Source organism: Lissotriton helveticus, chromosome 12 (genome assembly GCF_964261635.1).
Source record: "Lissotriton helveticus chromosome 12, aLisHel1.1, whole genome shotgun sequence".
NCBI lineage: Eukaryota > Metazoa > Chordata > Amphibia > Caudata > Salamandridae > Lissotriton > Lissotriton helveticus.
Genome location: NC_136073.1, coordinates 734,014,599 through 734,086,687, shown reverse-complemented (window position 1 = coordinate 734,086,687; position 72,089 = coordinate 734,014,599). Strand labels below are relative to the sequence as shown.

Below are 72,089 nucleotides of genomic sequence, written 5' to 3'. Positions count from 1 at the left end.
TTCCTGTCCCTGTGTGGGTAGATGGAAGAGAGGGAGTGTGGAGGAGAAATTGCTTGCTCAGGAGGGTGGTTATTCCCTGAGTGTAGTGTGTGTGTCTGGATTCCCCAGTATGGTAGGATCCAGTGGTGGCAGCTTAAATGGGTCCAGTGCGTGAATTCCCATTCCCAGTTCCCAGAGTATGGTGCCTGGTGCTCTGTAAGAGGGTGACAGGTTGAGAGTCAGAGGCAGTGAGGAACTGTCTCACCAGTCTGGAGGAGGAGTGTGTGGATGAGTGGTGTCTTGAACTGGAGAAGTTCGTGTGAGTTTTTTAAGGAGCTTGCACGTGAGGTGTACCTCTGGTGGTGTGCAGGAGGTCCTGCAGAGGCACTGGACAAGAAGGTGGATATCTGGCGGTGTGCTAGATGTCTTGCAGAGACATTGGGGAGTGATTCTAAAAGTAGTGGCTTGTGTATCTGATGATCCTGTGTAGGTGAAGAGGTTCATGTGTAGCCCAGCTAGGTCCCATTAGGATGGTAGGGGTGTAGGGGCTCACGTCCTGTCTCAGCGGAGGCGGATTGAGGGTGGGACGGTGTGTCCCACGTTGGCCCGAAACCCTGTCTTTGGGCCTGGAGGGTTCCTTAAGGGAGCGCCAGGTCAGGGGCCTAGGCTGTACTTACAAGTCATTTGAAGAGGATCTTCCTGTGTCTAGAGGACGGGGAGTGTCTGTAATCAGAACTCCGGCGGTCCTGGTGTTGGGCAGTACCGCTCCTAAGTGGAGGGTGCAGAAGTCCTGGTTCGCTGGGCATTTGACCGTCTAGAGGGCTTGACCATTTTTCGGGGCCTCTGGAGGTTGTTCCCCGAGGGTTCAGCCTGACCTGGAGGGAAGGGCATCTGTAATCAGTGCCCTGACCTGGTGTTGGCTTCCAGGGGTACCGCTCCAAGGTGGGAGAGTGCAGAACTCTGGAGGAGGGTGCAGAGGGACGGTGTCCTTACTTCTGACCCCGGGGGGAGGAAAGTGTGTTGCTGATACGCTGCTGGCGTGTGCTCTGTCTAGCCTGAGACATACTGAGAATCCCACTGTGATAGGGAGTACTGGAGGAAAGTGTGTTGATGATACGCCGCTGGCGTGTGCTCTGTCTAGCCTGAGACATACTGGGCCTGTAATAACGGAACTGGAAGGGGGTGCAGAAGGACGGTGTACTTCTGACCCCGGTGCAACCTGAGGGTTTAGATCCTAGGTTGGGAGATTAGGAAACTTCTAGGTCAAGAGGAATCTCTACCAAATTGGATCAGCTGAAGAGACTGAGGGGGCTGCCCTTGCTGCGTGTTCTGGGGCCCACCTGCAGTTTGTTGTTTCCACTAAGGTAGAGGAAAGGGGGCTTTGCTGTGTGCTGTGCCCTCACCTGCTTGAAGAGGGACTGTGCTGTGTGCTTTGTACCTCAGAAGTGGAATAGTTTCCAGGTGGTAGACCAGTGACGGAGTGAGGTCCTGATCTGGTAGGAGAATTGTGTTCTGGTGAGTGCTTCCCTGTGAGGGTGCGGGAACACAGAAGTAGAGGTAGGGTGGGGCATTCTTGCCCGTGACCTCTGGTCAGCCTGAGGGTGTGGTCCCAAGGTTGTTGGGTCAGTGGTAGTTGTAGCTACCCTGAGAGAGAGAGTGGAGATTGGCTATTGTGTGCCAGGGGTTACTGCCCCCCACTCTGTGGATTGGTTAGGACCTGTGACATTTGGATGGCCTAGGGCCTGGTCCTGGCTGTGGATGACTAGTGTGTACCAGTGGGGTATCCTAGTTGTGCCAGAGAGCTTTTGTTGAGGAAAATCTATGTGGGTTCAGTGTGGCGAAAACCTGGAAGGTGTCCCTGCCGTGCGGGCCCGTGTCCGTGTTTTGTCGCCCAAAGCAAGGAAGCCCATCAGTGGAGTGATTGGTCTACCCTGCGTTTTGGCTGGAAGGGGGTTGTGTTGGACACGGTCCTTTGGGCAGGTTCACCCCGAGACTTTTTGCTTTTTCCTAGCCTGTTCCTGGAACCTGGGTTGGTGATTTTAGGCCTCTGCGCACTTTTTCACTGTGGCACAGTGTAAAGTGCGTGTGCTCTCTGTGTATGTGTGGTGAGTGACCTGCCCTCCCATAGGAATGAATGGGGAATATGTATGCCCATGGTAGTTCCTGATGTGTGGGGAGTACAGGGTCGAGTTTGATATGTATGAACTCGTGAGAATGAATGCTGCGTAATGCTGTATGCAGCATGGTTGTGTCTAGTCTAGAAGCGCCACTTTTAGAAGTTGGCATCTTTGTGTAGTGAGTCTGCTGGCACGTGATTGGCTGGTGAGCCTGGCCCAGGAGTGCCTGGGCCTGCTTGTGGATTGACTGTCTGGTCTCAGGGTGACAGGCGCTGCAGAGCCCCCGGAGGGAGGGGGTCGGAGTCAGCCCGTAGATGAAAGGGCACATCTGCTGCCAGGGAAGCGGGAGGAGATAGCGTCTGATGGTGCCGGGCTGTGTCTGCCTGACCACCCTGCTGGCTCCCCCTCCTGCTGGCCCACTGTCACCTCTGGCTGACAGGAGAGGGAAACCAGAAACACCCAGGGCTCAGGGCCCGCTTACACAAAGACTTCAAAGGACTTCAAAGACTTTTCTGTGTATAAGAAGGGGCTGTGTCCCCTTCCAAAATGTTCTTGTTTCTGACTTGAATCTGCCAGGGGCGTGCTGCTGCTTGGGCTCAGGGGAATCCCTGAGTCCTGCCCAGCCCCTGGACTCCTGATGGACTTTCCTGGACTCCTGGGGGACCCCTCTGCCCGGCCTGGGCTGATGGGGGGACTTGGCTTTGCCCCCTGGGAAGCTCTGGGACCGTTGCAGCATGGAGAAGCTGCATTTTCCTGTGGAGAGCGCTGGAGCTGTATTTCTAGCGCCGGGAGGCGCTGTGCTTCCCCCTGAGCGCCTGGGAGCGCTCTGCCTGCTGTTCTAGCGCTAGGAGCGCTGTGGATTGTGCTCTAGCGCTAAAGAGCGCTTTATTTCCCCCAAGCGCTTGAGAGCGCTTTATCTGGACTTTTCTAGCGCTTAGGAGCGCTTTACGTTCGCTTATAGCGCTGGACGCGCTGAGGTTTCCTGCCCGTATTTAGTTAAGTATTTACGAGTGCCCACCTCGAATTGCCGCGGAGAAAACAACCACGAAGGGGCCGCGACCGGATTGGCCGAGACCCGAGGAGAGCCGTGCTCTGATTGGTCCTTTGAAGGGGGCCTGATCCAGGAGGCGCGCTGTGGTTGGCTGGCTCCTGGAAGCTGGATGACATCGTGTGAAGGCACCTGGGAGATGGCGGCCAGTCGCGGGGCTCCTCTCTGCTGAGGGAGCCCCGGAAGGAAGAAGAAGGCGCGAGAGATGGCGGCCGGTGCCGCCGGTGCGGGGCTCCCATTGCTGTGGGAGAGTCCCGCAGGCACCAGCCAGCCGTGCAGAGAGAGCAGAGGGGGCGCGGGGCACATTGTCGGTGCCCGCCCCCGCCGCCAGTGAAGCCGAGGGGAGATGACGCCGGCGGAAGAAGGAGGAGGCAGCCTGGAGCTGCTGCCCCCCCCAGCCGAGAATACCCGTGACGCCTGCTGCCCCTGCGGAGGAGCCCCGCCGAAGACAGCCCGGTGAGTGAGAGGGCTGGGGGCTCCGTGAGGTTGCTGACGGTGCCGGTGGCGGGCACAAGGTCCAGAGCGGTCCCGTGTGGCAGTGGACCGCTCCCACATAGAGATAGTGGTGCGGGAAGGGCGGCCCGGTTGGCAGCGGGTCGCCCCAACGTGGGTTGGAGCCCCAGAAAGGCTATGGGGCATTGCGTGATTTGAGCCCAGCGAGGCTCCAACGACGGGCGCATTTTGTGTTCTTTGAGCCCAAGAGGCTCACAGCGCCCCATTTCTGCTGAGGAGCCCATGAGAGGCTCAGAAGCGCCACATTCGTTTGGAGAGCCCAGCGAGGCTCGAGGGGCCATGTTTGCAGAGCCTGAGGGCTCCATGGGGCCTAGGTGTTTAAGAGCCTGTGTGGCTCCAACGTTTGGTCATTTCTAGTTAAAGGGGGCGACGGGGCATATTGCCGGTGCCCGCCCCCTCCGGCCTGCGAGGAATTTGCTTTTAGAGCCTGTGTGGCTCCAACGGTTGTCTTCAGAGCCTGTGGGGCTCCAGCGTGGGTGCAGTTTGCGCCTGAGGGTCAGTGAGGACCCTGTCGCAGTATGAAGTTCCCAGCTGCCCAGCAATTAGTGGGCAGCTGCACCGTTTAGGTTTTGTGTGATTCCCAGGTGCCCAGCAAGTAGTGGGCACCTGCTACGTTTAGGCTTATGCTGAGACTGGCGCTGCAGGGCAGCGCGCCCTGACATTGAGACTTAGGGCATCTTTGCCCCTACAAGGCTAGTTGGCCTAGGGACTGCCACAGGTGGTGGCTTATGTAAGGCTGGGCGCAATTCTATGGTTTTTATTCCTGCACCTCTGAATGTTTTTAGACATCATGTGACTTTTGCGCTACTCTATTGTTATGACTCCTCTGAATGTATATTTATGCATCATGGGTAATGTGTTCTTTCTTAGACCCCTAAATGCTGTGTGGTACTTAGGTGGTTTTCCTTTACTACTCCTCTGAATGTATATTTATGCATCATGGGTAATGTGTTCTTTCTTAGACCCCTAAATGCTGTGTGATACTTAGGTGGTTGTTCTTTTCAGTACAGGTGGTCCTAGTGAGGTCCTGGTCCCCGGCGTGACATTCTCCTAAGGTGTTTAGGGTTGCGTAGGAGGTACTTACCTGTTCCCAGTAGTTACTGTTTGTGATCTATAACTGTTACTTTGTGTTACAGTGATTTTATATACTTTTATTCTCATTTCTGACCAGTATTTCTATTGCTAAAACGTGTTGATTCTGACAGTGGCCCATGTGGCCCTGTCTTGTAAATAATCCCTTGTGAATATTGCCATGCCAGTTGGCACCATGTACATGTGTGATTTCTATCTGATGTGATTTTTACAATACAAAAGTTATTTTAATATAACCTTGTGTGGAGTTCCTTTTGTGGTGTGCCTAGTATGTTGTTGCTGTAGTGCGCTGGCGCAAATGCTTAACACATTGACTCCGAGTTTAGCCTAGACTGCTCGTGCCAAGCTACCTAGAGGGTGAGCAGGGGTTATCTTGGCGTGTGACTTCCTTGCCCTGACTAGAATGGTGGTTTCTGCCTAGCTTTGGCGTCAGCCTTAGCCTACCAGAAATAGCCAGTTCTAACAGCTACCTTTACACCTATGCTATATTGACTTTAGTGCTGCTGTCGATAATGTGGAGAGAAGCAGATTGTGGGGGAAACTGGCACAATGGGGCATACCACAGTCCACCCTAAACATGCTGAAGCTCCTACACACCGATACCTGGGTGCAGGTGAAACTAGGAGGTGGCACCCATGTCTCTACGAAAATTCTTACAACAAAAGGGTTGTGTGCTTGCACCAACCCTGTTTAACCTGTACATGGCCGATCTGCCAAAATCACTTGATGCCTGCAACTCACACTCACCGAGGATAGGCGGGAATACACTGACCAATCTTATGTACGCCGATGACGTAGTTCTGCTTAGTCATACCTATGTCGGCCTACAGCATCTACTGACGGCAATGCAGAACTATGCCACAGAAAACAATTTAAGAATAAACTTGCAAAAGACCCGGACAATGTCAATACTTAACAACAAAAAGAAGCGCCGGAGAAATTGGTTCCTTGGGGATACAAAAATTGAGTCCGCTGACGAATACAAGTACCTATGAGTCACATTTGACAACGGAGGGTCGTTTAAGTCCCAGATGGAGAAATCAAGAAGAAAGGGTCTGCTAATGGCCCTAACAATGAAAAACCTCGCTAACAAACTGACGGGGCCGATTTTGACCCCACTATTAAAGGTAGCTCAGGCCAAATGACTTCCATCAATTGCGTACGGCAGCAAAGCTATGCGGGGCAGAGACGCTAAGGAACTGGACAACATACAGGTCAAAGCCTACAGACAAATGTTTTGCCTTCCGAACTACACTTCTCCAGCACAAATAAGGCTGGAGTTTGGGCTCCTACAACAAGACCTTGCAAGGCATGGGGTATACATCATTTGCTGGTTTAAGATTAGAACCGCCCCCATTCACACGCTTAACCATCTGCTGTGGCATGATTTACAGCACAGGGAGAACTCCCAAGCCAGAGTTTATCTCCAGTCAGCCTTGGAATACACCAAACTCAAGGGGCTATGGGATGCCCAAATTGGCTATCATGACTTCAAAAAACTGGTCTGGAAGGCTATTACACAAATCTCACTGGTGGAAGACAAGGCAACCTTCTCAAATAGAGCTCATGCATGGATGACCCTTAACACATACAAAACCCTTGCTCCCCAAACATACTTTAACCAGGGGTATCCTAAAGCAATAAAAATGTGATTTATGAGGCATAGATTGGGAATTCTACCTTGTGTTAAGCACCTTCCACCATGGCAAAGGCCATCAGTCCAAGTCACTTGCAGACTGTGCAACGCAAAGCAAGGCGATATACTACATCTAATCTGCCTATGCAAAGAAATGCTTCAAGCACGGTGGCAATTCCTAAAAAAAACGTTCAATCTGAAGGGCATTCACACTAGGAGGCAAGCTGTGTTAGGCTGTCTAAACCCTGAAAACATCCAGTTAAACTGCCAACTAGTAGAATTCCTAATGATAGTCGAACAAAAACTGTTCGAAAAACAAGGATTTGCTAATGCATGCCACCCACTTGATGGGAACACGATTCAACAATGACCACTTTTACTGATTTAACTCCTAATCACACTGGAACAATGCTTGCAGTACGTAATAAGATCTTGAACGATACCCCGATTAAGAACTGGTTTGTGGCCGATCTGCTATAAGACTAAGCCACTGAGGGCTACCTTAAAGAACATACAATAATCTTTAGTTCTACTGTACAGAATCTTTGGTATAAGGGCTGTTTTTACTGTAAGATATTTTGCACAAATTTAGAATGCACTGCTTAATGTTAAAAATGTTAATGGTTTTAGAGTTGTTCTGAGACGTTTTATATTTTATATTTTGAAGTATTTTATCTGGTTTTATCGTATGCAATGGTTTTAATTAACTATGCAAATAAACGTAAACATAAGTATTGACACAAAGCACTATCTAGCTAGAAAAAAGTAATAGAGGTTTTAGACCAAAATTCTACTCTGCCTCTGCACCCTCAGTGTAAAAAGCCACTAACTAAATAGAGACTCCATGAATGTGGTGGGTCAGCTGCCATGTGGCCAGGAGAGAGGGTGCAGCGTTTCCTGTCCTTGCTCACATACCAAGTTTCAACAAAACTGCCTGCTGCAATCAACAGTCATGAATTCACATGCCACTTGACCTATTGTAGGCTTTTGGGATCACTGCCCATTGTACTTCCCACAATTGCCTCACTTTGAATCTCTAATGACACAAAAGTGGTTCTCCTCCTAGCTATCTGAACTCTTTTGCTTTCCCATGTGTTCATGTTTCCATCTAATCCCTAGTATGTAGTCCCCTGGGTACTCTTTTTTTCTTCTTCTTAGAACATCAATGCTTTCAGTGACAATCTTTACATTTAGTTTCTTATGCCAGTTCATGTCGATGATACAAAAATCATATGTTAAGAAATTAGAGGAGAGCTGGGACCTAGCTCAAAGTAGCAATGAAACGCTTTCTGACTTATTTTAAATAAGTGAAAAATCTTATGGTTTTTTTTTTAATATCTTTTTATTAAAAACAAAAAAAAACAATATAAAAGCATCAGGTGATCAAATATGACATCATTGCAAGGTGGATCTGTCAATCGTACAGAATCATTAATACAATATACGAAGTTCTCGGGATCACAGGGATTCCAGCGTCTCAACTTCTACATGCCTCGTCGGGGGTGTACACAAGTCACCGCGATGACTATTCCAGGCCCCCCAAATCTTCCCCCTTTTCTCCGGACAACCCCTAGCCACATACACTGCCCTCTCCCTAAACATACACCAGTCCAGGTCTTGGGTCCACTTGGTAGGTTGAGGTGACTGGCTGGCCCCCCATAATTGAGCAATGTTACGTTTCGCCACCATACACGCCAACGTCACCCACTGCTTCTGATATCCATTCAAATCCGTGGGTTCCTATACGTTCAATATACATCTGTGGGCCTCCGGTTGTATCTCCTCCCCAGCACGTCTTTGATCACACCATGTATTTTCATCCAATAATTCTGTATCTCATCACAGTGCCATAGAATATGCATGAAAGTGCCCAATTCACCACAACCTCTCCTACAGTCTCCACTCATCGCTCTCCCCATGTTCACTAGTCTAGGCCCTGTGACATATGATCTATGTAGAATTTTAAGTTGTACCAATCTGAGCCTCATCTGGACCGCAACCACTTTGGGGGAGGAAACCGCCTCTACCCAATCCTCATCATCCAGCTCCAATCCATCCGCTCCCCACGCTGCTCTAATGCTCCCCAGTGGATCTTCCATATTGTTAATCAGCTTCTTATAGATCAGTGAAATGTTTTTTTCGGGGAGGTGACCGTCAAGCACTCGGTCCTCAAGGGGGGAGGCCTCCGGAAGTTCTGTGCCCAAAGGTACATGGGTAAGAAGGGCGTGTCTAATCTGCCTATACCGAAAGTGCTCATTGTCATGTAGGCTGTATTGTTTTTGGAGAGATTCAAAAGTATGCACACAGCCCTTCAACCATACGTCCTTGATCTGGCTAATTCCGATAAGGTCCCACTTGTCGAATCCTTAGTCCTCCACATGCTCCCAAGCATCTCCGAGTTAAACAGAGGGGTGGCCATCGTTAACCTCCCCTCCCATCTTAAACCCTTAGTAGCCACATGCCAGACGTGCACCGCATGTGCCGTCGGGCCCGACAACGTGAATCTTCCCGGCCTGGCATACAAAGCTCTAACAATATTTCCACCTGGAGCCTGCCCACTGTCCATGGCGAAGCCAGGGTCCCACTGGGGACCATAAATTACATGATTTACTGCCGCAAGATGAGCGGCCAGGTAGTATTTCTTCAGATCTGGTAAACCAATGCCCCCACCATACCAAGGAAGAGTCAGCTTGACAAAGGCAATGCGGGGCCTGCCGTCCCAAAGAAGCTGCCGCTGGAGTGTCTCAATCTCCTTGAAATAGCCGGCACTGGATCCATGGTGTTTGGGAGTATGTAGAGGAACCGAGGCAAGGCCATCATCTTAAATAGCACCGCCCTTCCAAGCATCCCTTTTGAGCCGGCTCCAAATTGCTTACATATCTAGCCTTCGGATCCAGTGTTATATAAATGCCAAGGTATTTAAATCCCACTAGTTCGATCGTTATAGGACACAACTGCGGGACCACAGGTGGATCTCCCGATATAATGAATAAAACTAACTTCGCCCAATTCATTGCGAACCCGGAGTATCTACCAAATATCGTCAGGACATCCAAGAAATTACTCAGAGATACTCTGGGGTTAGTAAGATACAACAGGATATCGTCCACGTAAAGCGAGATTTTATCCTCCCACCATATGTTTACCGCAATCCACGTATCGACCGGTGCCATGCCGCCAATGGCTCCAACGCCAGTGCGAAAAGAAGTGGGGACAGTGGACATCCCTGCCTCGTGCCTCTCCCAAGGGCAAAATCAGCTAATTTACAGTTGTTAACAATCAGTCTGGCCAAAGGAGCGGCATACAACAATCAAACCCACTCAATAAATTCTGAGCCAAAGCCCACTTTAGTCAGGACCGCAAATAGATAAGCCCATTCAACCCAATCAAATGCCATGGTGGCATCCAGGGAGACCAAGGCCGCCGGTTCCAAAATTTTCAGGGAGCCACCCAAAATCCCATGAAGTGTCCGCAGATTCAGGGCTGTATTAGGACGCGGCATGAAGTAATGACTGACCAATCTAGTGGCGCGTAGCTTTGCCAATATCTTGGGCTCCGCATTGAGAAGTGAGATGGGCCGATACGAGGAAGGGGACATCCTAGGCTTTCCTGCTTTATGAATAACCACTATATTTGCCACCTGTTGATCATACGGGAGTTGTCCCGACTCTCTGCTTTCCTGAAACATGGCACGGATATGCGGGGCGATTTTATGGGCATTCAGTTTATATAGCTCTATAGGCAATCCATTGGGACCAGTCGCTTTCCCAGACTTAAGGCTTCTAATTGCTTGCGCAATTTCATCAACTGTAATAGATTAATCTAGTATTCCCTATTTTCTTCCGAGAGCCTCGGCATGTCTATATCTCTAATCATTTCACCATTCTCGATCTCTGTAAAACCATTCGCTGAGGTATATACTTCTCTATACTTCTCTATAATACTCGGAGAATGTGTCTGCTACTGCCTGTGGGTCAGTGATGTTATCAGGTCCCGACCCCTCTAACTCAGGCTCCAGGCGAGAGGCACGCTCTCCACGTTCCAACCAAGCAATTAACTTACCGGCCTTATCTCCATGTTCGTACACCTGACTTTGAACGTCATTATTTTGCGAGACTGTCCTTTCCCTAGTGAGGCCCTTATATTCATCTTGTTTCAATTTCAACAAATGTAAGTCTCCCTGGGCAGCCGTATCTGCCACCCTCCTCTCCAACTCTACGACTTCCGCCTCTACCTTGACCACCTCTGCCTGGTGTGCCTTCTTTTTACCGGCTATCAAGGAGTGGACTGCACCTCGTAGTACTACCTTATATGCCTCCCACAGAGACTGTGTTGAATCGACAGTGCCCACATTTTCCAGAAAATAATGTTCCGATATTTGGCATATCTCCTTCTTTGTGGCTGGGTCCTTCAAGTGCCAAGCATTAATAGGAGCGATTCTACCAACCTCTGACTGCCCGATCTCGACCTGTAACCACATCGAGGAACGATCTGAGATACCCCATCCCAGGTATCTTGCTTCTTTAACCCCTTCAGTGCTAATGACAAGGGTAACTCGTCATGTAGTTCCCATTGATTTCAATGGAAAGTCAATGGACCTACATGCATACCCCTTAGCAGCCAAGTGGTTAACTGTGTGTGCAATGGACGCGGGAACTAGTATGTAATCTAACCTGGACATGCTATTGTGTGCGGCGGATATATGAGTGAAGTATCTCTGGGTCGGGTTACGCAATCTCCAGCTGTCTACCAACCCCAGTGAATCAAGGAACTCAGGGAGCCACCTCTGTGCCGTCATAAGTCTCCCCCCAAAACCAGGAGACCCAGGGGCAGGTCTAGAAAAACAGCACTCAGATCTTTAAAGGTGTCAGACTGAAGGCCCGGCGGCACGTAGATGGTCAAAAAGGTAACCATCCTACTCCCCAGCTGCCCCGAGATAACCACATACCTGCCACTCTGGTCCGACCATGTAGCCTGTAGATTAAACTGGAAAGAATTTTTAAGTAGGATACCAACCCCCCTAGACCCGGATGTAAACCCAGCATGCACTACTAATTTGTACCCCCCTCTATGCAGGGCCATGCACCGATTCCCGACAAGATGCGTCTCCTGTAGCAAAACAACTTCCGGGGAGTGTCTTCTAATTAGCTGATTCACCATCCCTCTTTTGATCTTGTCACCCAGCCCATTGACGTTCCAGCTCAACACTTTTATCCCGGATCCCTGACTAGTACGAGACATTCACCCCACACCACTAACATTGAAATGTAATACTGACACCCGATGCGGAAAAAAAAATCTGAACCCCCCACCCTGCATGTAGCTAACACTCATCCCCAACTAGCAGTGTGCCTGTCGCCCCAATCTAATCTATCGGTAACTAAAAGTAGAAAACAGAGGGCCATTGGGCTGACCCACTACCCCTACCCCCCCGACCCATCGTCGTCACCCCTGCGCTAATCAATCCACTGAGTTTACTTTCCGAACTTGGCTAGGCAGGGAAACAATGTACATGCCCCCCCTAAACCCACAGCTACCCACAACAATTCAAGCCATTCAAGTCCCCATATTTACAAAATCATAGTACATCCGCCTCTTCTCTGTCTTGATTCTCGGAGCCCGGCACGTGGGTACTGTCCAACCAATCCGCTGCAACCTCAGGCTTGTCGAAAAACAAGGCCTTTCCGTTGAGCTCCACCCGGAGGCGGGCTGGAAACATCATAGCGTACTTTATACCCTTGTCTCTCAATTTCTTCTTCACCACCAAGAAGCCCTGTCGTAGCTTTTGTACCGCTTGGGTAAAATCCGGGAAGGAGATAGTGGCTTTTCAAATCGCAATGAAGCTCCGGTTCGAGCCGCCTGAAGGATCACATCTCTGTCTCGAAAGTTCAAAACTCTAGCAATCATAGGACGGGGTTGCGCCCCCGGTCGAGGTGGGCACGTTCCACTGTGAAGAAATTACTAAGACCTTTAGGTTTGAGGTGGTTAAGAATGAGATTCTCAATAAATAGATCCTTTGTTTGACCCTCCGACTTCTCTGGCACCCCCAGTATACGAACGTTGTTGCGTCATGCCCTTCTTTCATAATCATCAAGCTTACGATCAGTAAGAACTCTCGAGGCCTTAAAATCACGCACCTCTTGATGCAACAGGTTCACATCATCTATGAGGCTAGCTGTCTTGACTTCTAGCGATTTGACCTTCTCACTTGCCTTTGTGAGATCCGCTCTGATCAGCCCCATCTCAATGGTAACGGTGCCGAATTTAGTGTCCAGGGCCTCCATCTTCTGGCCCAGGGATGTCTGGACTCCAGTAATAGCCGCCATAAGATCCGTCAGCGTCGGCTCGTCCCTGGCAGGAGTGTGGTCATCCCCTCCCACGGGGCCTTTTTCAATTCTATCAGTGACCCTTTGGGCAGAGTGTAGCGATCCAATTTGTTGGATTGAATGATTCTGGCTCCTCTGGTGGACTTGGGAAGGAATTTCTCCGAGTCGGTCTTTGCCGCCATCTTGCCTCACAATGACGAACACCTCTCCACCACACCTATCGTAGGGGTCGCAGTTTCTCCGCCCACCCTGGCTAACCAACGATGGGCTACTTCCAATCACGCCCCACTCGCTTCTGCCTGGTCACGTTCAGTCACCCTGTCCGGGCCGCTCCTGTCAAACTTTTGAACTCCCGGGGGGTTCAGTATGATCCAGGGGTTCTTCACTGCTTTTAAATACACAGTCAACATATCACATAGCCCAGCGCGGTATATCTAATCCCCAGGCAAGATCCTCTGTAGCCCAGAGCAGACGTTTTGGCCAGCCCCCCCACCAGGATCTCCCACCTTTACAGCTGGTATCCACTAAGGCTCTCTAGGGCGGTTCCTAACCACGTCTGAAATTATAGCCAGCGACACCTCACCGCTTCCTCCGGTAGTGTCCGCGAGTCTTTTGGCGCCTCTCACGCCGGGTGGACCCCAGGGTCTTCTCTCGGGGCACAGCCTCACCTCCAGTCACTAGCAAGACATCAGCAGAGGTCTTGCCAGATCTGGCTGGCGTGTGGGTTGGGATTCCCCCAACCCACACGCCAGCCAGATCCACGCAGCAGGATCCCCTCACTCACCAGGCAGTCTCCAGGGGCCACCAAGCTCTCCCGGGGCACTCATTCACAAGTGAGCAGGCATGTGCAGTAGGAAGATCAATGCCTGTGCCTCTCCTCAATAGCCCTGACGGTGCTTCATTGTTGTGGGGCCCGCAGGACAGCGTGGGCCGATCGCAGCTCACTACAAAAATTGGGCCGACCCCACCCGGCCCACTACGGCCGATGTTGTCGCATTAAGGGCCGGCCGTGCCGCCACTCGAGGCCCCGGTCTCCCAGAGGAGGTAGGCCCGGATCCTCAGAACGGCTTTTCGCCGGCGTCGGATCTCAGGGATTGCCCGTAACAGCACCGCGGCCGTTGCTAAAGCTCCTCTGCCAGGTAGAGTGTTTGAGGCTCAGGATGGTGGGCAGGATATAGCAGCCAGAGGGAGGTCAGTGGAGCCAGGTCCCTAAGCAGCCATCTTGGTCGCTGTTGTGGCTCCTCCAATCGTATGTTTTATTAGGACTTTTTATATGTACACATTGGTTCAAGTACACTTCCTGACAAGTTTTCAACAGAACACTCCTCTTGTCAAAGCTAAAAAGTGGTCTGAACAATATCAGTGTTGCCCTTTTAATTGGCGCAAGGGCGCCTGACAGAGGATCCTTACTAATTTCATTTCAGAGCAATCTAGAGTGAATGGCCTTGAAGAACAGAGAAAACAGTCACATGGACCAGAAGTTGTATTCTCTAGTTTCAAAGTCAGAAGTCCTATTATTTATGGTTGTATTTATTTTTTTATTTTCAGCAAACACAATACCGGAGCTCCTATGCACAGCGTTCCATAAGAGTCTGTGCAAGGTATACATATTAGTTCTCATTAAAGTGGAGAAGTAGATCTTACTCAACATTAAGATTAGCTTGTTTATTTTTGTGGGCAAGCTTACTAGTTGGTACCCAATGTGACTGAAATGAAAATGATCAAACCATAATAACGTAAAGCTAAGTGGTATAACTCCTGCAATAATCTAGTTCTAGTTGATTAGCTATCAAAAACCAGATCAAGGTTGATTAACATATTTATCTAGGAGTTGTTTAAGATGGCCAACACATTTTTTTCTCTCTCTCTCCTAATGGCTGGAAAGTCTACTGCAGACCTTCAAATATTAATCACATGGAGAAGCGGGTCAGTGCTATAAAAGAAACCTTGGTGGGAACCGCAAGATGGGTAATTTACAGTGGTAGGTAGGCATCACTCCCATCCTGCCTGCTAGATGCAAGTGAGAAAGATTCAGTCATAGCACTAGGAGACTCTACATCTAATGTCTAGCTTTACAACGTGGACAGAGGAAGCGGGGTTGCAGACAGTTAGTGCATCGTGATGTACCGTTGTTTAAAGAGATGAGTCTTCAACTCTTTTTTATTTTTTTATTGAAGCAGCGGTGGATACGGGGATGATATTCCAGATCCTAGGTGACCTGCGGTCTTGTTTTTATTCTTTTTTTCACACTTATTAGTCTGCAGTCTGATGGTGTCCTGCAAACAGGTGAGCCAACGTCCACCAGAGTTGAGCTTGTCTGCATGATAAATGGATTTGAAGATTGTGCAGGCCACCAAAGGAAGCCAATGAAGTTCCATCTGGATGGAGGTGATGTGATCAATTTCTTCAGGTCCTGGATAAATCATGCTGTGGCATGTAGGCTGCCACTAAGGGGTGTCAGGATGGAGACTTGGGGGTGATGGAATAGAGCATTACCACCATGCTCATGCAGGAGTATGAGGGCTTAAACTGGAGATCGTAAGTCACTTTACGGACGAAATGGTTTGACTTTTTGTTTTTATTTGGCAATTTGTTCCTTGAGGGTAAGATGATGTCCATCGTAAATGCAAGTGACTTTGCATTTGATTAACCCCTTGCATGCTGATGACGGCCCCCAACCATCATGCACTATGGGGCTCGTGTGCTGACAATGGCTGGGGGCCGCCATAAACCCGCCCACTCGCGATTCTGCCGCACAGGTGCCGAATCGCAGCAGCATGGAAGGGGTTAATTTGGTTTGAAGTTGTTAAGGTTCACATCATGGAGTCAGGTTTGCAGACGACTTTCACGTAGTTATACATCATCGACATATTAGTGAACCTTGATGTATTTTCCAATGTCAGTAGTTGGGAGTACCATAAATTGGTTCATAGTACCATCGGTTTACAATGCTTAGAAACGTTACCCAGTGCTGTATAAAACATTATTTCTAGTTAGTGCCAAGAACATTATGTTCTCCACAGTTTTGTGGAATTGGCAAATGTCCAAGGCATCCTTGCTTAGTGGATAATGAAATCAAAGTTGTATTTTCTTTTTGACAGCCTGTACAACTGGTTAAATGTACACTTCCAATTTGTACCACTGTAAAGGTTTTAGGACAGTCTCCAGCTGGGTGAGGACTGCTTTTCTCTAGGTGTTTGTATTGCTTATTATGCATTTCTAAAGTTAAACATGATCCAAAAGATGGGTTGAGCAGAACACGCACTGCCGGGCACCATACTTTAGGTGTTGTGCACTTCTTAATCACATTTATACTGTAAATAAAGACGGCCTCCCTCACATGCACCTCTGTACAACCAGTGGATGAACAGTAACACAATGATGAGACGTAAATGCAGATAAACACGCTAGACTATGCAGAAGGCACTTCAAGAGGCAATCTTACTGGACGTTGATTGCTGCACCAAAATATCTTGAAGGTCAAGAAGAGCTGATTGCTTACTGCAAACATGAGAGGAATAACAAATGAGATAGGTCAAAAATCACAAAGGGACACACGTGGCCAATGTTGCACACACTCCAAAAAGAGTAGAAAGACTATTGACAATGGGAAATAGTGGAGAAATTCAAAACTTGATAAGCCCTATTGCATTTCTTCTACAAGTTGTGGATGTCATAAAACAGACTCTACTGATCTGGAAGACAAAATGGATGGCACCATAAGAGGTACCTAGAATGTTGAGGAGGAAGGGGGGGGGGGGGGGGGAACGCGAGTAACAGCACACTGATCCTGTACATCAAGTGTGTAGATTTAGAAAACCGAATATGCTCCAATGTGAGAATCAGGAATGTTAAAAGTGGCAGTAGGCTCAGATATGAGATGTTAAACTCCTCTTTGCCCAAATTCTCGATCTGAATGGAGAAGAGGTGAACTTGAATACGCTGCCATCAATAATGCCTTATTTGGTAGACCGGACCAAGCCCGCAGATTCAATAAATTTGAATTTCCCATGCAGACTGAATCCAGAAGATTTTTTTCAAACAATACCCCTGTGCAGCAATAGGTGGCATTAGTAAGGTCCATGTGACGCCGGTGTCGTCTTTGCCGTTGTGACATCCACATCACCCAATAGGCACCACCTCAGCATGCTGTTGGATACTTCGAAAACTTCCACACTAGAAGCACAGAGCCATGAAGTCCACGGACAATGGTGTGTTTATGAACTAGGGCCCTGAAAGACATCAGCCCTGACCCTAGAAACCTGTAGGTCCGCTGATGGAGACATCTAGCTGCAGATTCCGTGCCTTCCAATAGATGCCAACAAAAAAAGGCAAACCACTCGGACTGGACAGGTAGTAGTACTTGCTAAACATGTGCAGAGATGCCCACTTTGCTGCCCGACAAATGTCAAAGACTGGAACACCAGGTTGCAACGCCATGGTAGCAGCAGTAGCTCTTGTGGAATGAGCCCTTAAACCTTCAGGAGGCTGCATTTTGACGAGCCTAGCAACTTTTGATGCAGAGGACTCATCGAAAGATAGTCCCTCTTCTGCACTACATGACGTGTTAGTAATTCACCCGAAACTTTTTAGTGCAGTCATGGTAGAACGACAGCACTCTTTTGGGGTCCAGACCGTGAAGTTGCTCCTCCTATTTTTTGAGGGGTGCAGAGTAGCGTAGAAAGTGGGCATGGTGGCAGATTGCATCACATGGAATTGTGTTAACAATTTTCAGTAAGAAAGAGGTCCTAGATCAAAGCTTCAACTTGTCTGGGAAGATGGTCAGGTAATGAGGCTTGGATGACAGAGCCTGCAATACGCGCACCCTCCTCGCAGATATGATGGCCACTAAAAAGACTTGATAGTAAGCCGCTGGAGGGGGCAATTGTGAAGCTTGTGAGCGATGACAAGACTATTGTTGCACTTCAAAGGAGTCTCCCCTGACACAGGTAGATGCAGATCATATCTGATGCCTCCTTCTCCCATTTTGTCCTTCCAGTCAGCTACGCACAAGTCCCAGGGGGCGGCTACCCTAAATTGGTTTAGAATGACCACCGGGGTGGGACTGTGGGCATACTCACACATTAGTGTCAAGCCCTGCTTGAATGTCATTGATTCACATGTATGCTAGGGTTAGAGGCACTTAAGAGGCCTGCCCGGCCACAGGCAGACATTAGCTGCCATTCTGGCCCCATCACATCAGGACCCTTTAATATTACAGTGCAACAGTCTGACAACACCGCTGGGTTCACATAGAATTTTTGAGGTGCACTTCGACAGCAACTGAATGCCAAAACACTGTGTAACCAGTCTACTCAAAGCTCAACTTTGATTTTACCACATTTCTATCTCTGGATTTTTTGGGGGTACATGGACTGCCCTTAGTGGTTTTTGGTGTTATTGATGGAAAACACTGATTACCATAGTTCACTCTCCACACAGAACCCCACCCACCCAGCCAGCAGCTCCCACGTTGAATCCTTAGTGGATAGGCAAGACCTCTGGGACTGCCCTGACCAATGGGCTAACTGTTCCCAGACACTATTTCATGCCAGGCATAAATGGGGCACCACCAGGCACCCAGTTCAGAATGCTCCTGAACCTGTGGAAGATCAGAAGAGGACTGAACCAGCTGCAAGTGACCATAGAAGAAAACCAAACCTGCTGTCCCTCGTGTACCTAGGGCAAAGAAACAGGCTTCAAGGGTGTTTAGAGTGACCTCCTCTTAAAGCAAGGTCAACACAAGCTTTTTCCTTCAACTGCACCGCAACAAATGGAGTGAATCCTGTCGTGGCCTCAGGCTGGTAAACACTTGCATGGCCTTTTATCACATGTGAACAATTGCATGAGTAAAACACCTCTCAGGTGCCACTTATTGACAAGGAACATTCTGAAGCAAAAAAAATGGCAATGTCAAAATCAGTCAATTCCAAAAGAGTAGGATTCATACTCTAGTGTTTATATTCTCCTTCATATTTTCATTATTAGCAAGAGTCAAGACAATATATTATGCCAACAATTACTTATGGGCTTTATCAAATCAGATATACTCAGAAAGCTAATATTAGACACAAGGGGCCTGATGTATGAATTCATTTAGTAGTTGTGGTTCACTAAATCAAAGGGTACACGACCTGCTAGCTTGCTTTTTAGTATGTACTAAAAAGTTTCTGCAATTCAGTAAGTACTACCAAATCACAAAATAGACTTGCAATTTGGAATAGTATGTTTAGGGTGTCCCTTCCCAAACTGCTATTGCTACGTAGCAAATGGTTCGAGACCTCAATTTCGATCGCAAACCGTTTATAGGTTTCTGACACCTCAAAGTGCAGACCACTTTGAGAATGTAGAAAGATTTTTTTTTTTAATGTTTCCCTTTAACCCATTTGCTGCTAGGCCTTTTCTACCCCTGTGCGAAGCTTTGCTTTTTTGGGGGGGCTATTTGGGGTAGTTCACACCAAATGTGTCTTTTTCTTCTAACATCATGGGTATTTTAAAGGTACCCAGAGTTTGTGGAGTCACCAGAGGGGACCCAGAAATTAGCCAAAATACAGCTACATTTTGTTGAGGGGGGGGGGGGGGGGTAATGGGCTACAGATTAAAGTGTCTGGTGTTTTCCCCCTGCAAATGGTATCAACATTTGCAGGGACAAGTAGACTTTTGTCAGAAAACCAAACACTTTTACAGTTTTGGCATTTTACTGGGACATAAACAGACCTTTTTTTTTTTTGCAAAGTGCCTAGCTGTAGATTTTGAACCATAGCTCTGCTGACACCTAGGGAAACCTAGCAAACCTATACATTTTTAAAAACTAGACACCCAGGCTAATACAGGATGGGATTGTCTGGCTCTCACCAGGTTCCGTTATCCAGAATCCCTTGCAAACCTCAAACTGTCAAAAAACACATTTTCATCACATTTGCATGGATCCACCACTGCGCGTTCTCCTGATAAAAATGGTGCCGCACTTGCATGGGTCGGTCAAGTACCTGCGACTGGCAAGGGCCCAAAACCTATTGGGGAGACATCTAAATCACCTATCACAAAACAAACAGGTTTTGCAAGGGGTGGTCATCTGGGTTTTTGGCCCCGGCGGCCATCTTGGGAAACCTACGAACCCCACATTTCTGAAAACTAGGCACACAGGGGGGAGTCCAGCAAGGTGTGGCATGAGTGGATTCCCCAACGTTTTCCTACCCAGAATCCCCCGCAAAGGTATAATTAAGCTGGAATAAAAACACATTTTCTACATATTTTTGTGCGGAATCTCTGTGCCAGCACAAACATCCTAACCCTCAGTCTCCTGAGGGAAATATCTCACTTGTGTGAATGTCCAATGCAGAATTGGGAAAAAGAAAAAAAAAGCCCTAGTTTTTTTTTATTTAGCTCTTAGAATTCAGTGCTATACCCTTAATCCCCGTTTTGGGCTCTTTCCAGACACAGGCCCTTGCCCCACCCACACGTGAGGTATGAGGGAGCAGAAAGTCTTAGGCCTTCTTTAGGGGCAGGGTGGGGGCATTGGTGTGCCTATTCTGGGCAGCCCCCACCCTGAGCAGGGGACCACTAGGGAAGAGTACCATTGGCAAGGGGAGATTCTCCCCTTTTCAACGACACCGCTCCCAAGTATTTTGGTGCTTAGATAGCCCCACAAGCAATGAAACCGTAAAGCAACTGGTTTCAGCCCACCTAGGCACTGCTGATCACTTCTGGAGCAGAAAAGAGGTTGCTGTCCAGCCATACCACCCTGCTTTGTTTTCCTGATCCAGTCCGATGTCTGTGTGAATATTTACAAGGTGAGGAGTCAGCAGTATCCTCCACAACAAGCAGTTCTGCACTTCATTTCTTCAGGTTCCTATTATTTCCTTCTTCAATAACACACTGTTGAAGTCATGAAGCATTAGGCTGAGAATTCTGGAGGACTCAATAGGCCAAGCATGTGGCCTATTAGGAGAATAATTTCGTACTGTAGCACACCGAGCATAGTTAGGTTAAGGATGCTCCCTACGTATACAAATTAACTATAAGTTTGTGGCATACTTGCCAACTTTTTTTATAGCTTCATGAAACAACTTCAAAATTCAGGTTTAAGCATGTTATGCAGTTGCAGTGTTTTAGATTTTAAAACAGGTGTGTGTCATATGTATATGTGCATTCTATGCAGAAATTTGAAACCAGTTTCAACACTCAGTAATTCAGCAGATTTATGAGATGGGCAGCTGCTAGTTCTATTTTGCTTCTATTGCAGCTTTTTTGCACTCTAGACTGCAGCTGGCCCCGCAAGGATGCCACCGCCACCTACCTATTAAATAAATCCACTCGCTGTACTGCATACAGGCGAGGTGGCTTTAAGACATGCAGTGCCAACACACATGGGGGGGGAGGTACAAATCTAGACGCAACCGTAAAATATTACCCAGCTGTAAATAGCATGCAATAAGTAGCTTCAGTTGGGATACAAGCTTTGACAACGATTAGGAACGAGTCAAGCCTTCAGCACCAAAGCCAGATACCTGGCAGGCAACTGAAAATGCACGTTAACATCAAACTAAATCCCACATGATGCGTCCAAGCATTTGTTTTAAGGTCCAAGCCTAGCAGACAGCTTGCTAACGACATCTTGAGGATGTTGACAGTTTCCCTGGAAATGCATCCCACTGTCTTTAGGTTTTGTAACACATTCGCTTGCTTTCCATTTGCAGTCTTTATTTAGGCTGTCCAGCTTGAGTTAGTCCATCCTGCATGGAAGTATTCTTCTACAGCTCACTTTCTGTAAACAGGCCTTCAAATATTGTTACTTTTGCTGTGCATTTAACCCCTTCCGTGCTGCCGTTGGCCGACAGGAGCACTACCTCCCCAGTGCTGCCATCGGCCAACGCAGCCCCGCCCACCCTTTAGAACGCCCGCGGCGGTTAAGGCGTTAAAGACAGGGGGTCAAATGCCAGACTGTCGTCTGAGGGAGCTTGGTGTTTACTTTAAAGCGAGAGGTTTTATGTGCCAATTCTGCTGGGTACCCTGTAGAATGTTATTTTTTCCAGCATGCAACACAATTTCACTGCCTGTAAATTACCATATAGAAAGCAAAAATGAACCACATTTTCTGCAATTCTGAAGAGTGGTGGAAACATTTGAATATGAGCAAAACATATCAATACCCTTGGTGAAGCCATTTCCAACCACTGTGGGCGGGTTAGTGTTAGCAGTAAAACTACGTCGGAGGAAAAATAATGGTCAAGTAGTGGGCACTATGGACATCGAAAGTTATCTTTCACACTGCCTCCACCCATTTGACTGAGTAAACTACAACTAAAATGTATTAACACTGTCATGGCTTTATTCAAAACACAATTCCACATAATCGGTTACTTGGAAGTTTACGGAAAAAAATAAGAACACTATATACAAACTGCCATAGAAAACAGCCTTTTAAATAGAACAAAAATCTTGACAAATATAAAACTCATCCATTCCATAGACCCTGGGGTGAAGGGAAACAACCCACCAATGAAACAAAACTGATATTTAGCTGGCAGAAATATATGGGTACATTAGCAGAATATTTGCAAACTGCATCCTTGAGACAGATGTTAAGCATGCAGATTTGTATAGACCCTCTAATGAATAGACTGATGGATTACCTGCCTTAAGGATTAATTCAAGCAGCACTACTTAAGATTGCTCAAACAAGAATTCCATGGGTAGGGCCAACATAAATTCCTTAAAGTTACAATTTGATAAAATGCACAAAAAGGGGGAGTAAATTAGGGAGATACCCTCGCCAGCAGCAATTTGTGGCAAGAGAAAAACAAATGTAAAGAGTCCTTATTCTAATATTTTAATTCACAAAAAAATAGACCAAACTATTTTAAAATCTGGCCAACACTTTCAATCTCGTAAAAAGTTGGGAACAGTTTATAGTCCCCAATCAAATACACGTTGTTTCATCTACACTCTCAACTGCAGCTTCTCCCCTAACGCCCACCCCCCCAAAAAATGGCATTTGCAGATAGATTATTCAATCCCATGTACAATAATCAACTTTACAAAGGGTTATGGATATGCCATTTCATCCACCACCTTACAGCAATTTTTTAATATACACAGCTACTTTATAAATAAGTTTCAAGGCCTCAAACGAGGCCAACAAAAAACTGAACCTGCATGAATTCAATGTGATAGAGCATATTAAAACAAATACAGCAATCAAACATGGGAGGGGAGGGAAGGAAACCTTTCATATGCATGTGAGTGACTAGCAGGCATTCACATCCTAGTTGGAATGATAAAAAGGGCAAATAGTTTAAAAACCACACCTTTCCTATAAAAGACACGTCCTCTTCAATCGGGGAATCTATAGTACACGAGATATATATATATATATAGGCATGATAGCTATTGTCAAGTGGAGCATGAAAGGGCTTGTCCTCCTAAAAATCAGTCAGTTCGTTCAGTCATCTTCATCTTCACCCTCGTCTTCAGCTTCTCGTTTTCTCTTCTCTCCTTTCACATCGGCCTCTTCTGGAATAAAAAAAAAAACAAGTCATGATAAAAATGCTGCGTACATCACATATACAGCTAATGTACATCTCTGCTTAACTTCATCACCCTCAGTCACTGGTGTGGCGGCGGAGCACTAAAGCAAAACTTTCCAACATCATGAAAATATATACTGCAGGTAATATCAACACTTGAACTCATTTAAATTTAAACGTACATTCCTCAACATGCTTGGACAGATCTACCGCTTTAGTTCTTCAAACTGGCAGTTAACACTATGATCCCGAAGAGGTCGTTCTGCAGACATATGCGCCCCATCCTTTTTCCATTTCTCTCACTATCAGTCGGTTTCCCTTCTATCAAGTCGTATTACCTACCCACTCGTTATGCTATGCTTTTACACCATCTGTTATACCGCCATACCACCCGTTATATATGTATGCCAACTAACCAAAAGCCTAAGCTAGCTTCCAGCTATGTACTATTGCTTCACTCACAACTAAGTACTGGCCCTACAGTTCTTCGGTCGATACTTTCTGGCGACCCACTCTCCCGATATGGTGGGGGGGGGGGGGGGGGGGGGGGGGGGGGGGAATGAGACATTTCATTTCTGGCTAGTAAACAATCACACAAAATAAAAATAACTATCTTGCACCCAACGCTGCATGATTACAGTGAATGCAGATTTGAAAACCCAGACTTCGTCATATTAACTCTTCAATCAACTAAAGGTATATAAAGTAATTTATTTCCCACCTTCTTCCTCTTCGCCTTCATAATCATCGTCATCTTCTTCATCCTGTGTGAACACGATTCAGGAACGGATTACACTTAGAATGAAGCATACAGGCAACACATACAACTGACTTGCCTTAACATCTGCACAATAGCCACGATACGGACATTCCTGGTCAAAAAGGGGACGTTTCTACAAGGATACTTCCATAGCACAAAATCACACAAACGCCGTGAACTGCCCCCCCAACTATTATGCAAAACAGTCCAGCTAATATTTACGAGTTAAGTTGCTTACATTATAAATTTCTAGAATGCTCCACACCTCCGTTAACAGGTTACAACACATCATAACAATTGGAATGAATGAGGACCCCCCCCATCCCCGATTACACTTAGCACCACTGCCTTCACCATAAGCACGACTTGAAACGCACCAACCACAACTGTAGTAACAATAGGCTACTTAGTTCACAGGCGCTCTTTCAACAGCGCTGGGACCAAGGCATGCAGCACTTCCAAATCCATGCTCGTTAAACCTGACTTAGCAAAACCAAAGGGGATGATGGACGGAGTGCTGAACATTGCAAGCACTCACCCCCAGTCAACTGATCTGGGTTCAATCCACCATCATTCCTTTAGATCACTATGATACCCCAGTTCAGACATGGCCATATGCAAATCAGTCTGAGCCACATGGGAACCGTCCAGCCCGAACTGCCAAGCTGTGTCTTCCATGGACCGGAAACAAGCATCCTGGGACCGGTTTCTGGCTAATCAGCTAGGCTAGCTTGAATCCAGTGGCAAAGTGAGCAAGGGACCACACCTGTACTGGGGTGAATGTATGACATTGTTCTGCATTCTGTCCATCAACTGTTTTTTATTTGTCACCCCGAGTGGGTCCCGTGCTCTCCATGCCACTAGAGTCAAGCTATCCTGGCTGATGAGGGTTGAAAGTCGATCCTAGGATCCTTGTTTACAGTCCAGGGAGGACCTGGCTTGGCAGTTCAGGCTGGACTGTTCCCATGGGGTGCAGGGTCAAGACTGATTTGCATATGGCTGGGTACAAACTGGATTGGCAAGGTGAGCAAAAAAAAAAAAATTTGATTTAGGCCCAGATCTCTGTACTGGGGTGAATGTATGACATCGTTCTGCATTCTGTCCATAAACTGTTTTTGCACTCTGCTCACAAATGCCTAATGAAGGATCCTACAAGAAGAGATTTTAAAAAAGTACCTGAATCTCATCTTTCATTAAGTAAGATAGGCCAACACCTTCTTCCTCTTCCTCCTCTTCCTCTTCTCCCAAATCGGACACATCTTCCTCCTCTTCAGAATCTCCTGGTGGGCCAGCGTCATCCTCATCATCGTCGTCATCCTCATCATCTTCACCATCTGAAAAAGCGCATGCTTTAGCAACTACATGGATCTGCAATCTTAATTTACCGGGCACTGATTGTATGCGCAGATGTGGGGCTAAAACATTGAACAAACTGCACGCGTATCAGCATGTAATACGCACTTGGTACAAAACAGATTCATCTTACTAATACTTCTGTATTGGAATGCAAGTACTGATATAGGCACTGGAAAATAAATGCAAAATACGTGTCAGATGGTTGTGTCAGCACCCAGTAATTCCACGCAGCATTCACCAACTAATTTGTTAGACTAAACATCCACTCATGGATGGCAGCTCAAGCTCTCTACAGAGCAAATAAAATGTATCCGTTGCAGCTGTGGTTGCTCCTACATTGCTGCCAAGACCTGGAATGCCCTTCCCCTCAGCTCCATATAGGCCCCTTGCTGGCAGACTTCAGAAACAGACTCAAGACCTGCCTCTTCTACGGAGAATCGGTGCCCAGCTATCCACAGGAGTCACAATGTTGCTGTTTGATTGACTGGCCAGGACACAATTGGTATTTCAAAGCACATGGGTATTCTACATTATGAAGTGGGAATTGTAGGATACTATAAGATGGCACTAATGTAAATTTGTAACATCCGCAGTTCTACGTCTACGTTTGTTAAACTTGCTTCACCCCCAGGTTGCATTCTTCGTGATCTATAAAGGTATATATCGGATCACCAATCCTCTCAAAAGTCAAAGATTGCGCAGAGCCCAAGACCCATTTTAAACGTGGTTTATCGCATTCAAAGTATATGGCAAACAATGACCAACGCATTTCAGAATAGGCGTTCCCTTCTCACAGGTCAATTTGATATTTGATTTCACCCTTAACATACAGTGTACAAAGAATGTAAACATTAACATAGGACTATTTCATAACTTTTTGGAATGGTTTGTTTCTACAGGTTAGTAGATTTTTCCAAGTGGAAACTAAATTATACTTTAAATGAAACTAAGCAGAACATAGTAAATACAAAAGTTCGCTGTCTTGCACACGAGGATTTCATTCATATTGACGTGCCTCCATACAAAGAGTTGGTATCGGCCCAGGCGGTCTTGGTTTATTACTCGGCGCCCTGGGCGGGGTCTGCAGTGTTGTGGGGATGCAAGACTCTGGGTCACAGCTGGGATAGACTTATGCTGCATTTTTAAAGCGCTGCCTCTCTCCTCTTACAAAGTCCGAGAAAAGGCAGGGATTTGAGGTGTGAGTGTGTAGAGAGCGGGCAGGGAGACTGCTGGAACAGGGGAGGGGTGTGCTCCCAAGCGCAATGAATGTATAAGTTGGGCCAATAAACATTAGATTGGCTGAAAGAGACATACATAAAAAGAACTAAGGTTAAACATGCATAGGCCAAGAGAGGAGCGGGAGCTAAAGAAAGAAACAATAGAACGGATGGCACACTGCGCAACGAATGCAGAGTTGTGGACAAGGTTTCAGACGGGGCGAGACTCGCACAGCATTTACCTTGGGGGAGAGAGCAGCGGCGCCATCTGTTTACAAAGCGCGAGCGTGATAATTGCAAACAGATGGCGATGCTGCTCGCTCCAGCAAGGTAAACGCTGTACATGCACGAATGTTCTTTGAAACAGTGCAGGACATGCACGAGTTTCCAATAAAGCCGTGATTCCAAGAGGTCACCCCTAAGCAGCGCTTGCGTGCTGCACAGGTGAGACCTAAAAAGCTCACAAGACTGCATAACAAAAGATTCTGGTGGCTTAAGTAAACTCCAGTCATTCAAGAAAGATGCCGACAAAGAACATTCAAAGCAGGTGCTCTCAGAACATTCTTTCAGAGGAGACGTTCCAATATCCAACCATAATTGAAGACCATCAATTGACAGCTTACCTTCATCTTCCTCTTCTTCAGAGTCAGGAGCCTCGTTGTCTTCTTGATCAAAACCATCAAGATAAGTGATTTGTGTAAGAAGTTCAAAAATGCTCTCTCTGTAATCTTCTTGATTTGTGATTTCACAGTTAAACAAGTCGAGACTCTTTAAGTTTTTCAAATTTTGCTGCAAAATTAAAAAAATGAATTAAAAAAAGGACAATGCAATAGTGTTCTGCCTTGGACTAGTCTTATATTAAAAGGTTATGGGTTAAGTGTTAGACTAAAATACTGTCACTGAAGTGGTTTCCTACAAATTAGTATTAGTCTAACGACTAAGCAATTCTAAGGTTTGTAAACCAGTGATCCAAGCCCAGTTATGTATACTTCATTCAAATGTGTAGTACAAATGCACAAACTGTACAGGCGGTAAAGACTATCAAGTCCCATACTCACAAGCGGTTCAACTGTGCTGAGGTCTTTAATTTTGTTGCCACTCAGGTTAAGGTATGTAAGATTCGGACACTTTTCCACTAGAATTTCCAGGCCCCCAGAAATAGCATTATCGCTAAGCTCCAACTAGAAAATGAGAAAAATGAAACAAAATTAGAGGCAACAAAATGGCACAATCATCTCTTCCCTGCTGGCCACCCACAATTCTCATTAACAACTTGCGCTGTTCACAGAAGAAAAGCATTTTTTTTTAATTATCCAGAGAAGATTAACTAAGTAAATAACATTCATATTTGATCTCAGGAGTATGCAATACATATCTTCAATTCGAAAAATTAACTGCTTAAATATGCTAATACATTTAAAATAACAGAATACAGTCTAGGTTCACATCCTTCGACTAATAGGTTCTTGGTCTGATGGAATAACCAGCTTCATGTAAAATACACCACCAAACTAAATACTAGAATACCTTATCGAGGAAGGGGGATTAGGTTTCCCCAGTAAGCCGTTTAAAAAGAATGTAGAAAAACTCATACCCAAACCCTCAGTTGCAAACCAGTTCCAAGAAATAGGTTCAAATGGCAGCATGTCCTTTTCTAAGAAAATTAAAGCGTCCCACTTTGAAGTTACTTGCCTTTCTCAGCTTGCTTAAAGTTGGAAGTTTAGACAAAGATGTCAGTTCTATACTGGCCATGCTAAGAAATTCCAATTCTTTAAAATTCTCCGTGAGGCCTTCGATTTCGCCATTACTGGAACGACAGCTATCAAGTACCAACTCCGCCACCTGAAAGAAATGAAAAAAGGATTAGCTATCAAATGGAAAAAAAAACAGCCACATTATAACCATCACAGGTCAAAATTATTGACTTCAGTTTAGGGAGTTCGCAACTAATCAATTCACAAACCAGTGCTTGAAATTTAAACATAGATGCGCAGGTACTCTGTAGTAAAATACCTGCTTGTTTCTGAGCAGTGCCTGTACTCTCCAATTAAAAAGTAGCATTTCTCCAAAAGTACCGGTACTCTCCCTACGAAAATAAAAATAAAAAAAAGGTGCCGGTACTCCGCCCGGCCCATTTAAAGCAGTCCCAAGCATACCAGTAACATGTAGATTTGTTAGGATTGGTGCTACAGTAAAAGTCAATAAACGAATAGCAACAACCCCAAGAAACGACCACTACTACTTTGCCAGACAAAGCCACATATACACCGATAAAGTTTAGTATTTTAGTTGGACATAGGTGTGGAGAAGTCGTGTGCCATGCGGCAATTAGGTTATGCTTGTCTGTAAATGTGATGATTCAATAATATCACATTCCACTGTGCAAACTACCCTTGCTTAGTCGGAGGTGCAGTGACATGTCCCCACCATAAAGAACTTCGTACAACAAGGGCTAGATCCGGTGTCATGAAGGCTTCTCCTGATATAGATGCAAGGCCCATCTGGTAGAAGCAACAGCAGGAAAGCGGAGAATGCAACACTATCATCCTGATACCACCTAGCATTCAGAAAGCAACTTAAAACGTGGATATTTGACAAGTAATCCTCCTCCCCTTCCTAAGCGCCTTGAGACCCTCTGGGTATGTAGTGCGCTATATAAATTCTCTGACTTGACTTGATTTCTTACGTTGGCTACCTTTACAACTAAGACTTAACTTCGAAAGCTTATGTCAGTCGATTAGGTCAAGACATTGAATGCGCCTGGGTGAGTACCAAGGCCAGAAACACTGACCGAAGGATGATATGAGAGTACAGTTTGTGGACAAAAGAAATGTACAGGAAGCTTAGATGAACGACTGAAGCAACCAAAATACAAAACTATGTGGCAGCCCACGCCATAACCAGGAAACATCGGGTTAAATCCACATTGCAGAAAGGAGTGAACCCCGAACACGTAGAACTGGGTAAAAACATCTTTCAGTAGCCGCTACGGCACAGGCTCGCCGCGCATTGTGGGTACTGCACTGAAAAGTTGGGCTGCAGCTGTCGACTCATTGTCGGAGTCTAGCAAGAGGTGCGGTCTTTGGCAGCACGGGGAGGTGTTACAGTAGCCATCTGCCAGGGTACGTCGGTCCCGCCTCCACACGTGGTGGGACAAGGGCCTAAAACTAGAGCAGCAACTAACTGCCGTCCGTGGCCACACCCCCGGCAGGACTAGAGGCACGCCGCTGCTCAAGAGGCGACATGGCCGCCCCCCACGTGGGGTGCCGAGGCCATGGCAGCCTCCTCTGGCGTGGGGAGGACGATCAAGGCACCCCACGGGACAGGTAGTTCACAGCCCAAGCCGGGAGGATCGGCAGCTCTTTGCGCACACACCTGGGAAATGGAGTTTCCTCGTTCAAGAGGCAGCGATACAGAACTCCACGGGGTGAAACATGGTAAATAAGTCTGAAGGGACGCTTCACAAGTGCTCGCTCTTACACACGAAAAAGGAGATAAGTACCACATATCTGCAAGGAATCGTTGAAAGGGCTTACTAGACGCCGTCATCAAAACCCTCTAAATGATGTCGGCGTCCATTCCCCCCTCGCTCCCCATTTTCAATAAAGCCAGGGATAGTGTCAAGAAAAAAAAACACCATATATGAGAGGGAGATGTACACGAACACCCGCCAGATAACAATTAGTTTTATAACGCTACAGTAAGGTTCCCGCCTGCATGGCCGTTTCAGTGGTGGAGTTCCGAAAACTTCACAACACTGGGGAAATCCATTTTTGCGAAAATAATGGCACGTTAGAAACTGCCCCAAAACAATAGGAAGATAAACAACATGGATGAACAAAAATGCAACCTAATTACCAAGCGGAGCCTCACGCGCCCCCGTCCCTCAATATACATCCCTTTAAGCGCGTGGAATAATAACGCCGGGCACATAAACAACAAGATACTGGAGAGAACTGAAAAAAATGGCACATACTAAAAATAAAATAGGGATTTTGTTTGCGTTTTAAAAGTTACTTGCGGAAGGCTTTCAGAACTGAGGATGGGCAGCGCGGGCACCTGGCGGGAAGGCTGAAACTCCGCGTCTCGGGGAACCTCCGCTCCGCGCAAGCACCCGGGGAATAAATAAATAAAAACAACGTCTTTGCCCTGAAGCACCCAGCCATCCTGCCACACGCCCGCTTATCTTTAGTGTGGGATTTTGCCCTCGCTTTGGTCCCAAGAACGGGATACCCATGCTCAGCCCTCTCCTATACCTCACCTCGCCCGGAGACTTATTCCTCAGCTCCAACGTGATACGCTTCTTCATATCCATCTTATTCTCGTATGAAAGACGCCGTTTAGAATGAAAAATCCAAGATATATGGTGAAAGCGTGTCGAAAAGTACCCGCCGACGTCAATGACCTCCTTCTCGGCACAGTTCCGCACGTTTCACTCACGCCAGCAGTCTCATCAATGGCCGCTTACAGTTTTGCGCCTCCATTACATGGCGCCCTCAGCCCCTTTCATCGCACCGCCTCTTGCCGAATACCATTGGCCACTCATGGACCAACGTAGTTACAATTGGCTATCCAACCTGTCTTTTGGCCTTCCGCCCGCCCTCAGGTGCCGTGAACCCCATAAGGAGAAAGGCCATTGGTAAACGGGGTGCGCGCAGTTAAATATGATTGGTTACCTTCAATATCTGTCAGACGTGGTTTGTGGGGTTGGCTTTTTTTTCTTTTTAAAAAAGTACGCTAAGGCTAGGGTTCTATTGTGTTTTTGGCGCCTTTTTAACTCTCGTGACGATCTCAGATTTCGACGGCTTCGAAAACATTCGGTTATTGAAGCAAAATACCGTATTTATACACTGGTTGATTTTGATAGGTTGTACTGTCTTAAAAATTATGGAGTTATCACTTCGTTGATGCATGCCATTAAAGTCTTCTACAGGGCTGGCACATTTTTCAGTAGAAATACTGGGCATTTATTTATATTTTGTGTTTTACTATTTCGTGACATCCAAGAGGTGTGACAGATGGTCTGTAAACATCTGAATATCCTTTTTTTTTTTAACACGGAGCAAATATTTCCTTGCTTTAATAATCACCTAGAAACAAACTACCTTGCAAATAGGCTTTCAAGGATTTCTGCGTGTATTTTCTGTTTACAATCCGTTTTCCAAAGGCAAGTAACACATTGGCATACATGCCAATATACCCAATTCAGATGGGTGACTCCCAATTATTGTAAGCCAAACATTGAATACTTTTAGCTTTCTCCTGCCTGAAATTGCCTCTGTTACAATAGAAATCAATGGGGAAAATACATTCCAACAATTTTTTTGGAAAATCTCCCACTTTCTATGTTGGTGTGCATACACTGGCTTAGTAGCAACCCTACAAAGAGAACGTTTGTGAAAGTGTGAGACAGAACTTAGCATGATTAAAACAAACTTATCAACTTATATAAAACTGCTGTTAGACTTGGCATCCCTGGCATGGGTTCCCTGATTTTTTTACCTCTGCCCCTTGCATTTTTAACTGTGCTGAATTTCGTTTTTTTGCTGGCTTTGATGCTTTTGGCACTTGGCCACTGCTGATCAGTGTCAAAGTGTAAGTGCTCCCTGTGTAAATTGAAATTATGATTGGTTATCCATTATTGGCATATTTGATTTACTGGTAAGTCCCTAGTAAAGTGCACTGTGTGTGTCCAGGGCCTGTAGATCAAATGCTACTACTGGGCCTGCAGTTAATAAGTACAAGGGAAATCAAGAATCAATAGGGACCAAGGTTAGTAAGTATTTTCTGAAACAAATTTCCCTACAGTCAATGAATAGGTAAAAATGCTCTGGAGACATATATAATACCCAGGAGTAATACAAAAATGGGTATGTAGTACTCTTTTAATCAAACATATATTTGTGTGGAAGATTAACCCCATTAGGGTAATCCTCAACAGGTAACTAATTTAAATTGGATCAGAGCACCGTAAAAACATATCAAAGAAATTCAGTAGTCCATATCGTGTTGTAATGGTTGTTGTGGCCATTATTCTTTTTCAAATCTTCACATAGATTCAGCATAGTTCATAACGAAATAGGATGCCATACGATTGGAGCCAACACATGTTTCATCTTATGGTAACACTTTATCAGCGACTTCATCAGGGCTATAAAATAAACAATAATCAGTCCCAGGTCAGATATTACAACTATATAAGGTCCATACCCCACCACCAGAGTGAGTGTTAGTGCCTATGGAATGGCACAAACTAAGAGGCAAATTCAAGACCTGAAACAAAGAACCAAACTTCAATGAGGTCTGACGATTGCTTAATTTGAGCAGTTGGTTTGCGGTGCTCAGCACCAGCACTTAATTGTCAGCACTGGTACTTATGACCGTCTGCACCATGGTAGCATTGACTGTCTAATTTAGCAATGAGCACATCAGATGTTTATTAATTCAATTTTCAATATAAATTACTATTACGAACGCTCAAACTCTTCTTATAGTGTTGAGGGCCTGGAATTTTCTGAATTCTGAATAGTAACGATTTTAGGAGTGTGATGGTTAATAGTTGTTTTGGTACTGTCATGGGCAGCGCTGGCCGGGGAAATGTGTGGTGTAAGTTGCAGTGGCCTCTTGGGGAGGGCCCCGGCACTTATGTATTTTTTTTTACAAATTAAGCACTGTTGCAGTAAAAATGTTGTAAGGTGCTCAAATGAAGGATTTCTAATAGTTATGCACCATGACATAAATCAAAAATTATCTTCGCACACTAGGAGATAGGTGTGGTAGTTTGAAATAGTGAATCAAATCATGTTAGTCTCTTAATAATCATGAACGTGAAATAAGATAAAATCAAGATAAAGATACAAAGTGTAAGATTGTGAAGCCAAGAGGGGATATATTAGGGGTTACCAGTTCAGACATTGGACTGAGGCCCTAGTGATAAGTCCGTAAATTAGATGCCCAGAAAAACGGGTTAGCTAGAAAACAACTCACCCTAACAATAGTACTTCCACAGTAAATCGAGTTTCTGAAGATGTACCTTCTGTCCCTAAACGGACATATGTTACTAAGTATACGTCCTAACACATCCATATTTCAGATAAAGGTACCATCGCCCAAGCTAAGAATAGCACACAAATCTGCCCCAATATATCTGGTTGTAACTTTGTAACATGTATCCGTATTACGCAAGATCATGTAATAGTTGCTCCATACATCAATTCTGTCAGTGTTAAAATAGATAAATATTAATCTAAAGCCTAATAATATCTAGGGCAGAAGGTCATGAAACTTGACCTTGATCCAGCGGCTTACCAGCAACAGGTGCTCCAACACCATATACTCACCTGGGCAGGCCCATAAACACACTCTCACAATCTGGCAATAACTGCTGGAGTCAAAGTTTACGATTTTCTACCATTCAGGATTAGTCACCCCTTATTCTCAGCAACTGATCTTTCACTGATCAAAAAGTTCTTTTCTCTGGTCAGTGGACCATTAGTTGAACTACTTGATGGTGAAATGACATGAAATACTCTTCTTACATTTATAAATGACCACAGACTCGGGTAATATTTTGAATTTTTATCTAATCAATTTCATGTGAAGCACTTACAAAGTACAGTACAGTCTCCGTTACTCATAGGTAGGAAGTTTCTATTAATCAATCATTAACTCATACTTTATATCTTGCAAATGACATGCTCAGAAGGGAGAGGATAGAGAGAAAAGAACATTGGCACATATACGGAAATGATAGTTACTTAGAATGGTGTGAAAATCCACCCCCTGTGAGAAAAGAACAGATTTCCCCTGGATTCAAAAGTTAACACCCACACTTAAACTTACTTTCAAATCATTCTTACCTGAGCATATGCCTTTGCTTAAATCAACATAAAATTACAATCATCACAATATAAAAAAACAAAATTAAGATGTAGCGCTTACAAATATTTTAATAGATATAAAAAGGGAAAAAAGAGACTAAAAATACAATGGCTCCGAAAACTAGAGCGTATGATATAATCACATTAATTAAAAATTGATGAAAAGCAGTCATTAATAAACATAATTCAGTTCATACAAAATGGATTAAAATAAAGCGGCACAATTAAAAAATAAATATACACAATAGCAGACGGAAACCTAATTTACACAGTTCTATATACTGTTGCCCAAATTGATCCAACACAACATATTAACAAGCATTTGCAATGCGATAGGTCTCGCATTTACGCGAGTTTGAGCTATTGGCATTGCAAATGACAATGCGTTTTGTTTATGATTTGGTTTTAAAAGCATAAATAAAAGGCATTGTCATTTAACAATGCCAAGAGCTTAAATTGGCGTAAATGCAAGACCTATTGCATTGCAAATGATTTTCTCATTATACTTTTGGGATGCTTGAGAGACCTAACACTAGGGTCAGTGTACATGGCAGAGAATACAATTATTGGAATGTTTCAGAAATGTCTCTAGAAATATAGCTTTTAGTCAATTGATATGAAAACAGTGCTGAAAATGTATTATATTATCGTCCTATTTTTTGTAAATGTTCCGAACCAGCTTAGAGGACGTCAGGTTGGCTCGCTTCGCTCATGTGTGCAAGACTTCACTCACTTGTGCAAGTCTTCACTCGAAATCCGCCTTGGGTACTGCAGCTCTGTGTTTATGCCGTAGTCTAGCAGCTATGTTGGCAGGCAAGTCTGGGACACAGTCAAGTCACAATCTAGGCCATAGGGGAAGACATACTTGATGTGTGTACTTTAACTCGGAGAAGGCAGTGTCGTACAGCAGAAGGGGGCGGGTAGAGTTCAGAATTGGCGTAAGAGGCGCAGTCGGAAAAGACAAACAAAGGCGTGGGAACAACTCTGTTCCTGAACCTTATTTCCTGTGCAGAGAGGAAGCGGCAATCGCTCTCGCGCTACAGAGAACCTCTCGACGCTGCTGTAGGCGGTGGGAGGAGGCACGTGCGGGAGGGGTGGAGAGGGAAAGGGCTGCAGGAATGCGAGCAAGAGGATTTGATGCACATCTCTTCTGCTGTCAGGATATGACAGTTTGTCGATGTCAGGAGGGTTGACGAAATTACGGTGACGAGGGTGTTATGACGACACTGTGATGCCAAGAGGGCGCAGGAATTGCAAAGACGACTAGGGGGAAATGGAGTCCTCATAACGAAATCAATAGGGCTCTTCTGTCTTCACAAAAGCTACGATGGAGCCGGGACTAGTGAACATTTTGTATTGGGACTACGTGCTTTAATGTGTGGAGCGCGCGCGCGCTGTAAGGAATGCAGCTCCCACGTCACCGGAACAAAGATGGTGTCGGCCTGTCCACATTGGCCGTCCTAAAAGTGGATAAGGAGGTAACCAAGAAGCCAGATTTCCAATCACATGCAATTGTTTACCATAAACGATGACGCGAGCAAATGGGAAACAGGGGCGGGGCTTCAGGTCCCTTCTAAATTCGTATGGATTGCAAAAAGCTCTCACATGGCGAGTGCAGCGCATGCGCAATGCTAACCCCAGGCGAGACCTAAAAAAGAAGCTATAAGAACATCTGTCACGCAAATGATCGTGTTCGATCACTCTTGCAGCCCTTATCTGACAACTATGCCTATAAATCTATGCATTATGTGTACTGAAAAGATAATCCAGTCACCAACACATTTGCCTTAACTATATTAATCTCATTATGGTTGTGGGCTTGTCATGAGACTAAATCGTGCTTTTACAGCAGGGCTAAATTGTGCACTGTGAGCCTGTCTAGACTGCCTCCGCCCCAAATGGATAATTTCAGTTTGAAAGTTATGTAATAAATTCTAAAGCTGAAATGAACTATGCAACGGACTCAACACTACCCTCCAACCGAAAAACAAATCAACACACAAACATAACCAGGAAAGTAGGAAATAAAACGGCCGAGTAATTACTGGCCTATTCCACTGTAATTTTGAAAGCAGATAATGTTTCAAATTAAAACATCTTTTAATCCTTGCATTGCAATATTTTTCAGAAAGTATTGGTTAAGTTTTCCTTACGTAGTGAGATCAATGGCGATGTATACTGCTGACTGTATGCAGCACTGCAAGAAATCAAACCGGGGCTTTGTCCTTCTCACTTGATAATACGTGATATATAGCGCGTGAGGTCATACGCTCTGCCAGGACCAGGGAGCACGTAGGTTTTCCGCTCAGAAATGTCAGCCTGCGTTCTCTGCTACAGCGAAAACATGACTCGAGCGTACGGCCTTTGGTCCTCATTTGCTGCAACACTTAACACGGGCAAGAAAACATAGTCACCAGATTACTTCTTTCAATTTACAAGAGAGCTTTTTAAGCCAATAGCTTGCACGACCTTCCAAGCTACGGTGATCTCACGGCTACGGTGGAATGGAATTAACAAAATAAAAAACATATCCCTGGCCTAATGAAAAATTGACCTCATGGTCTGCGTCTGTCATGTGGGAACGGAAGCATTGTATAGGCAAGGACGACTGTTAAAGAGGTTACACTGGCAAAATGCAGAACTCACTGCACTATCTTTTCACTGACCTTTTAATGTACTGGGAAAATTGTATTTAAGAGGGATCGTAACGCAGCAAACCTGTCCTACAGCCACCGTTTCCTTGTGGGTCGTAGGAACAGAGCTTCCTAGTACAGCATTGCACCGAATATCTCATTATTTACATACTGCACATCTCTTTCCTTTTCAAGAGAAATGCCAACAGCACTGCACACTGATACTCACGATGGTGTAGCCTAATAGAACAAGTCGGCCTGGAGCGCAGAACAGCCTTGGAAGAGACGCGGGAGGGAGGGCAGGAGCGTGACGCCGTGAGCGTGCACGTTGGCGTTCCCTGCGGCTCGTGCCAGTGGCGGCACCTGCAGTCTTTGCCTGTTTCTGGGAAGCGCGTCTTAGAAGCGCGTTCACAGACCGGAGTCTGCTCGTGCACCGGTCTGTACCACTTGGGGAGGGAACACAACCACAATAAGGCTTGCTGGCGACAGCGCTTCGCGCTGCAGCGCCAGACGAGCCCTAAAAAAGAAGACCTGGTGGAATTACTAATCCTATCCAAGGAATTCCTGTAGATTGGATTCTTTAAAAACTGGTGTTGACGCGTTTCGGTGGTCATAGAAATGATTAAAAAGGCCACCTTCTTCAGGACTCAACACATATATAGGATTTACTCCTCCACACAGCAGATTATAATCTACATAGACAAAGGAGAAAATATATCAACAAAATATAAATCATAGAAAGTGGGAGCTTGATATACAGTTCATGTCTAATTTCAACTCATAAATTCCTCAAAGCCCCCTGTTCTTTTAGATCCTAAGTTTGGCATTCTTTGGTGTTGATCAAGAAAGGAATAAATGCTCCATCGCTCCTCTATTACACCACATTTTTACATCATTTAGACTCGCTCATACAAAACACTCAGCATGGCAAAAGAAATTTGTCACATAGTGCGAAAGGCAGATGGCTGGCCTCTCTTTTGAAATCTCCATATGTCTAAATATGCGTATAAATATAATTGTCTGTCTCTGTGGAAGATGGAAACATTTGTTGAGAGGCATTAAAATTCCAAATTACCCCCGTAGTTCTTATTTGTAGAAACGCATATTCAAATCAATTGTTACCTTGTCTCCCAGATGTAGACCCCAGACACCCCCCTCTCACCACCACTCCTCAACGAAACAACAACCCCCCTCACACCCTACTCACCCCTCACATTGGACCTCTATCCCTTCTCGCAATACCGCCAACCGCCCCCAGCGCACTATCAAGACACATCCTACACACCCCTTACATTGGACCTCTATCCCCTCTCGCAATACCTCCAACCGCCCCCAGCGCACTATCAAGACTCTCTTGGACCTCGACATACATACCCTACTCCGCACATATGTCCCGGAAACCCAAAACGTCTTAGCCACCACACACCTGTCCATTCCTATGATTCTTTCCAACCATCTCAGACACCCCACACATAACAACAGAGGCTCCGTGCCCAACAACCTCACTAAAGTCCCTCTCACTATAAACCCCTCCTCCTCCCCTTGCACCCCAGACTCAAATGCACACTTCTCAACTGTAGATCGGCCCAAAAACACTCGTCGGAGGTCGCTGACCTCATCATGTATCTGGACCTTGACCTAGCCATCCTAACTGAAACATGGCTAACTGAATCCTCTACTCCTATCATGGATATCCCAGTCCCCCCCAACTACTGCATCATTAGACTTGACAGGTCCAACAAGACAGGCGGCGGAATCGCATGCATTTACAAGAGCAACCTCTCAATTAATAAAGTCACCGCCCCTTCTCTTACCTCCTGTGAATACTTCTGCCTTGATGTCATCAGTGAAAACAAACCTGTATGCTCACTACACATCATTTACCACCCTCCTGGGGACAACCTCATCTTCTCCCAACAACTCATGGACACAATATCAATCAATTCAGGATGGCAAAACACACAAATCTACCTTGGCGATTACAATCTTCACTGGAATGATTGCAGTGACGCAGTGGTTAATAGCCTCAAAAATTTCCTTAACGCTTCTGACCTCACACAAATATGCAACAGCCCGACACATGACAAAGGCTCTATCCTCGACCTTGTCATCGCCAAAGAAGGCACTATTCAACTTGATTCAATCCAACCTTGTGACTGGTCAGACCACCATATTGTCACATTCTTCATCAAGGAAAAAGTTAAACGTATCCCGGTCCAATACTCCATGCCCAAAGTTTGGAAAAGAGACCTGAGGAAACTCAATCCAAACCCTCTACCCCCTAACAGCTGCAATCTCCTACTCCCCCCTACCGACGTTACTGACGTTCAGTACTTAACGGACTACTATCTCAACACCATGGCCTCAATAATCAATGAGGCTGCACCGATGCAACTGATAAGAGTCTCCACCAAGATCTCCAACCCCTGGTACAACGGGAGTCTCAATGAAGACAGGCGGGCTATGCGAATGGCAGAGCGCACCTGGAGATCTGTTCCCTCGGCACTGCACCTAAAAATTTTGAAGAAAAAGAGAAACGCCTACTTCAGGAAAATAAAACGCTCAAAATCAGAATTCTTCAGACTCCAGCTCGACCAAGCAAAAAACCGTCCAAGCAAATTGTTCGAGCTAATCCGATCACAATCTAAGGAACAACCCCCAGCTGCTGACATTATGGGCACTGCTCCTTCCTGTGAAGATTTCTCTGCTTTCTTTAACAAAAAAACGGACAACATAAGGAGCGATCTCCTCATTGACGCAAGCCTTTACTCAAAGCCCCACTGCATAACACCCAATGAACTAAAAAACAATGCGACATGGTCATCCTTTGACACCTACTCTGAAGAAGAAATTGACAGAGTACTCAGCACCCTGAAACCATCCAACCAACTCACTGACCCTCTTCCTGCTAACGCTGTAAAAGACTTCACCCCTTTGCTCCTCCCACTCTGGACTAAAATTATCAATAGCTCACTTCAACAAGGAACCATCCCTGACTCCCTCAAAGTTGGACAAGTGACACCTTTACTGAAGAAACCAACAGCTGACCCCACTGATCTAAACAACTACCGTCCGATTACCAACATTCCCACTCTCGCCAAACTGTTGGAAAAATGCGTCCAACTACAACTGACAAAGCACATAGAACAGTCTGATCTCCTCAACCCTCATCAATAAGGCTTCCGAGCAGGGCACAGCACTGAAACCGCTATGACTCACATAATTGACGACGCCCTCCAAATTTTAGATCAAAATGATACCTGCCTCCTCATCCTTCTTGACCTCTCTTCAGCATTCGACACGGTGAAACATGAGAACTTACTCGAACTCTTAAAAACAAGAATGGGTTTCTCTGGGACTGTTCTTCAGTGGTTCACTTCCTTTCTACACAACCGGTCTCAAAAATTCAAGAGCAAAAACTTGATGTCCTCTTCAGTACCTGTTACGTTAGGTGTTCCCCAAGGTTCATGCCTATTGTAGGAAGGGGGAGTCTCTGGTTGGCGCAGTGCAACACTGGCGACAATCAGGGCCTCTCTCTTCCTCGTCAGGGCTGAGGGTTACCTCCAAGACAACCTCTGCTTACCCTCTAGGTAGTGTGGCTTAAGCAGTCTTAGGCTAATCTCTGGGGCATGTAGGGTTAAACATTTGCAATATTACACCATCACAACCAACCCACCACACAATGACACCAAACTGTTATTTGTAAAAATATATCTTCTTTATATAAGTTTCAAGCAGGCTTGTAAATACAGCTTGGTTACTTTGAAAATGCAAGGTTCCAGTTACTTTTAATAATGCCACAGTTCTTATTTAGCTTGTAATCAAAAATAGTCTTTACCCCTCAAAAAGGGTGCCACAGTTCCTGAATGCGATCTTTTGGGGTCTTCTACCCAGTGCCAGGAAAGTACAGTGCTCTCTAGCGCTTCTGGGCGCTTTGTTCGGCTCTTACTTCAAGTCCCTATCAACCCTCACGCCTTCCGCGTGAGCAGGTGTGCGCGGCGTACACTACGAGGGCCGGGATGAGACGTACCGGCCTCCCAGTCACAAGCGCACAATACTCGGCGTGCGCTCCAGGCCTGATCAGCTGGAATGGGATGGGGCGCACAGAGGTTAGGAAGCTCAAGAGCGGACAGTCAAGTGTGGCAATCTTTTAGGAGCTGCCTCTCAAGGATGGGGCAAGGCTGGCAGAGTACCGACTCCCCTTGGGGGGTTAGTGCACCTCGTAGGCTGTGAGGCGTTCAGCTGGCAGTGCGTCTCGAACTGAGCTGCGGGACGGCTTCCCGGAGTCTCGCAGTTCAGAGCGCACAGAGCGGGGGCCAACAGGGGACGAGGGGTGCGCGCCTCACGGACTCCGTGTCCAGAGCGCGGCGCACCTCAGCAAACAACAGTACCTTTAGTCCTTGAAGGCGGGGGTCCGGGGCGGACGATGCCGGGGTTGATCGCAGGTCCCACGTCGCGGTGTCTTTCTCAGTCGATCCGAGCGGCGGCTCGGCTCAGGAGGGCGGCGTTGCGGTGGGGGTCAGATCTTTCGGCGAGGTGCTCCCGGCCTGGCAAGAGGGGGGGCAGGGCCCCGGGCAGCAGTGTGAGACGCGAACACAGCCTCTGAGCGCACAGCGGGTAGTCCTTCTCTCCCCACGCCGCTGCAGCTTGCAAACGGCGGCGGCTGGGGCTTCAGGGCAACTTCTTTGGGGAAGCAGGCAGGCACAAGGCAGGGTCCGTTCTTGCGGTGCAGACCGCAGTTAGGCAGGCGACAGGCACGGTGCTGGGGCCAGCGAGGCTGGTCCTGGCGATGTCAGCTGGGGCCTGCCAGATAGCAGTTGCGGTGCTCGGCTGGACGGGGGTGCCAAGGGCCTCCCAGAGGGCACAGCGATTCTCTCACGGCGCACTCCGCTTCTCCTCAGTAGTGGTGCAGGACAGATGCACGACTCACAGCAGCTTTCTCTTCCAGGGTAGCGCCCACTGTTCCTGGGGCGCTGGTCAGGGGGCAAGTTCACAGGCAAGCCCTTGGAGATCTTTCAGCAGAGTTTGGCACAAAGTTCAAAAAGCAAAAGTCTCTTGTAGTCTCTTCTTTTCCTCTCCTTCTGCAGCAAGGCACCAGACACAGGCCAGAGACAGCACTCCTCCTTGTCCTTCCAGGTCCTTCTCTTCGGGCAGAGTTTCTTCTGTAGCGCAAACAGGATCTAATTTACAAGGAGCAGGGCTCCTTCTTTTATACCCAGTTTCTTTTGTTCTAGCAGGCCAGGGGGGCCTCTGCATAACTGCTCCAGTCTCTGAGCACTTGTTGTGGGTACTTCTGGCTTCTGTATTTAGTGTGAGGGCAGGCACATCAGCCGCTCCCCAGGGGGGCGGAGCCGGCATTGTGAGGGCAGGAGTGGCCTGAGCACTTTGTTGACAAGCTTCGGTCCTTCCTGGGCCAGGTGCAGGCTGAGTCATCAGTCGCTCCCCAGGAGGGCGGAGCCAGCATTGTGGTGGCAGAGCACAGCCTGATGCATCATTCAGGGGAAACTCCCACCACCCATTAAGGGGTCCTCCTGCTAATCACTACCTGTCAACTCCCAGCCCTGTCACTCACACACACCAGACAGTCAGATCCACATCCAAGCAGAGGCGGGCTGAAATGGTTAGGCAAGCAAATGCTAACTTTCTAAAAGTAGCATTTGCAAACACAGGATATTAAAATAAACTTTACTAAAAGAAGTATTTTATTATTCTGAGTTCAGGCATACTAAACATGAATTTCTACCATGTCCCCTGAGCCTGCTGGGATTATAGAGTGTAATAATTCCAGCCGCCCAACTGGCCTAGAAGGGAACAGGTAGCCTTACAATAGTGAAAAACGAATTTGGCAGTAATTCACTATTAGGACATGCCACACACATCAGGGCATGTCCTACCTTACACTTACAATGCACCCTGCCCTCAGGCCTACCATAGGGGTGACTAATATGAAGTTAAGGGAAGGTTTTAGTGGCTGGCAAGTGTGTGCACTTGCCCAGCCAGGGTGACAGTACCAGACTGCACGCAGGTTCTGCAATGGCAGACCCTAGACACATTTTAAGGCTGCTTCTGTGGGTGGCGCAACCAGCGCTGCAGGCCCACTAGCAGTATTGGCATTCACAAGCCCTGGCACTCCTAGTGCACTTTACTAGGGACTAACAGTAAATCCAATGAACCAATCATGGACATCAATCACATGTACACTTTACAGTAGGGAGCACTTGCACTGCGGCACGGGTTGGCCGTGGCGCAGTGCCCTGAGTAGCAGACACCAGCAAAACATTTGAGGCACAACAGCAAAAAGTGGAAGGGAAACTCACGCCAAGGTGCCAGGTCTAACACGTGTCCCCTCCAGCTGAAAGGTGGGGAGAACTACCCTTCCCCAGGGAGTTCCTCATCACTAAGGCGGAAGAATCTGGACAGACCATCAGCGTTGGCGTGATCTGTGCCAGGGCGGTGTTCCACCGTGAAGTCCATACCCTGTAGGGAGATGGACCACCTCAACAGTTTTGGGTTTTCACCCCTCATTTGCATCAACCATCTGAGGGGCCTGTGGTCCGTCTGAACCCGGAAGTGAGACCCAAACAAGTAGGGTCTTAGCTTCTTCAGCGCCCAGACCACAGCAAATGCTTCTCGCTCTATTGCACTCCACCTACTTTCCCGTGGAAGTAACCTCCTACTGATGAAGGCTACGGGTTGGTCCCAGCCCTCCTCAGTCATCTGTGAGAGAACAGCCCCTACACCATGCTCTGAAGCGTCGGTTTGCACTATGAATTCCTTGGAGAAATCAGGAGCCAGGAGCACGGGCGCCGTGCACATGGCAGTCTTCAGGGTGTCAAAAGCCTTCTGACAGGTGTCAGTCCAAATCACATTCCTGGGCTGCTTCTTAGAAGTCAGCTCTGTCAAGGGGGTCACAATAGTGCCATAGCCCTTGACGAACCTCCTGTAATACCCAGTGAGCCCCAGGAAGGCTCTCACTGCAGTCTGGGTCTTGGGGGGTCCCAAGCCAGGATGGTTGCAATTTTGGGTTGCAAGGGTGCCACCTTGCCACTCCCAACTTGGTGTCCCAAGTACACCACTGAACCCTGCCCAATCTGGCACTTGCTTGCCTTGATTGTGAGGCCTGCCTTGCGCAGCGCCATCAACACTTCCCAGAGGTGCCGCAGGTGTTCTGGCCAGGTGCCACTGAACACTGCGATGTCATCCAGGTAGGCGGCACTGAACTCATCCAGCCCGACCAACACCTGGTTGACCAACCTCTGAAAGGTGGCAGGGGCATTCTTCATCCCAAATGGCATAACCCGGAACTGGAAATGCCCATCTGGTGTGGAGAATGCTGACCTCTCCTTTGCCCCATCGGTCAAGGCGATCTGCCAGTACCCAGACGTTAAGTCAAACGTGCTGAGGAACCGGGCAGCCCCTAGCCGATCAATGAGCTCATCAGCTCTGGGGATAGGGTGCGCGTCAGTCTTGGTGACTGAATTGAGTCCTCTGTAGTCCACACAGAACCGGAGTTCAGGTGTGGCTCCCGGCGCAGCAGCCTTTGGGACCAAGACCACGGGGCTGGACCAAGGACTGCTGGAAGACTCAACCACCCTAAGAGCAAGCATCTTGGAGACCTCCTCCTTGATGCAGGCCCTGACCCTGTCAGTCACTCTGTAAGCCTTATGCTTCACAGGTAAGCTGTCTCCTGTGTCCACATCATGGACGCACCAATCTGTGACACTAGGAACCAGGGAGAACAGATCTGGAAACTGCCCCAGCAATTGGCGGCAGTCTTCCTGTTGCTCAGGGGTCAGGGTGGGTGAGAGGTTAACTCCATCCACTGACCCATCCTTCTCACAGGCCACTAAGAGGTCAGGAAGAGGCTCAGACTCCTCTTCCATTCCATCATCGGTGGCCAACAGCATGCCCACTTCGGACCTTTTTAAGTGGGGCTTGAGGCGGTTGACATGTAAGACCCTTAAAGGATTCCTGGGCGTCTTCATGTCCACCAAGTATGTCACTGAGCTCTTGCGCTCCACAACCTCAAATGGGCCTGTCCACTTATCCTGAAGTGCACAGGGTTCCACTGGGGCCAAGACATACACCTCTTGTCCAGGCTGAAGCTCTACCAGAGTGGCATTCTGGTCGTACCACCGCTTCATCTCCTCCTGGCTAGCTTCCAGATTTGCCTCAGCAAGTTGTCTGAAGCGCCTGGTTTGGTTTCTGAAGGCCAGCATGTAGCTATATACATTCTGGGGAGGTTTCCTGGGAGATTGCTCCCAGCCTTCCTTTACCAAACTCAGTGGTCCTCTCACGGGGTGACCATACAGCAGCTCAAAGGGGCTGAACCCTAGAGACTTCTGTGGCACCTCGCGGTATGCAAAGAGCAGGCATGGTAAGAGGACGTCCCACTTACGCCTCATTGGACCTTCCAGGCCCATGATCATGCCCTTCAGGGTTCGGTTGAATCTTTCAACCAACCCATTTCCTTGGGGATGGTAAGGTGTGGTGAACTTGTAGGTTACCCCACACTCTTGCCAAAGGGACTTCATATACTTAGATATAAAGTTGGTCCCCCTGTCGCTCACCACCTCTAGAGGGAATCCTACTTGTGAGAAAATTCCCATCAGTGCACGCCCCACCACGGGGGCCGTCACTGTCCTCAGAGGGATGGCTTCAGGGTACCGGGTGGCATGATCCACCAAGACCAGGATGAACCTGTTGCCCATGGCTGTCTTGGGGTCCAGAGGCCCAACAATGTCAATACCCACTCGTTGGAATGGAGTACTGACCACAGGGAAGGGTTGGAGGGGAGCCTTGTTCTTCCCTCCGCTCTTCCCACTTGCCTGGCAAGTTGGACAGGTCCTACAATGAGCATCTGAGCTCTTGTGCATTTGGGGCCAGTAGAAGTGGGTGACAAGCCTGTCATAGGTCTTGTCCATCCCCAAATGTCCTGCTAAAGGCACATCATGAGCCAGTCCCAGTAGGAAGGCTCTGAACTTCTGGGGTACCACCAGCACACGGGCTGACCCAGGTTCAGCAGCCTTAGGCTCTGAGTACAGGAGGTCATTCTCCCAGTACACATAATGTGTTTTGGCCTGAACACCATTGGCCTGGTCTGCAGCCTGCTGCCGCATACCCACGAGAGAAGGGCATTCTTTCTGCTCCCTGCAGAATTCCTCCCTGGAGGGGCCTCCTTCTTGCTGCCAATGGGTCAGCTCAGGCAGGTCCCCCAGTTCGGCAATCTGTTCCCCAGTAGGCTCCAGGGCATCCCCCTCAAGGTCTGCTTCCTCCTGGACCGTGGGAACTTCAGGGGCCGGTTTCCCGCGCACCCTGCGCCTCCTCCCTAAGGCCGGTTCCTGGGCCTCTCCTTCAGGCCCCAGGACCTCTTGATCACCCCTACTGGCTGCCATTGACCGGGTGGTCACGCACGCCCAGTCAGGTAGACCCACCATCTTCAGGTGAGTCGTTTTCTCCACCTTTTCCCAAGGGGAGTCCTCCAAGTCGTTCCCTAGCAAACAGTCAACAGGCATGGCTTTCCTCACACAGACCTGCAGAGTACCAGAGACCCCCCCCCACTCGAAGGGAACTTGAGCCATCGGACACTGACTCTCTGAATTGTCAGCGTTGACAACCCTACAGTAGGCATGGGGTACAACCTGCTCTTGAGACACCAGGTGATGCCTCACTGCAGTCACACTGGCTCCTGTGTCTCTAAGAGCCTCAGCTTTCTTACCATTGATGGTAACCACCTGCCCATATTTTTTAGTGTTAGAGGGCAGGTAGTTTGTAGGGACCATCTCACTGTCTCCTAGTGAGACTAGGGTCATCTGAACAGGATCTCCACCCCCCGGGACCATCACTTCTTCTCCTAAGTGAACACTGGTCACTTGTCGGGGCGGAGCACCAGTGGGTGCTGGTTTTCCAAACAGGCGACACTTGGGGTCACTGGCTATGTGCCCCGGGTCACCACATTTGTAACAATTGAAGGGCCCCTTTGGAACAGGTCTACCTGTCGGGGCCCCATTCTGCTTTGGGGGTGGGGGAGGCTGAGAACCTTTCTGCTGGTCCCCTTGGGGATTACTTTGGGGGCCTTTTTGGAACCCTTTCTGTTTCCCCTTGTCCCCCCCACTCTTCTGCTGGGGACCCTGCCCACCCTTGGCGGAGTCTCCCACTGGACCCTTGTGGACCCTGGTGCTGAGCCAGCGGTCCGCCTCCTCAGCAAGCTTCCTCGGGTTGGACAGCTTGCTATCAATCAGGTGCTGGCGTAACTCAGGAAAACATTGTTCAGACAAGTGCTCCCATGCAATTAAATCAAAGAGACCTTGAAAATCATTCACTTTGTTACCCTTCACCCAACCATCCAGTGCTCTGCAAAAAAAGTCACAAACTCCACATACGTATTCCCAGGCCGCTTATTACACCCCCTAAACTTCTGTCTATACATTTCAGGGGTAAGCCCATACCTGGTCATCAAAGCTTCTTTCATATGGGGATAGGATCTCTGGTCTTCAGTGGGCAAATCTAGCAGGGTGTCCCGCCCTTCGCTAAGGAACCTTCCCCATAACCCCGCTCCCCAATCCTTCTCAGGGACCCGGTGGGAAAACATGGCTACCTCATATGCCCTAAACCACTGTCCTATGTCATCCCCCTTAAAGAACTCTTTAACTACATCTTTGGGGATGTGCACTCTTGACTCTACCTGCACCGGCGCTGCGCTGCCACCAGAGGGAGGATGATCCAAGGTTTTCTCTTTTAGACTCATCTCCCTCATTTTCACATCATACTCCAATTGGAGTTTTCTTTCTTCCAGAGCCATTCTTTTGCTTTCAAGCTCCATTTGGCCCTTCAAATTCAATTCTGCCAACTTTATCTCATGATCCCTGGTTGCTTGTCTGTCTGCCAGCTCCTCTGGCGACAGGCCTCTGCCAAAGCTGTGGACGCTGTCTGGTCGCTCAGGTATCACAAGATCTACAGGCGCATCCCTTGATTCACTCCAGGCTTTCAGCGCTCTGTGGAAATCCTCCTTGTTCCTGCACCCTGCATGTGGAACCTTAAATTTCTTTATAAAGCTCCACAATTCTTTCTTCTTATAGTCATCCAACTTTGAGGCGTCCCATTCTATCTCCAACACCTCAGAGGTCATGGATTCCGCCCCATCAACGCTGTTGGTGCCAGGCATGATTTCAACACTAGGGATCTTCTTCTTTAGCAGAATTGAAAAACAAAAAGTCTGTGGCTAAGTTACTGGACTGTAATCACTTATGCAATGGTCAGTAGCTAAGGTAAAACACTGCAAATGTAAATTCGCGAATCCTCACCGCTGCGTCCAATGTAGGAAGGGGGAGTCTCTGGTTGGCGCAGTGCAACACTGGCGACAATCAGGTCCTCTCTCTTCCTCGTCAGGGCTGAGGGTTACCTCCAAGACAACCTCTGCTTACCCTCTAGGTAGTGTGGCTTAAGCAGTCTTAGGCTAATCTCTGGGGCATGTAGGGTTAAACATTTGCAATATTACACCATCACAACCAACCCACCACACAATGACACCAAACTGTTATTTGTAAAAATATATCTTCTTTATATAAGTTTCAAGCAGGCTTGTAAATACAGCTTGGTTACTTTGAAAATGCAAGGTTCCAGTTACTTTTAATAATGCCACAGTTCTTATTTAGCTTGTAATCAAAAATAGTCTTTACCCCTCAAAAAGGGTGCCACAGTTCCTGAATGCGATCTTTTGGGGTCTTCTACCCAGTGCCAGGAAAGTACAGTGCTCTCTAGCGCTTCTGGGCGCTTTGTTCGGCTCTTACTTCAAGTCCCTATCAACCCTCACGCCTTCCGCGTGAGCAGGTGTGCGCGGCGTACACTACGAGGGCCGGGATGAGACGTACCGGCCTCCCAGTCACAAGCGCACAATACTCGGCGTGCGCTCCAGGCCTGATCAGCTGGAATGGGATGGGGCGCACAGAGGTTAGGAAGCTCAAGAGCGGACAGTCAAGTGTGGCAATCTTTTAGGAGCTGCCTCTCAAGGATGGGGCAAGGCTGGCAGAGTACCGACTCCCCTTGGGGGGTTAGTGCACCTCGTAGGCTGTGAGGCGTTCAGCTGGCAGTGCGTCTCGAACTGAGCTGCGGGACGGCTTCCCGGAGTCTCGCAGTTCAGAGCGCACAGAGCGGGGGCCAACAGGGGACGAGGGGTGCGCGCCTCACGGACTCCGTGTCCAGAGCGCGGCGCACCTCAGCAAACAACAGTACCTTTAGTCCTTGAAGGCGGGGGTCCGGGGCGGACGATGCCGGGGTTGATCGCAGGTCCCACGTCGCGGTGTCTTTCTCAGTCGATCCGAGCGGCGGCTCGGCTCAGGAGGGCGGCGTTGCGGTGGGGGTCAGATCTTTCGGCGAGGTGCTCCCGGCCTGGCAAGAGGGGGGGCAGGGCCCCGGGCAGCAGTGTGAGACGCGAACACAGCCTCTGAGCGCACAGCGGGTAGTCCTTCTCTCCCCACGCCGCTGCAGCTTGCAAACGGCGGCGGCTGGGGCTTCAGGGCAACTTCTTTGGGGAAGCAGGCAGGCACAAGGCAGGGTCCGTTCTTGCGGTGCAGACCGCAGTTAGGCAGGCGACAGGCACGGTGCTGGGGCCAGCGAGGCTGGTCCTGGCGATGTCAGCTGGGGCCTGCCAGATAGCAGTTGCGGTGCTCGGCTGGACGGGGGTGCCAAGGGCCTCCCAGAGGGCACAGCGATTCTTTCACGGCGCACTCCGCTTCTCCTCAGTAGTGGTGCAGGACAGATGCACGACTCACAGCAGCTTTCTCTTCCAGGGTAGCGCCCACTGTTCCTGGGGCGCTGGTCAGGGGGCAAGTTCACAGGCAAGCCCTTGGAGATCTTTCAGCAGAGTTTGGCACAAAGTTCAAAAAGCAAAAGTCTCTTGTAGTCTCTTCTTTTCCTCTCCTTCTGCAGCAAGGCACCAGACACAGGCCAGAGACAGCACTCCTCCTTGTCCTTCCAGGTCCTTCTCTTCGGGCAGAGTTTCTTCTGTAGCGCAAACAGGATCTAATTTACAAGGAGCAGGGCTCCTTCTTTTATACCCAGTTTCTTTTGTTCTAGCAGGCCAGGGGGGCCTCTGCATAACTGCTCCAGTCTCTGAGCACTTGTTGTGGGTACTTCTGGCTTCTGTATTTAGTGTGAGGGCAGGCACATCAGCCGCTCCCCAGGGGGGCGGAGCCGGCATTGTGAGGGCAGGAGTGGCCTGAGCACTTTGTTGACAAGCTTCGGTCCTTCCTGGGCCAGGTGCAGGCTGAGTCATCAGTCGCTCCCCAGGAGGGCGGAGCCAGCATTGTGGTGACAGAGCACAGCCTGATGCATCATTCAGGGGAAACTCCCACCACCCATTAAGGGGTCCTCCTGCTAATCACTACCTGTCAACTCCCAGCCCTGTCACTCACACACACCAGACAGTCAGATCCACATCCAAGCAGAGGCGGGCTGAAATGGTTAGGCAAGCAAATGCTAACTTTCTAAAAGTAGCATTTGCAAACACAGGATATTAAAATAAACTTTACTAAAAGAAGTATTTTATTATTCTGAGTTCAGGCATACTAAACATGAATTTCTACCATGTCCCCTGAGCCTGCTGGGATTATAGAGTGTAATAATTCCAGCCGCCCAACTGGCCTAGAAGGGAACAGGTAGCCTTACAATAGTGAAAAACGAATTTGGCAGTAATTCACTATTAGGACATGCCACACACATCAGGGCATGTCCTACCTTACACTTACAATGCACCCTGCCCTCAGGCCTACCATAGGGGTGACTAATATGAAGTTAAGGCAAGGTTTTAGGGGCTGGCAAGTGTGTGCACTTGCCCAGCCAGGGTGACAGTACCAGACTGCACGCAGGTTCTGCAATGGCAGACCCTAGACACATTTTAAGGCTGCTTCTGTGGGTGGCGCAACCAGCGCTGCAGGCCCACTAGCAGTATTGGCATTCACAAGCCCTGGCACTCCTAGTGCACTTTACTAGGGACTAACAGTAAATCCAATGAACCAATCATGGACATCAATCACATGTACACTTTACAGTAGGGAGCACTTGCACTGCGGCACGGGTTGGCCGTGGCGCAGTGCCCTGAGTAGCAGACACCAGCAAAACATTTGAGGCACAACAGCAAAAAGTGGAAAGGAAACTCACGCCAAGGTGCCAGGTCTAACACCTATCCCCCACTTTATTCAACTTAGTTATGGAACCACTCACCACCCTGCTACAAGCATCCAATGTACACTTTCACATGTACGCCGATGGCACTCAACTATATCTCAAGTTACAATCCCCCAAAGACATCATGCGTCTGAACGCAACGATCAGAAGCACCCAATCTTGGCTAGCCGATAACCACCTTAAACTCAATGCTATGAAAACTGAGTTCCTCCTGATCTCACCTCCCACGAAAATATCCACCACACAAACATGGCTTAAGCACCTAACAGCACTCAATGTCCAACCGACCATCGTGGATTCAGCAAAATCCTTAGGCATAACACTTGACACAAACCTCAACATGCAGCAGCATATCAGCAAGGCAACTAAGGGAGCGAACTTCCAAATAAATACCTTGAGGAAACTTAAACCCTTCCTCCCAGCCAAAGACTTCCAAACTGCAGTACAAGCACTAGTCATCCCTTGCATAGACTACGGCAGCGTGGCCCTCTGCGGCCTCCCTCTAACTACAACTGCACCCCTCAGAGCTTCACTAAACGCGGCAGCTAGACTCATCTCTGGATCTAAAAAACATTCACATATCTCCCCTGACTTTAAAGCCCTGAACTGGTTGCCTCTTGAAGCCAGAATACAGCTGAAAATTGCCTGCATGACGCACAAGGCTATACACCTGAAATCACCCGGCTACCTCACGCAGAAGTTGACAATTTCCGGCGGGTCCAGAACCACCAGAAGTACAAACAATCTTCTGCTGAAACCTCGAAGATTCCGGAAGGAAAAAACCTACAAACGCTCCTTCTCAGGAATGGCGCCCAGGATCTGGAACTCACTCCCTCCTGAAACCAGACTCATCTCCTCCACTCTTCTTTTTAAGAAAGAAGTCAAAAGTATCCTCATGGCTAAATACACTTGAACTACTGCGTTTGATTTACTCTGCGTCGATCAGTATTACCGGTCCTATTCCTAGGCACATGTGTCTTACTTGTTTTATTGAGCTACCTAATTGTTCATGCTCCCTCTTATCTGCATTATTTGTGATATTTGTACTATTTACATTGATTTGATGACCTAACTTCCCACTATGCCATGCTACCTCATATCTGTACTATCTGTAATAGTTGTACTATCTACACTAACGTGATGACCTACCTTCCTACTATGCTCCCTTGTTTCCCTACCCTGGCACTTGTCTGTGTAAAGCGCTCTGTTATCTGCAAAGATCTTGTTCGCGCTATATAAAACTTTCAAAATAAAAAAATAAAAAATAAAATAAAATAGATATAGCGCTGGTATAACTGGTAGCTATTTCTTTAGTTGTAACACTGCCTTCTATTTAGCAATTATTTACAGAAGTGCTTCCAGGAAACATATAAAACAATGATCGGCAGGGTTTATCTACAGACAAAAAATTAATAAAAAAGGCCCAATGATAAACCTTCTGGACTATAAAATTATAGTACCAGCAGGTATTCAAGTTTTTTATAACTGCAGCGCACACAGCTTACCTCACGATGTGGAGTATTTTATACATCCACCGGTTTATTCGAATGGGTTTGGGAGGTTCATATCCCCTGTTTCCTCATGCCCCCTCAATATTTAATGTTCCTTTTCGCTTTACTCCACCCCAATAGGTCAGAAAGTAGCGTTTCCTATAAGGAAGTCAGTATGACGTATACTCTTAGACTCTAGAGTGAAAGAACTATTGAAGCATTCTCTAAATCCCATCCCCGGATGGTGAAAATCCCTGTCATCTGCCTACAATGTAGATACAGAATAACCTATGGTCCCTTTTATTTAAATTACATAGACTTGATTAATGTGGCCAGCTAGCTCTACAAACAATACCCTTAATCTTGAATATACATAGTGGTCGTGTAACTTTTAAATTCCCATCAGACTTATGGACTACTCTGGTCCGGATTCTTATTAAATAGTTTACTTGCCTCATTTCCCCCTCTTGTCTAAATAAGCACCCAAACGGCCCGTAGCTTTCAATTTCGGCATCCCCGCTTCGTTTTCCTAATGTTGTTAAAGGGCTTTTGGTGTTAATTTTTAAAGCCCATATTAACGTGTAGAGCGCGACTTTTCGCGTTTACCTGGCATGCATTTCTTGATTACTGCGCATGTCAGGCGGCCATCTTTAAGTGTGCCTTTTCACATTCTCAGATTAATGCCCTTATATCTGAATCAGGAATAGAGTAAATAACAAATTGTTATTACACTCAGGATATCCCCTTATTCACGTATGTATTTAAAATTTACATCTTCAAAAGGGTATAGATTTACAAATTGACCCTTTATGTGTTTTTTCATTACCACACAAGTCCGGCGGCTCTCTTCCAGTGTATCTGTTATTGTCGTATTATCCCCCTATCTAACTGCCCTCTTGGAGTACCTTGAGCAATGTTATCTACTTACAAATTATAGCAAATCTCTTGAATTACATATGAGTCTTGCATCTGGTGAAGAAATAAATTTTTGATTATACATGGCAAAAAAATATTTTTTTGCGTGTTTTCTATACAGACCTTGGTTAGAATGAAATTGTACCAATTTGGGTGTGTATCAAGAAAGAATATTCCTATTTACTCCCATTTATTCTTATCAGGAGAATCGCCCCATTATCCAATATAGTAGGAATAGTATTACCCATGGGCCTCTACATGTAAATGATTTTTCCCCAGTCCTCCCGACTGTTTAAGCCATTCTTGACAGTATCAAATTTTATCATATACCATTGTTCCTGAAGTTTTCTCCTTTGAACACTATTGCCACCCCTTTTAAGTTCTCTAATTTATTCCAGCAACACCCACCTAAGGTCGGATGCTTCATGTTTCTTGTCAACCCAATGTCTTAATAAGGGTGCATTTTCTTTTCTTGTATTTATTGCAGCTCTATGTTCACATATTCGTTGTCTAAGCTCTCTTGCAGTTTCTCCTATATACGCCATACCACATGGGCACATGATCAGGTATATGATATTTTTTACTACTACAGTTGTTAAGTGTAGCGATTTCTTGCGTTGCCCCATTAAGGGTCACTGCTTTTGTTGTGACGCATAAATTGCACACACTGCAGTTTCCGCATCTATAATTGCCTTTGGCCTTTTCCTCGTCAAGATATTTTGTGTCTCAATTGAATCTTCTCTATAGGTGAACACCAGGGAATTTCAAAGATTTTTATTTTTCCTGAAAGCATATTGTGGTTTGGGAAGATTACTATCCTCCCCATCATTAAAATTTGTATTACTAATCTCAGAAAACCGACTAACCATCACTATCTTGTCCTGTTGCTTGTTTTTATTACCTCCTCGAAGGAGGCTATCCCTGTTATAAAACCCAGCTCTCTTAAGAGAGCAATTAATTAGCTTTTCAGGATAACCTCTTTCTTCAAACTTCTGTTTCAATTTTTCAGAGTGCATGTAGAAGTCTTGCAAAGATGTACAATTTCTACGCAACCGTAGAAATTCCCCAAATGGTATATTGTCTTTTTGACTCTTTGGGTGGTAACTGCTGTAGTGAAGCAGTGTGTTCCTATCTGTAGGTTTTGTAAAAAGCTCCACTGCTAGGTGTCCTTCTTCATATTTTATAGTAATATCCAGAAAGTTAACACTACTATTACTGTAACTATATTAGGCAGTAAATTTGAGGTTTTTATCGCCCAAGTTCAACCATTCCAGGAATGCATCCACCGATTCAGTTGGGCCGCGCCAAAATATCGTCAATGAAGCGAACCCAACTGTGGATGTTTTCATAGAATGGGGAGATTTCATTCTATATATGCTCCTCCTCAAATGTGCCAACATATATATAGGCTAGACTTGGGGCACAAGTTGCTACCATGCTGGTCCCCTTCTGTTGTGTATATATAGGGCGTTTTTAAATAAAAAGATGTTATTCAGTAGTACCATAGATATACAGTTTAGAATGAATTATTTGTTGGCACCTACTATCTCTGAGTTCTCTAAAGTTCTCCTCACTTCCTCTAAAGTGTCTCTCTGTGGTATATTCGTATATAGTGCCTCAATATCGAGGGTCACCATATATTCTATATTACTATTAAACTCCAGACCTTCGATCTTAGTGATCATGTCTGTTGTGTCCTTTATAAAATACTTCAGTTATTGAACAATGGGTTTAAAAAAAACATCTGCATACTTGCTAAGTGGTTCTAAGAACGAATCTATAGAAGCCACAATGGGTCTAAGTGGAGGATTCCATAGATTCTTATGAACCTTGGGGAGTCCATAGAGCGCAGGAATTTGGGGGTTTCTGTTGTTCAAGAATTGATACTCTTCCACACTAATCCATTCCTTATTTTAGGCTAGCTCAAGCAATGATCCTACCTCGGTTTTTAGTCTATCTAGTCTCGCACGGGGAACTCGCTGATAATGTTCTGTATCGGAGAGAAGTTCTAGGGCTCGCCATTCGTAGTCCCCAGTGTCAAAGACTACTACCCCTCCCCCTTAATCCGGTAGCTTTATTGTTATACTGTTACCCAGAGAAAGGGATTCCATAGCTAGTTTCTTTTCTGTTGACATGTTATATGTCTGGTAGTGATTTTCTTTCAAGAGGTTTCCCACCTCCATTTTAACCACCGCCTCACATATTTCTATGTTTTTACCCACCATCCCTATACTCGGGGTAAAAGTGGATTTGGGCCATAGTCCAGAATCCTGGGGGGGTTCTCTCTTTGGTCTATCCTAAAAAAAATGGCAAAGTCTCACTTTCCTGAAAAATGCCCGAAGATCCTTTTCTATTTGAAATGTATTCACCCCTGAAGTGGGAACAAAACTAAATCCCTTCCTCAGCACCTCTTCCTTGACCCTACTCAATTGTCTATTGCATAGATTAATGATAGGGGTTTGTTCTAGTGCCAGTAATTCTGGTGCCCTGTCCTGATGTATTCTTGTGGCCCCCGGGCCAAGGAGCTGGGAAGGGTCCCCGGGGAAGATCAGACGACCAAAGCTTCAGGACAGGAATCAGGACAGGATAGATGACCTCTCTACCACCGACGCTTGCGTAGCACCCCTCTCTGACACTCTCTTCCTTCTCGAGATTCTTCAGCAATCTTCTTCTAAGTAAATTCATTTAAGATATAGTGGTTCTGCATTCGATTCTTCATCAGCATCTCTCGTCACTCCGACAGCATCCCGAGCGCTGCAGCATTCAGCAAATCTCTGTCTCTGTTACGTACTCCTCCACCTCACTCTCTAACTAACTAAGACTACCTCAGTTATACCCTACAATATTAATATACCTCCCATTAATCTTTCAATATCGTAAAATTACTAGCTCCGATTGGACAGGCAAGGGGCATGCTTATCACACCATGCTTATTTTTCATCTTAGTCTATCAGTCTATTGTTCAAAGATCCCACCCCTTAATTTTTATTCAAAAGTCTTTATTCCCACCCGTATTCACATCTTATTAGACACAAAAGTATAATTTTCATGTGTTCCCATTCATTCAGAGGACTTTGGAGCTCGTTCCCAGGGTATGTACCTTTTGGGTCCTTTGACTGTGTTCAAAAGCCACATCACTTCTTCTGGCTAAATCACACCACGCAAGTGCGGAGGTCAGGTGGGTTATAGACTCTGGATTTGTACGAGAGGCCCAAATGCATACTAATAGGAAAGTCAGAAAGACAAATATTAATTTCAAATTAAAATGGTGTCACTGTATACCACCTATCTCTACTCTAATCCCATTCATGTATTAATACTACTCCCACATTAGCATTATAGCTCATGTTAGTTTCAGCAAAGCAGATGCTAATCATGTGAGTTCTCAAGCAGCCATTTTAATAGCGTCTGCTTAGGCGCAAGAAATTCCCTCCAAGCGACAGCTCGTCATACTGCGTCGGTACAGTTGACGCAAGTGCAATAAAGATTTCCCATTAGCCATTTTAGAATTTCGCTCGAGTTACTTATCAGTAAAAGACATAGGCAAGCTTCTCTGTCTTTTATGTTCAAAGGGTGTATTAATTTAGACAATACATGGATAATACAATATTAGAAGTTAAATGAGAGGATTGCTTCTGAGCAAGTCTCTTTTCTACGAGTCCTTGCTCCATCAACCTAATTATCATTAAATAATATATTTAATTAGTCCAGAATGTATTCACTATCTGAGCAAGAAAATTGTAACAATATATACCGTCTCATGATATTAACACAGTCATGTAATCACCTGTGTCTCACCAAAATGCTTTGTCATACTACATACTACATATATTTAAAACCCTGAAACCCCTGAGTTTCAGTCAGACCTCATGCAGTGTGCTTCAAAGTGATAACTATATTTAAGTGAAGTATATTCACAAATGAGGTAGACCATAATCAGCCGCTTACGATATTTGCCAAAACTGTTAAAGGTTTCTATAATACACATGGAGTAGGATGGTACAAATGATCTCATCTTACCTTAGTAGTTAGTTGTAGAGTGACAGAGAGTATTCTACCCGCTCTATCCCAGCGTACAGATTATGTGCTAACTTGGAGTGGCTATTTATATTGCGCCTCAGCTATTGAGATGGAAAATGGACTAGATAGGTCATGTCGGCCTCGCCGCCATCTTGGCATAGCACCAACTTGATGCGGTTAAGCGGCAGGATTCAACACTGCTAGCAGACTAAAGAGATCTAACCACACGTAACACCAGGTGAGTACCGGAGAATTCTCGCACGGCCTTCACCTTCCTAATCGTTTTCTAAATCGCATTTCGTAGAATCCAACAGGATGGGTCATCTGCACTGAATCACGTGTCCTTATTATTCCTTGCAATTCTAGAGGCTGTCAACCCACACTCAAGTCCTGATGAAGACCCGCATGACGATCTAAGATCGCTTACATAGGGTTGAAACGTCGACAACATCTTGGCCCAGTTCAAGGCCCCGCTCGCAAAAATACCTGAATCATTGAAAACAGCAGGGTCATTGTGTTTTCTTGTGTAGTGGCCGTTACAAACTTGTATATAAGCTTTTACTCATCTTGTACATAACGCGCACTCATTGTGTCACTCACTGCACCATGTCACTTAATCACACCTGGTAAACAGACATAATAGTGACTACAAAATATCGAATGGACATAATATCAAGTACAAAATATAGGCTGGACAAAATATCGAATGGACAGAATATAGACATCAAAAATATCGTTTTGAAGGTAAGTAATGTAATATCGAATGTTAAAAATATAGAAAGTTAAAATATCGAAGTATATAATATAGGTTATTAAAATTATCGAATTTTTAATAATACCGAATTTTTTATAGTGTTTATTATGTTATTATATGTGTGAAAAGTGTGTATTTATGTTATAATTAATTTTAATGAATGAATTTTGTTTTTTTTAATTTTTGCGTAATTTAATTCTGTAGCGGGTTGTGGGTTTATAGGGGAATAGGGTGGGAAGTAATTTAATTATAATTAATTAAATTTGTAAATTTATATATTGGTATTCATTTTTAAATAATTGTTAATTAATTTATATTTGGTAATTAATTACATTTTAATTGGCAATTCATTTTAATTAATTGATTAATTGCTAATTATGTTAATTTTACTAATTTATTTTCTGTAGCGGGTTGTGGGTTTATAGGGGAATTGGGTGGGAAGTAATTTATTCATAATTAATTAAATAATTCAATTTATTTAATTGTTTTTAATTTGAATTAATTGTTAATTAATTTTTAATTGTTAATTAAATAATTGTTAAATTGTAATTAATTTGAATAGGTAACTAATAGTAAAAATTAATTGTAATTTGTCATTTTAATTGATTAATTATTATATTATATTTAATTGGTAATTACTTTTAATTAATTTTTTATAGATATTAATTTATACTGTTTTTTTTTTTAAATAATATAAGAAGTATTTACTTTCCCTACTGTTGCACTCTCTGGAGTGGGAATAGTAATTTTTACCCCTACGCTATCCAACGCTTTCCCTACTGTTGCACTCTTTGGAGTGGGAATAATAATTTTTACCCCTACGCTATCCAACGCTTTCCCTACTGTTGCACTCAATGGAGTGGGAATAGTAATTTTTACCCCTACGCTATCCAACGCTTTCCCTACTGTTGCACTCACTGGAGTGGGAATAGTAATTTTTACCCCTACGCTATCCAACGCTTTCACTACTGTTGCACCCACTGGAGTGGGAATAGTAATTTTTACCCCTACGCTATCCAACGCTTTCCCTACTGTTGCACTCACTGGAGTTGGAATAGTAATTTTAACCCCTACGCTATCCAACGCTTTCCCTACTGTTGCACTCTTTGGAGTGGGAATAGTAACTTTTACCCCTACGCTATCCAACTCTTTCCCTACTGTTGCACTCTTTGGAGTGGGAATAGTAATTTTTACCCCTACGCTATCCAACGCTTTCCCTACTGTTGCACTCTTTGGAGTTGGAATAGTAATTTTTACCCCTACACTATCCAACGCTTTCCCTACTGTTGCACCCACTGGAGTGGGAATAGTAATTTTTACCCCTACGCTATCCACCGCTTTCTCTACTGTTGCACTCACTGGAGTGGGAATAGTAATTTTTACCCCTACGCTATCCAATGCTTTCCCTACTGTAGCACTCTCTGGAGTGGGAATAGTAATTTTTACCCCTACGCTATCCAACGCTTTCCCTACTGTTGCACCCACTGGAGTCGGAATAGTAATGTTTACCCCTACGCTATCCAACGCTTTCCCTACTGTTGCACCCACTGGAGTGGGAATAGTAATTTTTACTTATACGCTATCCAACGCTTTCCCTACTGCTGCACTCTCTGGAGTAGGAATAGTAATTTTTACACTTCCGCTATCCTATGGTAATAATATTGGATATTATTCAATTATATTATGTTACTATATATATATGTTTTAACAAATAGGATTGTAAAACATTTTTTTTTATAACTTTCATTAATTATTTAATTATTATAAGGTAATGTAAGTATTTTTAAGTATATTTTAGTAATTAATTTTTAATATTAATTTAATTGAACATTGTTTTTAATAAAGTCGATATTTTTATAAACTATATTTTTGTAAACGATATTTTTTCTCGATATTTTTGTACTTACCTGTTTGTAGATACAAAGTCGATATTCTGTCTGTCGATATTTTGTCGCCGATATTTATGATAGTCGATATTATGTCCCTCGATATTATGTCAAGTGATCCATCACACCTCACTTTAAACTTTTACAGTGTTGGTAGCCGCCTAGTCTGCAAAGAATTATGTGTATATGGGTACTAATATAAATGATGCAATTTATATAAAAGTATCTTGTCACCCAGCAAACCTGATTCACTTGTGGTTACTGGATCCTTCTTGTTTTTTCATGTGTTCCTTGCGCATTTGTCTGTAGAGTGTATTCATTTGTCCTCTGTTGATTCAATTTTGATACAATTTTTATGTGAAGTAATATTGTGGTCATAATAATAATAATAATCCACATTTGTAAAGCGCACAATCACCCGTAAGGGTCTCTAGGCGCTGGGGGCCGTCGGGAAGATTAAGCAAGCTATTGCCCAGAGTCACATGGTGCTGGGCTAACCTGCCGCCGGAGCCGGGGATCGAACCCTGATCCCCAGATTCCAGCGTCAGTCGCCCTGGCCGCGGCGCCACACCTCTCCCCGCATGGTCATACCCGACAGAACCACTGTACTTACTTGCATCTTGGCACAGCTTGCACTCATCTAAAATATTATTGCCACAAAACAATAAAATTTGTATCAAAGTCAAAATAGAAAAATGCACTCCACATTTGGATAAGAGAATAATATAAATCAAATGATGTCAACTATAATCGTATAAACAGACTCATGGTGTCATGTGAACGTAATTAGTTAGATCTTACGCCAGAGCGATAACATACTCCATATATCGCTGATTTACATTATCATTGTGACAAAGTCTCAATAACCAATCCAGACAAGAGTAATAAGAAAAATAATATGTTTGTAGAGAAGCAATGTGAATAGATCTAAGTGTGATCATGTTCCAAAATAATAATGGAGCTCATGATCAAAATTCAAACCTGACTCCACAGCATGCAGTCCATGATCCACCATGCTTCACATTGGCGCAACCTCAGTTTATGGTTGCCCCCCCTCACTTTTCTATGCACTGCTTCAATCCCATGGAACCTAAAGCTAAGATATACATCTTGAGATTACATTATTTTGCATGAGCTGCTATAGAATATCTTTCATCACATTTTTTTAAAGCTCCGAAGTGTTCTGAAATGCTCTCTCTGAATGACTTGATCATGCTTCCAACATAGATTTTATCACATTTGCAGATGATTATATATACTTCATATTTAGTGGTACAATCCATATGCATATTTATCTTATATTCTCTCATTATGAGAAAATACAAGTTACAGTGTCCAAACTTATATGAACCTACAGTTTTGTTGTGTAGCCAAGTCTCCGGTCTCTCCAGGTTAGGATAACAAGGACTAATGATATTGCGTATAGTGTGTCCCCTTCTACATGTAATACCAGGCAAATTGGTGAGAAATGGTCATAGTGTTTGATCCATCGTCAAGAGGAACCAGTGTGTTTTCTGAGTATATTGTACAGTTTTTGTGAATAAAGATGATAGTTGGGAATTAACCGAAAGGTACCTTATTCCCACTTTTAGGTTTCTTTACACCGCTTGGTGTATTCATACAACCCAGAGCCCTGGTCTTGTTGCTTAATTTCAAAATTAAATTATCATCATAACCACGCACCCAAAGTCTGTTTCCTATATTGTTGATGTTCTCTAAGAAATCATTGTCATTGCTAGTTACACCTAGCTCCGAGCATCCCCCCATATGGTATTGAGTTGACTTGGCATTTGGGATGGAAACTACTAGCATATAGTAGTGTATTACAGGATGTGGCTTTTCTGTATATCCTGCTCTCAATCTTGTCTCCATTTATATATAATTCCAGATTCAGAAGCACAATCTTCTCCTAGCTGTTTCCCATCATAAACAAAATATTGTTAGGGTTGTCCTTCATAAATGTAAAACATTCCATCACTTCTACTTGACTACCAGTCCATATCATTAAGCAGTCATCAATGTAGCGACCCCAATAGTGTATGTGTTCATTCCATTTGGACCCCGGTGGACCTTAGACCTGCACCGCCTCAAACCATCCCATGAAAAGTTTGGCAAAAGACAGTGCAAACCTGGAGCCTAACGCGGTCCCACACTCTTGTTTGAGCTACATATTTTTAAACAGAAACACATTATTCTCAGGTATCATTTTAGACATCTCTATTATCATTTCAGAGTGATCCAAAAATTATATTGGTCTCTTATATAGAAAATACTTCACGGCTGTGATGCCATGTTGGTGAAGAATATTAGTATAGTGAGACCACATCCATGTCCACTAGGGGCATAGTATCCTCCCATGTCACATCATTGATTATGCTCAATGAGTGTTTAGTGTCCCTGATAAGTGAGGGGAGATTGGATGCAAAAGGTCATAAAAAGATGTCCACAAACTCTGACAGTCTCTCTGTTGGGCCCCCAATGCCCAATATAATAGGTCTTCCTGGTAGGGGATCCATGCTTTTGTGTATTTTGGGTAACGTGTAGGATGCAGTGGAATCCGGAGTGTTCCAACCTTTAAATAGACATATTCGTCCTCATCAAGCAGTCCCAATCCATGTCACCGTTTAAGGTTAGTATTGATTATATTAGAGACTTCTGGGATCAGATTAAAGTCTAGTTTCAAATTACTGGTAACATCATTAAGTTGTCTAAGAATTTCTTCTTCATATTTGCCTCCGTCCTTACCACTATGCTACCCCCCTTGTCTTTTTTCCTAATCATTAAACTACTGTCCATTTTCAATTCCAATAATGCTAAGTGTTCCTGTATGGTAATATTGCTCTGTTGTTGACCCGACCTTTTGCGAGATATCCTGTTATTCAAATCATCTATTTCTTTTATAACTATTCTGTGAAATAAATCAATATTATTACCACTCGAAAATTGAGGGTTCCACTGAGCTCTACTTTTTAGTCCACTGCTCTCACTCAGGTCAGTACATAGTTCTAAGTCTTGTAATACATTGTGAAGGGAAACATCCTTTACAACGCAACTTTTACCACGCAGTGCTTTTACATCGCAACTTTTACAACGCAAACCATTACAACGCATTGCGCTGGGGGGCGCTCTAGGATAGGGAATAGATTTAATTTACTATCCAACACCTTCCCTACTATCCACGGGGACTGGAGTTGGAATAGTAAATTAAACTATTCACTATCCTGCACCCCAAAGCGCTATGCGTTGTAATAGTATGCGTTGGAAAAACTGCGATGTAAAAGCATGCGTGGTAAATGCATGCGTTGTGATGTCATACATCCCATTGTGAATTGTAACACCTATCATAGCGTCAGATGGACGACATGATGAGGATTAATACACGTGGCCAAACAGAGGTCTTAAATCAAGGTAGTATTTACATAAGCAAATATAAGCGCAATCCACAATGTGGAGAGGTATGTAGCCTTTACGGGAAGGTCGCATGGAGAGCAATCCTCAATCCCAGGGTCGGAAAATTGACAAGTATCAATGCCGTGATGCGAGGATTGGAGCCTCCGGCCGCAACGACTCACGGTACCACCTCTGTTTGACCACGTGTTTTAATCCCCATCATGTCGTCCATCTGACGCTATGATATGTGTTGTTAATTGTACATAAGATGACATGTATTCTTTGCACACCCACAAATTTAACCAGGCATGTGTTTTGAAGTCCTGATGATGATTCTGCATCAATCACTGATTGAAATGTCATCAACCTTAAACACTCTGCCACTTCAAATATACGCATACGACTTCTGGGTGCAGTAGTGTTCTCCTTGATGTAAACAAGAGACCCCCGTTGAGGATACAACTGACTGTCATTTAACTTCTCATGCCTATTTGTTTTCATGTTTTTGACACCATTGAGGATTACCTTAGCGGGGTTAATCTTCCACACACATATATGTTTGATTAAAAGTGTTCTACATATCCATTTGTATTACTCCTGGACATTATTCTTGTCTCCAGAGCAATGTTATCTATTCATTGACTGTAGGGACCTTTGTTCCTGAAAATACTAGTGGGCCTGCGGCACTGCTTGTGCCTCCCACACCAGTAGCCTTTCAAATGTGTCTCAGACCTGCCAGTGCAGTGTTTGCGCACACAGTTTTTAACTGCCATGCCGATTTGGCTAGTGCACCCCTTTGCCAAGCCTAACTCCTCCTTTTTACAACACGTTAGTCACCCCTAAGGTAGGCCCAAGGTACCCCTATGGCCTGGGTGCAGCGTATGTGAAAGGTAGCATGTACTGGTGTGTGTTAGATGTCCTGATAGTGAAATACTGTGCATTTTGTTTTTCACAATTGCAAGACTAGATCTCCCATAGTCTTATCATTGGAGCTGTGTTGTATCATTTTACAAGCCTAGCTTTCAGTTGGGAAAAGGTAGAGATTTGGAGTTTAGGCTCTCGCAACTCAGAATTTAATAATACACCTTTTAGTAAAGGTGTTTTTTAAATTGTGTGTTTGAAAATGCCGCTTTTAAAAAGTGTATAGAAGAAAAAGGTTTTTTTTTGGCCCTATGGGAGAGAGGGTAGGTTGGGCCTCTATAATTGCAAAAAGGGGGGGTTTTACCTATGCCTCTGAGCTTCTTTATGCCATTTATTCAAAAAGAAAAAAACTAAAAATCAATAAGTTATCCTGACATATTTATGTCTTTTTATTTGAATATTATTAGTGTTTTTTCTGGTTAATCGAAGAAAGAACAATATCAACTGTACGTATTGCCATACAATTTAACACAAATTTTAGACATTACAGTGAAATACAAACAAACATACTAAATATTTACAGATTATGAACAAGAAAAATCAATCAAAATTTGATACAGTTGCCAAGGGAAAATAAACAAATCAGCGTGCATTGGCAAATCAATACCCATTAGCTATTGGTTATTTACGGGGCATAAAACACTTTTCGACCATGTACCAAATGCCCCTGAACTCTGAGCAATGTCACAATCTATTCAAAATGAACAGAGATGCCGAATAAATCAAAGCGTAAATGCCGACGCGTTTCAAATCCTGCGTGATGAATCACAGGATTCTCATCAGGGCTGGATGAATCGATTCCATAGGGAACTGTTTCTACCAAAAACAAGGAAGAAAACCTTTAGAAAATAATTCCTCTATCCATTCATATACATTTTGCTCCAAACATAAAAGCATCAGACGATGCAGCATACCTTATTTAATATCAAGGTTGCTCTTGTCTTTAAAAATGCTGTGTACGCGGTGGGTGTCACTCTGCAAAAGACAACAAATCCAATGTTTTGATGTTTTTGTCCCAATGTTGATTAAATGGATTGAGCCCCAGCACCAATAGGCCAAAAAATTCTGTACCTGTGCGTATTTGTACCAGCGGCTTGTCATTAAACCGTCGCGTGCTCAATTAGACTTCAATTTATCTATTCCTTACAAAAGCGTATTCTGTAACAATGCAGAAAGAGAAAGGGTATAAGTTCCTGATAGACAGCCGGCGCGCCCGACTATCAGGAACTTATACCCTTTCTCTTTCTGCATTGTTACAGAATACGCTTTTGTAAGGAATAGATAAATTGAAGTCTAATTGAGCACGCGACGGTTTAATGACAAGCCGCTGGTACAAATACGCACAGGTACAGAATTTTTTGGCCTATTGGTGCTGGGGCTCAATCCATTTAATCAACATTGGGACAAAAACATCAAAACATTGGATTTGTTGTCTTTTGCAGAGTGACACCCACCGCGTACACGGCATTTTTAAAGACAAGAGCAACCTTGATATTAAATAAGGTATGCTGCATCGTCTGATGCTTTTATGTTTGGAGCAAAATGTATATGAATGGATAGAGGAATTATTTTCTAAAGGTTTTCTTCCTTGTTTTTGGTAGAAACAGTTCCCTATGGAATCGATTCATCCAGCCCTGATGAGAATCCTGTGATTCATCACGCAGGATTTGAAACGCGTCGGCATTTACGCTTTGATTTATTCGGCATCTCTGTTCATTTTGAATTGATTGTGACATTGCTCAGAGTTCAGGGGCATTTGGTACATGGTCGAAAAGTGTTTTATGCCCCGTAAATAACCAATAGCTAATGGGTATTGATTTGCCAATGCACGCTGATTTGTTTATTTTCCCTTGGCAACTGTATCAAATTTTGATTGATTTTTCTTGTTCATAATCTGTAAATATTTAGTATGTTTGTTTGTATTTCACTGTAATGTCTAAAATTTGTGTTAAATTGTATGGCAATACGTACAGTTGATATTGTTCTTTCTTCGATTAACCAGAAAAAACACTAATAATATTCAAATAAAAAGACATAAATATGTCAGGATAACTAATTGATTTTTAGTTTTTTTCTTTTTGAATAAATGGCATAAAGAAGCTCAGAGGCATAGGTAAAACCCCCCCTTTTTGCTTTTAAAAAGTGGGCCTTTTCTTGTTTAAAATCCTGTGTACCCCTGCCTGTTTGTGTATTCACTGTCTGGTTTTGGACTGACAGAAGCTGGGGATGTCCATTCACTCTAGACAGTCACAAAGGGGGTTGAGGTGTGTCCTGCATTTCCTGGATGACCCATAGCCAGGCTGAAGAGACCTTTCTGCATTTAGAGTGGTGGGAGGAGTTTTCACTAGCACCTGAATAGGCTGTGTCTGCTCTGCACAGTGCTGTCTCCACCTCCTGTAGTGAAGCTGGACCTTCTCTGGCATAGCTTCCTAGAATAAAAAGCTGAAGTAAACACAATTGAAATGAAGGTTACATTACTAGGTATTTTTGCAAGGCGGACCACTTCATAAGCCTGGATGTGCCTGATTTAGCACTTGCGGGGCTTATCCACACACAGCCCTGCTCTTTTTCTCACAGCACTGCAACTCTGCTTCCATTTCTCCACCTTCTTCCAGAGCGCCCATTAAAAACAGCGTTGGGTGTTTGGCTGTCAAGCCCGGGCTCCACAAGTTTGCATGTCACTCCGCAGCAGTTACCCCACCCTTTAATTTCTTGTCCCAGGGTGAGGTGGTGCTAGCAAGCTTAACTGGCCCATCCCCACCCTGTGACAAGATGTGAAAGGGTGGGTTTAGGAAGTTTCCAGAAGAGGCAGCAGACAAACCTATTTTCGTCAGACTATGGTGTTCAGTCGCGCTAGATTTGGTGTATTTACGTGCAGATTCCCCCTCAGCACAGCACGAATGAGAAGCCGAAATCTGATCCTGAACTGCGAGCTGTCCAGAACAGGTGTATTACATGGTATGTAAAACTGTAAAACAAGAAATCCTGATAGGTGTGACCTAATGTTACCTTTACATGCAAGATGAACAGTTCAATTGCTTAAAAAAAACTTCACAAGTTTGGAGAAAAAAGTAAAAGTTAGTTCCTTCTCTCGTCTCTTTTTCTTTTCCTTTCTAACTGCTGTGTCCTCTGCATCACCAATGGCGCTCAGTGAAAAACTTTTCTGCCACAACTACATGTGGTTGTTTTTTTATCCATTGTAGATTACATGTGCTTATTGTTGTGACAGTGTTTATCTAGATGTAATCTACAAGGAGAATAAAACAAGTGCTAACAAGGTGTAACTTTTTATAAATGAAATTGCTAGTTACTCAATGAATGATGTTTGGTGTGTTTGTGTGAATAGGTATGTCATCAAATGTGGGGGATGACTGTGTAAATAGGTAAATGTGATGGCTATATGAGCTGGACAAATGACAAAAGGAAGGTGTATGTGAATGGATGAATATGAGAGGGGAGACGAATGATGTAAGGTGGGAGAAAGTGAAATTTTGTTTGAATGGGGTAGGTAGAGGAATGACCTTGAGTGAGTAGCTGAGTGAGTAACTGGGTGGATGACTGTGGGTACGAAAAGGTGGGTAGACGAAAGCTTGTTAAAACATGATGAATTGAATGAATACAACCTGCTGCCTCCAATAACATTATAATAACTGAAAATACAACAGTGAGCGGGTAAGGCATAGTGAATTAGGTGAATGAGTGGGAGGATAGTTTGATGTGAATGTATGATTGAGTGCGTGAAGGAGTATGAGTTGGTGGGTGAACAGCAGAACGGGTGAGAGTGTGGATGGCAGTATATAGTTCAGTGGGGGAATGAGTGTGTGTGTGAATGGATGCATAAATAAGCTGGGTCTGGTGGCATAGTGGGCAAATGCATCCTCTACATTGGCCTGTATATGACCTCAGGGTCATAGGTTAAATTCCTGGCCGGTCCACTCAGCCTTTCATCCTTTCAGAAGTCGATAAAATGAATACCATTGATTTGGATAACAATAAACATCTGTTATTCAGCGCCAAGATGCTCCTTTGGGTGTGAACGTGCGCTTTACAAATATACGTTATGTTATAAATGTGAGTTGATAAGAAATTGTGCTGAACATATGCTGGAAATATCAATGTCACAAACATCGATGTTCTAATTTTCGAGAAAAAATATCGACTTCAAAAATATTGACTCCCATACCTTAACAGGTAAGTACAAATATATTGACTCCAAAATATTGAGATAAAAAATATATAATACTAATATTATTTTTAACAAAATAAATTAAATGTAATATACATTTGAACTAAATATAACAAATAAACATAATTGAAAAAATAGCAACACAAACATAATTTATACATATATTTACTTAAAAATGTATTAACTATTATCTTAATTTAATTTTTAAACTTTAAAATTATATACAAATAATATATATAAAGATTTCAATAATTTACAATAAAACATTCGACAATAAATGAAAACATTAAACTATTAAAAAAATGTAAACAAACATTTCCCAATACAATAAGTGCTACAGTAGGGAAAGTGTTGGACAGCGGAATATTTAAATTTACTATTCCAACTCCTGTGAGTGCAACAGTAGGGAAAGTGTTGGATAGCGGAGGGGTAAAAATTACTATTCCCACTCCAAAGAGTGCAACAGTAGGAAAAGTGTAGGGTAGCGGAGGGGTAAAAATGACTATTCCCACTCCATTAAGTGCAACAGTAGGGAAAATGTTGGCTAGCGGAGGGGTAAAATGATTATTCCCACTTCAGTGATAGCAATAGTAGGGAAAGTGTTGGATAGCGGAGGGCAACAAAAATTACTATTCTCACTCCAAAGAGTGCAACAGTAGAGAACGTGTTGGATGGCGGAGGGGTAAAAATTACTATTCCCACTCCATAGAGTGCAACAGTAGACAAAAAGTTTGATAGCAGAGGGGTAAACATTACTATTCCCACTCTAGTAAGTGCAACAGTAGGGAGAGTGTTGGATAGCGGAGGGGCAAAAATTACTATACCCAATCCAAAGAGTGCAACAGTAGAGAAAGTGTTGGATAGTGGAGGGATAAAAATTACTATTGCCTTCCCAGTGAGTGCAAAAATAGGGTAAGTGTTGGATAGCGGAGGGATTACATTTACTATTCCAACTCCAGTGAGTGCAATAGTAGGGAAAGTATTGGATAGCGAAGGGGTAACAATTATTATTCCCATTCCAAAGAGTGCAACAGTAGGGAAAGTGTTGGATTGCTGAGGGGCAAAAATTACCATTCCCAGTCCAGTGAGTGCAATAGTAGGGAAAGTATTGGATAGCGGAGGAGTAAAAATTACTATTCCCACTCCAAAGAGTGCAACAGTAGGGAAAGTGTTGGATAGCAGAGGGGTAAAAAATACTATTGCCACTCCAAAAAATGCAACAGTAGAGAAAGTTTTGCATAGCAGAGGGGTAAAAATTACTATTCCCACTCTACTGAATGCAACGGTAGGATAAGTGTTGGAAAGCGGAGGGGTAACATTTTTTATTCCCACTCCAGTGAGTGCAACGACAGGGAAAGTGTTGGATAGCGGAGGGGTAAAAATTACTAATATTACTTAAACAGTTGAAAAAAACAAAAAAGATTACAGAATTTAAAAAATCATTCAAAAAAGTAATACATATCAATTTAAATATATTAAACATATAAAATAACACATATTATAATCTTAATTACATATAACAAAAACCTACCAATAATATATAAAAGAAATTAATAAATACATTTATAAACAATAATTATTTAAAAGTAGCAAATATTAACAAACAAAAAAATTATTCAAAACATAAATATATGTATTTTATTCCATACCCTGTAACACAAAACCAATAACAAAACACTTCAACATTATTAATTACATTTATTAATAAAAAAATAAATTGTACACAAGCTTTAACACTCTAATATTCACAACACACACCTAAATTAAACTATAAAAACACGGTTATATATTTTTTAGAAAAAACTATAACTATTAACAACTAATAATTAAATTGTATTTAATAAAAGTAAAAACAGAAAAAAATAAACATTTACCCAAAATAAATATCAAATAATTAACATTAATTAACAACTATCCGGGCCGGACTGGCCATAGTGAGCACCGGGCGTTTCCCCGGTAGGCTGCTAGGGTGGGGGGCAGTTTTGGGCCCCTGGGGGGCCGTTTTTGTTACCGGGGTCGGCAATATCGGCCCCCTGTAACAAAATTGGCCGAAACAGGCCGTTGCAAACTGCTCGGCTACACTCCCCCTCACCCCCGGGGGGCAGCTGAGCAGTTTGCAACAGCCAGTTTCTGTTCCCTGTCCAGCCCTGACAACTATATATTAATTAATTAAACACAAATTACTTACCACCCTTTACTCCTATAAACACCATAACATACACATAACATTAATTACACAATTACCATAATTACTTAATTACAATTAACAACTAATTATTAATTCATCAATTCAAAATAATTTACTTCCCACCCTTTACACCTATAAAAACTACAACACACAAAGATAATTAATTACACAATTACTAAAATTAATGACAAATTAACAACCAATTAATAATTCATAAATTAAAAATACATTTCTTCAGACCGTAAACACCACAACACACCTACAATTAATTACACAATTACCACAATTGATTACATGTCTTCCCACCATTTGCACCTATAAACACCACAACACAATCCTAAAATTACTTACCCCAATTGATTACCAATTAATCAATTAAAAATAACCAATCATTAGTTAATTAATAATACAATAATTTACACATTTAGCACTATACAATCTCAACTAAACAATATTAATAAATACAAATGTATCAATAAATTAAATATAATTAAGTTACTACCCACCCTATTCCCCTACAAACCCAAAATCCGCTAAGAAACTAATCAATGCAAAATAAAATTAAAAAAATTAATAAATCTTATATAATTAATTTGCTTATCACTCTATCCCCTATAAACCCACTACTCACCAAGGAACAAAAAAACACAAAATTCAACCCCAAAAATAATTAAATTTCATATAATTAAATTACTTTCCACCCTATTCCCCTATAAAACAACAACCCGCTACAGTACTAAAAGCGCAAAATTCAATTAATTTTTTTAATAACTACTAAAAATGTAACACATATATTAAAAATACAAACAAATCTTATACAAAAAACATACATCACATACATATCAAATATATACTAAATACATAATAATAAACAATATTTTAAACTATATTTTTGCAAATGATATTAAACACTTCGATATTTTTAAAAACAATATTTCTTACCATACGTCAATATTCTTGAACACAATATTGTTGCTGTCGATATTCCTGACCCACAATATTAATGACTCGATATTTGTGCAACTCAATAATTTGAACTCAATATTTTGTCACTGCACAGCTGGAAATA

The 72,089-nt window shown here is 44.7% G+C and overlaps 1 protein-coding gene across 1 annotated transcript; it reads right to left on the bottom strand.

Annotated features, from left to right (window-relative positions):
• Positions 1-22,020: 22,020 nt before the first annotated feature.
• On the bottom strand, positions 22,021-31,081 carry ANP32E (acidic nuclear phosphoprotein 32 family member E). Its single transcript, XM_078670686.1, has 7 exons — positions 30,835-31,081; positions 28,266-28,415; positions 27,632-27,754; positions 27,197-27,362; positions 25,177-25,334; positions 23,962-24,004; positions 22,021-23,226 (listed from the first exon to the last, which is right to left on the bottom strand). The coding sequence occupies exons 1-7, from the start codon at positions 30,886-30,888 to the stop codon at positions 23,156-23,158; spliced, it is 765 nt and encodes a 254-aa protein (XP_078526812.1). The 5' UTR covers positions 30,889-31,081; the 3' UTR covers positions 22,021-23,155.
• Positions 31,082-72,089: the final 41,008 nt, after the last annotated feature.

Excerpts from the sequence above, each read along its gene's own strand:
- ANP32E (XM_078670686.1), bottom strand. The coding sequence starts at position 30,888 with ATGGATATGAAGAAGCGTATCACGTTGGAGCTGAGGAATAAGTCTCCG. Across the intron at positions 28,416-30,834 it reads GGAATAAGTCTCCGGGCGAG|GTGGCGGAGTTGGTACTTGA; the intron begins GTGAGGTATAGG and ends CATTTCTTTCAG. Across the intron at positions 24,005-25,176 it reads TAATGAAAGATGAGATTCAG|GATGAAGAAGATGACGATGA; the intron begins GTACTTTTTTAA and ends GTGTTCACACAG.